At 40.7% G+C, this 72,089-nt stretch overlaps 3 protein-coding genes across 3 annotated transcripts; 2 read left to right on the top strand and 1 right to left on the bottom strand.

Moving 5' to 3' along the window:
- Positions 1-9,393: 9,393 nt before the first annotated feature.
- Positions 9,394-12,618, top strand: six7 (SIX homeobox 7). The gene is made up of 3 exons (XM_061030949.1): positions 9,394-10,105; positions 11,365-11,528; positions 11,790-12,618. The coding sequence occupies exons 1-3, from the start codon at positions 9,698-9,700 to the stop codon at positions 11,998-12,000; spliced, it is 783 nt and encodes a 260-aa protein (XP_060886932.1). The 5' UTR covers positions 9,394-9,697; the 3' UTR covers positions 12,001-12,618.
- A 2,187-nt stretch (positions 12,619-14,805) lies between these two features.
- On the top strand, positions 14,806-21,640 carry zgc:101810 (uncharacterized protein LOC493612 homolog). The gene is made up of 9 exons (XM_061031050.1): positions 14,806-14,965; positions 15,922-16,032; positions 17,169-17,327; positions 17,783-17,912; positions 18,048-18,184; positions 18,321-18,470; positions 19,136-19,281; positions 19,388-19,520; positions 20,783-21,640. Exons 1-9 carry the CDS (start codon positions 14,918-14,920, stop codon positions 20,951-20,953), a joined length of 1,185 nt encoding a protein of 394 aa, XP_060887033.1. The 5' UTR covers positions 14,806-14,917; the 3' UTR covers positions 20,954-21,640.
- Positions 21,641-21,863: 223 nt separating this feature from the next.
- On the bottom strand, positions 21,864-57,543 carry rin1b (Ras and Rab interactor 1b). Its single transcript, XM_061031884.1, has 12 exons — positions 57,325-57,543; positions 41,667-41,810; positions 40,518-40,632; positions 40,204-40,276; positions 39,377-39,468; positions 37,918-38,102; positions 37,331-37,615; positions 36,161-36,713; positions 31,855-32,163; positions 30,863-30,994; positions 28,933-29,102; positions 21,864-23,928 (listed from the first exon to the last, which is right to left on the bottom strand). The coding sequence occupies exons 2-12, from the start codon at positions 41,808-41,810 to the stop codon at positions 23,605-23,607; spliced, it is 2,382 nt and encodes a 793-aa protein (XP_060887867.1). The 5' UTR covers positions 57,325-57,543; the 3' UTR covers positions 21,864-23,604.
- Between the last annotated feature and the right edge of the window lie 14,546 nt (positions 57,544-72,089).

Genomic DNA, 72,089 nt, shown 5'->3' on the forward strand with positions numbered 1-72,089 from the left:
TTTGCACCAGCTATTTGTAAGTTTTGTCCAAATGACTTTAAATACTTATATTATGTCGATTTCAGCCATAAAACAGGAACACAGCTGTTTTAAAGATAAGCATGAAGCATGATTGTCCCCCCTCCCATTCCCCCCCGCTGGCCTGCACTCACACTGCTCTCGGCCTGAGCACAGTTACCTCTTGAACATAACTTATCACGTTATTATACTACAGTAGATGGTTGCGCAATTCCCAAAGATCTACAAATTCTTGTGGGTTTTATCCAGCTGACTCAGAATATTCTCTTCCGGCCAAATTTCAATGAAACACTTGACCTCTGCAACGGACAGATGTGAACCCTTTAAACTTTTTTTTTTCGGTCGCATCAATAGGCTATACGTCATGTCTATGTTGCATACCTGGACAGCAACCGAAGCCCACCTCTGCCAACCGCACCAGGGCCAAGGAAGGGTAGGGAGCACTCCCTCTAGTCAAACAAAGTGGACTTTGGGGCTTAAATGGGTTTGGGCATAGCACAGATTGCCGAGTGTGAATGCACCTTTAGTACAACTAGTAAATGGATCTAATTGTTTTCCCCCCAACCCCCATAAGGAAACTATTGTGTCACAGTATCCGTGCCACGCCAATGAAGCGATGAACCCCAAACATGTCCCTCGTTCCCGCCTTCCCCTTTTAATTTTCCCGCTTCAAGAGAAATGATCCGACTGCTGGTTTCCCGGCTCACAGCTGAGCATACCTTTCTGTAAGGCCACTGTCAGCGTCAGCAGCACACAGGGACGGGATGGGCCGGGCCGGGCCGGGCCAACCAGAGAGGATCAGGGGGGACGTAAGTCACCAAAGCAGGAATTAATGAGCATTATAGTATTAGGTAAGAATAAGTCCCACCTTAAATCCCTCAGGATTCCTAAACAACTCCCGTAACACCTGTTACATTTGATATTGGAGGGAAGCAGAGGAAAAGGGAGGCGAGGCAAAGACGGCATTCGTTTTTATATGAATGTTAGGAAATATGCCTATGCATTTAAAACACCTCAGGTACTAGGGTTTTTTTTATTATCATTTGCTCATACTAATTTATGAAAGCTATCTACCTTACAAGCAAAAAGCATTTTTATTTTACTGGTTTAGTTCTTCTAAGCTTTAAATAAGAGTACATTTAAATCTGTCAGAAAGTCAGCTCAACCAGGAATAAAAATGAGAAGAAGAATCTAGAAAACTTAATACATCTATTAGGAGCCAATAAAAACACAGCTGTAATCAAGACATAAGATATAAAAAAAAGTTGGGAAACTAATTTCGAATCGTACTTTAAAGAGATGACATTAGGTTAAATCTGCAGCACCATCATTTTAAATAAATATTAGCTTTTAGTTACCACTCACTCGACTCAAAGAATGTTTGATAGCACTTAAAAAACTTAAAGGTACCCTGTGTTGTTTTTGACCACTAGGAGCACTGTGGAGCAATGTTTTTATAAGTAGGTCTGTGTCTTGTTTACATAGCATACCAGAATAATGGCGGCCTGCTTTTTATTTAACAGATTTATATGTTGCTAATGTACAAAGCCTTCCAATTTGTCAAAGAGAAAGTAGAAAAAGGTTAATAACAAACAAACATATGCGCACAATCAGAATAAAACGGAATAAAGAGTTTCCACCAGTTTTCAGGACAAGTAAAATATTTTGCTTTGTGTGCATGTACTCGATTAGTAAGGCTTAAATGAGCCATTGTAATAAGTAGTTTTGCTTACAAAATATACAGTCTCGTCAACAACACATAATGTAGTAAAACCGTCCACCAAGCCTCAACTTTCAGCCAATAAAGTGGTTGTATTTTTAATCAACATCTTACATCAACAACTGCTGTGTCACCCAGACAGTTACCTCTCAGCTCCGTGACTACAATGAGCAAACAACAATACAAATAATCCACTGCTTGCACTGATTTGCCGGGCTATTTTTTAAAGGCTTAAATTAGAGTTTGCCAACTACCCGTGAGCTTGCAGTAAGCTGATCCCTCAAACAGCGAACATGATACTGTCTGCGGCCGGTTCATTGAAGTGAAGGGAACAACAACCCGATCAAGCCGTTCACGATTTCTGGAACGGCATCTCGTTAAACAAATAATCTCCAGGCGCTTTTTCTCTTTACACCTTGACGTGTAAAGGCGACAGCTGATGGGTATGACGCATTAAATCCACACGGATGGGATTTCCCCCGGAAAAAGGCCAAGAGTTCAGGGCAGCAGGCACAATGACACGGCACTACTACAGGAGCAGGGACGTCACAGGAGACATGACCCGGGACTTTAAGGAATCTCTGTGTGGGTTCCTGGTACTCTGTGGAAGCCCTAAAAAGGGAAACTATCTGGAAATTGGTCCAGTTGCTGGAGATGTGCCCGTTCACTTACTTAGTACTGCTGATCTGCCCTCGAGCCATGCACCAATCCCTCACCTGCTTGGGGTACCAGTCCCTGTGCAGCCCCCCTTACTCTGATATCTCTCCATGAATGTATGTCTGTAAATCTAATGTGCTTGGGTGAATCTCGGGCCTTCATTAATCCTTTGGGATTAATCCTTTATGATTACAAAATAAAAAATGTAATAAAAAATAAAAAATGCAATAAAATTATTTCCATATTTTGGTCATTATGAGACTATCTCCAAACAAATTAGCCTTTATACAATCTACAACTGATCTGGTTAATATACTTTATTGTATATATATATTTTATATTGTTGAAAGATCAGAAAGTTATGCAATTGTTGAATTTGTTTTAACCATATATGTTCTTTTTCTTTTATTATCACTTAATCTTTTGATCATTTCATTCATACGTCATAGAGTCGCTATGACTTTTTTTTTTTTTTGGCTTTCATATTTCCTGTCAATCCTACACACACCCGCAGTGCCTATGCACCTGTGAGGTCAGGATAAGTGTGCCATACATTGAGCAAAACCACATACGAGCTCGTGGTTGTATAGCGTTTTTGCGAATCTGCAAAGCTAAAACCACATATGAACTTAGTATCACCTGTGTCACCTTTATGCTTTGACATTAAAACCACACATGAACTTGGTATCACCTGTGAATGTATCACGTTTCTGCGAATATGAATTGTTGAGGTTTTACAGAATCTTGGAAAAAAGAGACCGTCTGGCTATAAAAAAGTGGAAAAGCTGATCGAGGTTTTTTTTAAACTTTTCTAAAGGACTCCACGTCACTCTGACTTTTGAATCCCCATTTTGGGACTTAGTCTCTGAGGCCAAGATCTTTTAAAACCTCAAGTGTCTACACTGTGTTTGGCTTTTACTTTTTACATTTTTATATTTTTACTTTTACTGTTTTGTATTTGCATTTGGAATATCATTTGAAGTTTTTTAATACATTTTCGGAAACTTTTTGAAATCATTTTCTGACTGAAATCATTCACACCACAAAGACCGGAGTCTCCCTTAAGGACCCGCGTGAACCTCGGAAGGTAAGCTTGAGCAGTCACACCACGGCACACTTCTACTGACTTTTACTACACACCTCATACACACCTAACATCCTACAGTTATTCCCTCTCCGGGGGGTAATCTAGAGTCCTGTACCAAGGGTTATTCTTGAATCTAATTATTCTAGAAATTAATGTTAGGCAGATAATCCTAGGGCTATGCGATAATAACAAGTCCTCTCTTCTCCAAAGGGTGTTAGAGGAGTAATTTTACATAGCTCCAGGTACTAGGAGAGTAGACTAGCGGTTGGTAGGGAGTGAGCTCTCACTTAGTTCCAGGAAAGAGTAGTCTCGTTAACTAATGGGTGGTGAGCTTCCGTTAGCTCAAAGTTATTCACCCCTTTTTGCATGTCCAGGACATGTTACAATATTCATCACCGTGTATTTTTGACCTTACAGGATCTTCATCTCGAGCCCTTTTCAGATTGTGATGTCACAACAGACGAGGCCTAACAGAGGTGTTAAAGTCCCGCCTTGAACACGTGTTGACAAGAGAGGTAACAGGAAAAGATCGATGTTTCTACATATAATAGAGAGCATTAGAACACATCAAGAAATATACTGATTTGATGATTAATAGAAATTAATTTCCACCAAATTTAAGAGCTGAACTCACGTTTGAACATGCCTGTTGGCACTGGAAATATAAACTTGATTGATTTTTAAAGTTTCCAAAAATGACCAAGAGAAAGTATGGATATGAAAATCGGATAAGATGATGATTGTCATATCAACCAATAAGACTATTAAAGTTACTCATGCTGGTAGGATGTCTGTCTATTGTTTGATATCAAATTTTTTTTTTTTTCAATCAGACTTAGCCGGTAGTTTAATCCTCTATTCGGTTGAAAAGTTGTTTGAATGAAATCTCTCCTCAGTGTTTGCTGAAAGTGCCTCCAACATTGACTTTACATCACCTGTGTCTATTGAATCAAGGGATCCTCCTCTCTCCTCCTCCTTCAGCCCTGCAGCGAGGCAGTTTTTTGCCGTTTGTTTGGCGAGTTCCCCCAGCGTGGGCTGATTGGTAAAGCTAACAGTGAAGAGTGTGAAGGGGACGAGGGCGGGGCGAGGGGGGGTAGCATGGGGGGTAGACCTGTCTGAGAGGATGCTGCTATTGAGTTGCAAATGAGCTTGTAATTAGCCCTTACCCATTTGCCTGGGGGAATTAGTGTGTGCGTGTGTGTGTGTGTGTGTGTGTGTTAACCCATTTTCCTTAGAATAGTGGTTGACAGTGATAAGCAGATAATACTAATTACTTCTCCTCCCAATTGCTTGTTAATTGTGCTTGGTGTGGATTTATACAGCATGGTAATACCCCCATTCCACACACACACACACACACACACACACACACACACACACACACACACACACACACACACACACACACACACACACACACACACACACACACACACACACACACACACACACACAGATGCATGCCCCCTGCTTTGCCTGTTGGCAAAATCAACAGGTCATTTTCTAAGAAGGAGACTCCTGTTTAAGCCTCTAATTAATTATGCCGAGTGGGATTCCACCTTAAACGTGTGTGTGTGTGTGTGTGTGTGTGTGTGTGTGTGTGTGTGTGTGTGTGTGTGTGTGTGTGTGTCTCCCTTTAGATTACAAAATAATAGCAACAGATACATTTTGGTATATAAAATGCCTTCTGGCAGGAAAAGTACAGCACTCTTAATAGTCACCATTAGGTTATTAAAAACTTGAATATTATTCCATAAAAGTGACAAATCTTCAAAACAGCAGTTTCATTTAAACGAGTGCATGTAGTAAGCCATTTTCCAGAAGTAACTTTCATTATGAAAAAATATAAAAAAGAGTCCTCCACACACTTCATCAGCCGTCGTCTCACCTTCATTAATCCAGAGCGCAGAGGACCGGACTGTGTACTAATGAATCATTGATGTAGAGATGTAAAGTAAACCAGAGCATCACTAGTTTCTTATAATATCATCCAGTGTGATTCTTACTTTTATTTATATATTACTGTTTGAAAAAATGTGTAGAGGTGCTTTGCATTGACTGAATGTGGGCGTGAATAAGAGCCTGATCCACATGTGCGCATGTTCAGGTGGATCCTGATTTATCAAAGGAACAGGTGTTTTATAAATCAGAATTCTTTTTGGTGAATACCATTTTCAGGGTTTGTGGCGTACGTACACTGGAAGTTTGAATTCTATAAATGAGACCCCTGCCCTGAGCACACTTGAGGACAATAGACTTCAAAACGTAATGTCTATTTTAAAGCTTTTTATAAGTCCAATTTAACTAATTAGACATTTTCTCTTCTCTGTGTAATGTTGGAGGACAAGTGAAGGCAAACTTTTTGGTAGTAAACATAAAGTCTGTTCTACCTTTTTGAAGAGCACCTGAATGCACCGTGACTTCTGGTCTCAGCTCAGTCTTGCCTTCAGGTCTGGTGGATCCTTTGGAGAATTCACAGCCTGAATAAGAAACAAACAAAGGACACACAAACACTTTAATATCAGAAAAAGACACAAACCACAGCATTGATTCTTAAATGCATCCATAGCTTTTTTTTTTTTTTTTAACATATACACAACATTTCCAGATTTTCTTTTTACATGAGCTGCCCGTGTGAACACAAATGGCACATTTTTTCACCCCAACGTTACCAAGAAATTCTCCTTCCAGGGCTGGAAGTTAAAATTCTGCGGGAAGTTTGGGTGAGCCAATCTTTGAAAATGGCAGGAAATGTTGAGGAAAATTCTCCGCTAGTGACATGGCTAATGACGCTTATATCACTGAACAGTAAATGAAACTGCTTCACAATCTTTCCTGTTGCCAGTTTGTACTTTTCTGTTCATTCATTGATACTGTGAATAAGTCTAATTTAGCGTAGCGTTGATATTAATGCAAAAAACAGTACCAGTGTCAGACTTTGTCATTCCATCTTGGATTTCACTAGCGTCTTTTTTATGGTGTGTTTTGCCTCCCGAGACCCCTCCCCCCCCTCTTTTCCATGTTGTTATATAAATGCAACCTTTTTTTTTTTTTAAATTTGATTTCAAAATGAAAATCTGCCTGATGTTGTTGCAATTGTAACTGAGCATCATCAAGCAACGTAAAATCATGCAGATGATAAATGGCCAAATTTAGAAATGTAGAAAAAATACATCAAGTAAGATGATTAGTTTAATCACCAATGAACGGAGTTATAATCAATTATAATTGCCTCAGTAATAGAATTTCCTTAATAATAACATCAAGATGTTCTATTTAAAAAAGATAGGCGGTATAATTAGACCCCTGACCCCCTGCCCTTCTCCAAACAGATCCATCATCTGTTCATCCCATCACCATCTTATCATTCATCCTGTTTTAACGGCTTGGGAGCGCTTAAGCAGATTTTGGTTCAGTCTGCCCTCAAAGTGTTAAACAGATTGGGACGGGGATTTCTCGTAATGAAGGTGAGTCTGTGTGTGTGTGTGTGTGTGTGTGTGTGTGTGTGTGTGTGTGTGTGTGTGTGTGTGTGTGTGTGTGTGTGGCGGTCAGTGGCGCGAAGTGTCTGAACCTTGAAAGGGTTAGATTAACTGTGAGCATGATCTTCACTGAGCTCATTTCTCCCCTTCTGTGCTGGAGACTGACACACACACACACACACACACACACACACACACACACACACACACACACACACACACACACACACACACACACACACACACACACACACACACACACACACACACACACACACACACACACACACACACACACACACACACACACACACACACACACCTACCCCCCCTTTCCATTAGCCCACAGATCACACCCGGTATTTTAATCTAGATTTAGGATCCGACACGTATCGAATGGTTGCCTACTGCTTCTAAAGTAATTCTATACGCCCTCCAAACTCCGCTGCACAGAGTCTGGAGAGCAGATCTGAAAACTTCAAACATGACTGCTGCTGAAAGCATCAGCAGACTCACAGAATATTAACACAGCTGTTCAGTGATTGGATGATTATTAATTGTTTCTTTTATATATTGTACAGCACTGTGATCAGCTGCTGCTTTTAGATGAATAAATGTGAACATGCAGAACTGAACAATATGAGTAGAAGATGAGATGTGCAATAATGTTCAGTATTGTCATAATGATGTGAAATATGATAAACAGCTAACTTGAGATTAATTTGACTGCATTATGTTGATGTGACATCCTGGACATTACACAGAGGACTCCATCTAACAGGGACGAGTGTACACAGGCTGAGTGAGAGAGCAATGCATCATTTTTCTCATTTGCAATAAATTAATATTTAGACTTTATATTTCTACCTGTCAGCAGGAGCTCTGCTGTTTTCATATTTCCTTGTTAATTGTTTTGCACCAAAATTCCTTGTATGAGTAAATGTACTTGGCAATAAACACAAATTCTGATTCTGATTCACACTCTTGCAATGTGTTTTTGCTAGGATGGAAGGATGAACCTGTGAGTATGTGCGTGACCTATACTCACTTACATATGTAATGGTTGAGCTCGAGTTTTGTGGACTGAATGTGGAGATGGAAGAATGTCACTAATTGTTAATAAGGCACAAAACTGTCTAATGAAGCCTCAGTGATAAATGAAGCATCTGATCTTTTTTTCAGATATTTTGCATATCTGTGTATCCATTCAGGCCAACACTTGACATCTAGCACCTTCAGTATTACTATCAGCAAATAAAAAAAATAAAAAAAGATTTATTTTCTTGACGTTAAGCAAATGTATCAGGGAAAAGTCTTAAAATGACTCCAAACATAAAACTTACAAAGACCCTCTCACTTCAAGAGGATTTATTTCTGATCTGGCAAAGAAAATCTTAAAACTGACATTTTCTGTTTGCATGAAAATGTGACCAATAAGTTAATAAAAATGCACTGAAGACAAAGAAGTTTTGGAAACATTAAGACTACCACAGGCAGGTTTTGGGGACTCCTGATGTTCACAGATTAGCATTTTGTGTCTAGTCGGCTCATATCTGTATTGTAGACGGATTTGTAGACGGATCATCCCTCACCTGACTGCAACCTTTATGCAAAGCCTCAAATTATCTTTGTCTGCTTATTATCATCTGCTTTAGAACGAAATGTAGGATGTAATCAATAATGTCTTAATTCAGGCTCTGGGTCCACTCAAGCGACAGAAATATTTCTCCTCTGGGCGATGATTTGCAAAGTCCGTTATCTATGTTTGCAAACACAGCTGACAGATGCTTTCAGGATCCTTAACCTGATTAATAAGAAATTTGTCCTGAGACTGATTAATGAGCTGCTGAGATCATTAAGTCCTTGTCCTTGGAGGTGCTCTGTCGTGCGTCGGTGTCTCGGGGCGTTTTTTTCATATATATATATATATATACGTCTCAGCCCTGCGAGAGGTCTCCGAGGATATGGCCTATGGGTGCAACATGTCATGTCTGTTTTAATTACAGGGGTATTAGCTGGCGGGGGATCGCTGCAGCAGCTTTATGTCCTCAAGTGTCCCCTTGGCCAAATGTCGGGGGAAAACACTAAATGATACTGGTTTTGCATGAGGAGCAAAACCCAAGTTACTGCTGCAGCTTTAAAGTTTGAAACCTGGCAGAATTAATTTTTTTTCTTTACATGCTTTGATTGGAACTTTAATGTTTTTCCCCTGCTGCCAAAAAGCCCGAGTTGTTTTCTCCCATCATCCTCTCCTCCTGAGACTGGGCTCCAGCTCCAGATCTGACCTATTAAATAACCTATCGTTGCTTGTTTGCTCACTGAAGTCATCTTGGCAGTCAATGTATCCTCGGGCTAAGCCAAACAAGCTGATCAGCCAGTCACCTCTGTACACACTACCCCCCACTAAGAAGCTAATGGCCGGGACGTATAATCCTTCTCAAAACAACCACAGAGATGCTAATTGTATCACGCTATAAATACAGTTTGACTCCTTGTCCTCTTTCTTTACTCAGCTTGAGCCACTCTGGAAACTTGCGCACAGGCTTCTCTGAGACATTTGGAAAGCCTCAGTTACATAAGAGGGGCAGCAGATAGATGCTGAAAGTGTCGATAAACTTGAAATTAAAAGTCAGGCAGCGCGCGGAGCTTTTACGCACGGGTGGATGCATCGCTTCACGCGTCCTTTGAGTGTTTCCTAACTCCTTCGGTGAGCTGCTGAGAAGAAGCCGGCCTGAGATGTTCCCGCTGCCGATGTTCACGCCGGACCAGGTGGCGCGGGTCTGCGAGAACCTGGAGGAGACCGGGGACATCGAGCGCCTCGGCCGGTTCCTGTGGTCCCTCCCGGCCGCCGTGCCTGGCTCGGCCGGGGAGGCGCTGAACAGACACGAGTCCGTGATGCGAGCGCGGGCGCTGGTCGCGTTCCACGGGGGGAACTTCGAGGCCCTGTACCAGATCCTGCAGAGCCACAGGTTTACGCGCGAGTCGCACGCCAAGCTGCAGGACCTGTGGCTGGACGCGCACTACCGGGAGGCGGAGAGGCTGCGGGGGAGGCCGCTGGGCCCCGTGGAGAAGTACCGGATCCGCAAGAAGTTCCCCCTGCCCCGCACCATCTGGGACGGAGAGCAGAAGACGCACTGCTTCAAGGTAAAAAACCTTTCATACTTAACCCACATGCCCTTGTTTTTACGCGATATTCTTATCCACGCTGCTTTTCCACTGTCGTCATACATTTAAATTATATGACATGATATTAAAACACTGGACAGGCCGCCACTTGCTTCCTGTAAAGGTGCTTTTTAACCTGCTGCATCAAGCCGCCTGGTCTTTGAGCTCTTAAGATGATAATAGTCAGAGCTTTAAGCATGGAGGCCTGCTGCTGCACCAGTTAGTGCAAGTTTTTTTTATCATTGTGCAGAATGCTTCTGCTTTAACACGCTGTTAAAGGAGGACAGACACATTCATTGTGGTTCCTAAATATAACAGAAATAACAGCTCGTTATTTATAGATTCTTGTGCAACATGCCCATTCAGAAAGTTTTCAATACGTCTCAAATGATCGTCTTCTATCTTCTGATATTCCATTTCCCCAAAATTCTTTCATAACTTTACATATTTCACTTATCTTATTTACCCCAGGATTTGTTCTTGTTGAAGTGGTCAATTCAAGTCGTTGTTTTTTTTTTGTCTTTAGTGTAAAGGCCAGAACTCGCACTATGGCTACATATAATTTACATGTTGTCTTTAACACCACCACAATCTCTATCTGCCACCCAGGAGTCAATAAAGAGACATTTATTCAATGTTTAAGAGAAACAATACCGGATTTCTTTCAATGAAAGTATAAGAGTATGACAGCGTGCTGCTATGATTTGTTGAGTATCTTGAGCAACAATGTCTGAAGATAAACAAAAGTTTACTTTTAAAGGCAAATAAACTTGATCCCTTCATTTAAAGTTATAAAAACACATGTGAAATAGACAAATTCATTTGCTAGAAATCACTATGAAGTGGATTTGAAGGTGTGTTTGTGAATGTGTGATCGCCCTCATGTGGTGGGGTGAAGTATTGTTTCATAAGTGTAGAGACTCTTTATACTCTTCAACAGCTTATAAAGCCCCTTAACATGATCCCGTTTAGTGGATGTACATTATGATAATTTATTTATAAATCCGGTATAATAAGATTATACTGAGCATCATATGAGAGTGATAAGCTTATTGTGGTTTAATGGGATGATATCAAAGCACCATATGGTGACTTTTCATACTGACAGGATTTATTTTTTTAGAACAAAATGATGATTTGTTGCTCGGACATTTACGTTAAGAAGTCCGTCTTTGTGCTGCCTGCTCAACAAGAGATCACGTAATAAAACATCAGTGCATTTTTTATATGTTCTCCAGGAAAGAACTCGCAGTTTGTTGAGAGAGTGGTACCTCCAAGACCCATACCCCAACCCGTCCAGGAAACGCCATCTCGCCCAGGCCACGGGACTCACGCCCACACAGGTCGGAAACTGGTTTAAGAACCGCCGGCAGAGAGACCGCGCTGCATCGGCAAAGAACAGGTACGTCAAATAAATTATACTTGATCATGCAGATTTCGATTGTAAATAGAATGAATGAACTTAAGATTTTTTTGTGTTGTTTCAACTTTTTCTGATAAGCAGAAAATAATGTGAAAGTTGACTTCAGTTATAACAGACATTATAAGGCATGGTAATGGGCAAAAATGCTGATGTAGTGCTCCACCTGAAAAGCAGCTCTGTCACATGTGGAGGCTTAATAAACAAACTAAATGAGACTTCAATGTCCTCTGTCTTATCCAGAATGCAGCAGGATCCATCCCACCATCCCTCTGAGAGCTCACCAGACGGCTCCCACCAGGAGCGCCGCCATCACCCCCACTTGTTGCCTCCCTCCCCTCGCCACCTTGGCAGCCCCGAGGCCAGCGACTGTAGCACGGAGAACGAGCGCAGAGGAACAGGAGCCTCCACCCCCGAGATCTCAGTCAGCAGCGACAGCGAATTCGAGTCTTGAGACGCTTTGTTTTATTTTTTTCACGGACGGACCCTGAAGCACCCGTCGTCAGACTTTTGTTAAAGACACTTGAACTGTGTGTGGCTGTGGAAACACTGGAGGTGTTCTCAGTGGGAGGAGGATGAAGATGAGGCCACTTAATGTGGCTGCGAGTGGACGTTTATAAGGGAACATATGCAAAAACAACATGCACTTAAGTAAGCACCATGGCAGATGACCTTGACTGTTACATTAACTAGTTTACTGTTGATCATGATTCAGCCCCGCATACAAAACCACATACAAAGTATTAATACAAAGTATTAATACAAAGTATTAATAGACAAAAGCCTATGGTCTTTAGATATTGTGCACATTAATATTACATTTTGAACTGGTTTCAGGTATTATTTTTGTGTAGATCATTTTCTTATAGTTATCATATAACCAACATGATGCATTTGTATGGAAATTGTGAGGACACAATCAACAATGCCTTGAGTAGGCTATTAAAACATGTAGCTATATTTACAGGCACAATATTAACTTGAGTGTGTCAGATTACAGCAATATGGAAAGACCTTTTTACAACATCTTTATTGGCCATAAATAAAATAAATTTATTAAAATTAGCACAAGAATATAAAAGGTAATCGTGTTAATGGATTATTTGTTTTCTGACTCTGTATTATTCTAATTTTTATCTTGTTAAAATGGGAACTCGGGTTATTATGTGCTTGTAAATATATGGGTGAGCAATTCAGCTCATTTCACTGCCTTAAAAAGAAACTAAAGGCATCATCATTCTTTTATATACTTAACAATAATAATAGCTTTACTTTAGACTTAATTAGCTTTCTGTAGCAAATGATACACACTTACTCCTAAAGCACAAAGTATTTCTACCAGTTGTGTTTTACCTGTTCGTTCTTCTTTTGGTTCCTGTCTGAAATCTGTCGAGCTTTTTTCGTCACATGCTCCTGAGCTGCTCTGAAGATCTCGCAGGAGCTGAAAACAGAAAAGGTGGAACAGGGAAAAGAATGTAAAAGCACTAATCGGTCTTAACTCAATGTGCCTATTACATTTGAGAAAAGTGAGACCCGGTTGGATGTGACTGTGTCCTTCTCATTTCAGGAACGACACGTTTAAAAGGCCTACTGTTTGCTGTCTTTCTTACGACCATCATTTCTCACACTGACACTACTCATCAATGAAAGATGTATTTTGTAAATGTTTATGTAAATAAATTGACTATTTTTATCCAAAGTTTCGCTGACTCAGCCGGTGTATTGGTATAATGGGAGAGACCCCATATTGACCTCATGAAATATGTTAGCCTGCAGGGTCCAAATTAAAATGCAACATTATGTTTTCCAGTCTTATTTGATGGTCACGACACAGATGACTATCTTAACAACAATTATATTTATATTTACTGATTCTGATGAACCAACTGAGAGAACACGCTCAAACTACATTTTAATCATTTGTGGCTCAACAATTTTAAATTAGTGCCAAACAAACTAAAACACAACATTCACTGAAAATACCCTTTAAATAACCCTTTAAAGTTGATATTTTGCACATGCAAGCTAACTATTACACATCCAGTGGACATTTACAGTCAGCCCCCCCAACAAGAGTAAGGCCAATTTCCATTTTCCTTTAAGCTATTTTTAATTTTTTTAAATCAAATTTCTTTCTACATAGTTGCTAAATGTGTCATTATTTTCACCTGTTAACTTAGTCTTGAATAACTGTGTGTTGTGCACTATAGTAGCCTTCATTTTAAACATCTTAGCTTCTCACTGTCAAAGACTTGAGGACTTGTTTTCCTTCTGAAAACTTTCCTAATTAGCAATTCAAGATAGCAAGTTGTTTCTGTAGACTAAGAAGCAACACTTACCTACAGTGTTCAGAACATTTCCTTCTTCCAAAAGTATTCTTCCATCCAGCTACACAGAAAAATATTGTTTATGTTGGACAGTGAAGATTTGAGACTCTTCACAAGCTGCTGCTACTTCCATAAGTAAACAAAGATGGCTGCCGGAAGTGACACGTATTGTACTTTTTTTTTTTACTTAGTTATAAAACTGATTATCGAAAAAGTGCAACAACAAAAAAAACTCCATCAAAGCATTTATCTTCTATAACAAGCTAAGGACCTCAGATTGGTTTAGCTCCTGTAAAAAACATTTTATATTAGGAACTGTATGATAAAAAAAAAAAAGGCTATCTGCTGCTATTTAAAATACGTTTTGTTTTTTTGTACTATTGCTATTTTTTATCTTAATCAGTTATAAATGTAAAACAATGCAATGACAAAAACTAATCATTAGATATAAGTTTACCTGAATAAGAAAAAAACTAAATATAGATTCCTTTGACTGGTATTTTAAAATGTAGCCTATCACATCAAAATGAAAGAAAAACACATAATTCACATAGTGATTTGATACCTGACACTATTGTTTGAGGAAATGAGATGGTTTTAAAGTTCTATCAAAAACCACCAGTAGCTGACTTGTAAATTAATCTATACTATTTGAAATGAACTATGAATGAATTATGGTATTCTTTGGATAGTTGTTGTCATTCAAACGATTAAATACTTAATAAAATTAGGTCTGACAAGTATAGAGACATTTTAACAACAGGATGAGCTAATGTAAGCGTAGGGGAATTTTTGCTATAAAAAGTATTTGTGAATTCCTCATTCAAAAGAACACTACCTGTTTCCCTAAAAAATAGTAAGTAAACAGTATAGGCCTACCTCTTTTGCCATAGTAATGGGTGTTCCCTAAACCAGTAGCCCCGCCCAAGCTCGAAGGACTTCTGCTTACCTGTCAGTTTCAGTCACTGCTAAATTCATGTGAATTGCTTAGTTGTTGGTCCAACTCCTGTCTTAACAGGAGGGAGAATTTAGAGCTGTGTAAACATGGACAGCATGGGGAGAAAAGTGGTGGTCTGTGACAATGGAACAGGGGTAAGTCCATCCAAAGTGTCTATATTGTAACTTCTAGCCTCACAGTCTATTGACAGCACTAGCTATTGTTTTCTACTTTTCCAGTAGCCTAGATTTACGCTTTTAATACGTCTTATCTTCAAGAGTTTTGGATGCCAATCTAAGCAGGGTGTGTAATACATCTCATTTTAAGTTTTTAGTTGCTGTTCATAGAACTTTTCTCCCAGATCATGCAACATCTGAAGGGTGTGAATCTGTGCTGCGCATACTGCAGCCTGTTCTCACATCTGTCTGGACTTGTCCCACTACCTCTAATGTGCACGCAGCCATAAAAGGTTGTGATGCTTTGAACTGTGCAGCAATTGGATGAAAAGCAGGAAGAAAGAATTGAGGAACCAAAAAGGTCCATACTGGCTCTTAATATTGTTTTTGTTGCATTTAAATGATAGCCAGGCTTTGCCATGAAGATTAACACGAGTATTAAACTGTACAATACCTGCATTCACAAGCTAGCTGCATCTATTTAACTCTCTCTGCTAGGAATGTATTGCCTCCCTCCAGGGTAAGGAATGTGCACTGTGGCCACACAGACAAGTTGAGACACTACAGCATGAAGTGAAGTCATGACAAGCAGTGTATGAGATTGTCTGTGCATTTAAAATCTATGCAACAACATATACATGTCCTTGTACTTTCCAAAGGAATTATACTAAATTCTTTAATAAAAGTAATGAAAATAGAAATAATAGAAAAAAAGAAGATGTTATTGATGATTCATAAAGATACAAGATGGGGAAGTTTATTGGATACAGATTAAGCCCAGTGCCGAATAAGACTAAATGAAACTGATTTATCAACTAAAATGATCCATACAAAGGATTATATAAGAATGCAACAGGAATCGATCCATTACTTCACAAGGAAAGTTTTAGTTTCTGTCCATAAAAAAGAGAACTAACAAAAGTTTTCATTCTCAGTTTGTCAAGTGCGGCTTCGCTGGGTCCAATTTTCCAGAACACATCTTCCCGGCCATGGTGGGCCGCCCAATCATTCGATCGAACATCAAAGTGGGCAACATTGAGATAAAGGTGAGGACACTTTAAAGTGAAATGGGGGCCTGTTCGCTGCTCTTTCACTGAATGTGACAGCTGAAAGCATTCGAGAAGCATTTGTGATGTTATTGTGGATACACTCAAGAGAACAAGACCACACTAGTAAACTTTTTATATGATTGGCCTTTTTCAATTTCCTTTATGTTGATAATAGTTTGGACTGACAACAAACAACAACAGCAACAATAACCAAACAGTACAATCATTGTATTTTTATGTGCAAGCTGGGAAATTACCCTTTAATGCACAAACTTACCTTTACCTTTTAGAAAGTCCAGCTTATTCATACCTTTATATTATTTACATTTTCAAAACAGGACTTCTAATCATGATGGGGTAATTTCACAGAGTGCTATTGTTTTTACCCATTAAAGAATCTCATTACTTCTCCCACCATTGTCCTTATGCGTTTGTATTCTATTTAAATCAAAGTGACTGGCTGTCTGTTGTGTCTAGACATATACAGTAAGACTAGTTCAGCTCATTAAACACCTGACCTACTGTACCTCTTCTCCTCTCAGCTCCTACCACAGTAAGTGTCTTACACCTTCACACAACACAGTTCAGTTAATGGGCGGAGAATTCAGACCTTTATCCTCATTGGACCGCAGACTTCAGCACATTGTGAACAACAAAGGAACGATTTCTATTTTGCAAGTTTTAGAGTCGTAGAGCATGTGTCATAGAAACCATTCCAAAGATAATTTGACTATAATTTTTTTGTAAAAATCCACCCTCATTTCTTTTCAATTAAGAAACCTCTATAAGTACTACCAAGGGAACTGGAAGAAAGTTGAATGAAGAAAGACATTTGGGAGGCTTCTATTGAGGCAACAATTGTGATCTAATTACTTAATGTGTTGTGTGGGTACTGTGCCAAAACTATTTCAAATCTCTAGGTTGCTGTTATTTAAATTCGAGGACTAATATGCAGTCAGTACCCTTTTTTAATGTTGTATGTGTAAAATGTATTGAATCAATTAGTTACTTCACAAATCAAAGAAATATCAGACTATTGTCAGACATGTTAAATTGTCGCGTCACTCAATAACAAAAAAAAGGACAAAAAGTTAGCCTCTAAAGGTTACACACCTCCTGTTCTCTTCCATCAGGACCTGATGGTTGGTGACGAGGCCAGCGATTGCCGCTCCATGCTGGAGGTGTCCTACCCCATGGAGAACGGCATGGTGCGAAGTTGGGACGACATGCTCCACCTGTGGGACCACACCTTCGGGCCCGAGCGCCTCGACATCGACCCGAAAGAGTGCAAGGTATAGAACACAGCTGGATGGACGATGGAAGTGAATGTGTTTGAATAATTTGACTAATTATTGTAAGCCATAGATAATTAATTGGTTTTATTTTATTTGTATAAAATTTAATTTTAAACACAAATGTTGCCATTTGATGCATTGTACAAGAGTTAGCTTAAAGCTAGTTTATATCTGCAGTCTTTCATCAGTTAATTGAGTTCACAAAACAGACTTTTTTTATTCTGCTAATTTTTTTAAAGGTCAGCAACCAGCCCACAGGGTCAGACTTTAAAAACTAAGTTAATCCGCTATATTATAAATCACATGAACTGCGAAATAAAAGTCATAAATGACTTATATCTGACCTAATTGTAACTATTTTCTAAACATGTACAACTAAACATTTATACTTTGTATCTCAAAAAACACAAAGTAAGCTTTTAAATTCATTATTATGTATCTGCCTATTCAAGATCCTGCTGACTGAGCCGCCCATGAACCCCACCAAGAACCGGGAGAAGATCACAGAAGTCATGTTTGAGAAATACCAGTTCCAGGGCATTTACGTTGCAATTCAGGCGGTGCTCACTCTGTATGCTCAGGGTAAGACACAAGGACACAATGTTTAATCAATATTTTATGTGATTTATACTTACAGTCCTCGCAGAGCCTTAAGACAAAAAAAAAAAAAAAAAAATTGAAAGGAAATTTTATTTCCTGAGAAATTTCTGTTTGCAGGTTTGCTGACTGGTGTGGTCGTCGACTCCGGGGATGGCGTCACCCACATCTGTCCGGTGTATGAGGGCTTTTCATTACCTCACCTCACACGCCGGCTGGACATCGCAGGGCGTGACATCACACGCTACCTCAGCAAGGTGAGCTTGCTGAAAAATACCTGAAAAACAAGGAAAATGAAAATAACAAGTGGTCTGAAAAGGCTGTTTCTGTTTACATAAAGAAAACTCACAAGAACAAAATTCATTGTGTCTTCTTTCATTTTTGTATCATTAGCTCCTGCTTCTCCGTGGTTACGCCTTCAATCACTCGGCCGACTTTGAGACTTTACGTATGTTGAAGGAGAAGCTCTGCTATGTAGGGTATAACATCGAGCAGGAGCAGCGCCTCGCCACAGAGACCACCTACCTGGTGGAGTCGTTCATGGTACGTGAAGAAAAATGACCAGGGATTAAAAAATAATTTTGGTCTACACAAATGAAGTATGCTTATTTGGTCTCATGCTGAAATGTCGATGAGAGGTTACCTCTCTTGTGTCTTTGTGGTTAATATGCAGCTTAAACAGTCAGTTAGCCTAGCTTAGCATAAAGGCTGGAAAGAGCGGTAAACAGCTAGTCATGGATACAATAAAACCCACCTACCAGCACATCTTAAACTCAAAAACAGCTGAGGTGTAAAGATACAATTTGGGACTAACATGGCTAAAGCTAGCTTAATATTAAGCCAGAGTAACCGGCCAGTAAGCCCAGTTCACTAACTGGCTTGGTCAATGTTGAGTTTTAGTTTACTAATTTTGGAGGAACACTACTTTTCTTTGTCTTCCATCTGTTTTTTACAGTCTATGTTTGAACCATTCATCCACCAGACCTCTGTTGGACTTCCTTGCTCTTTACACTACGTTGTACGTCATCTGACTTCTGCTTTTGCTCCTGTCATAATTATGACGACCACTAGAGGTTGCTGCCTAAGAATTGGCATATATTTATGAGGCTTTAGTTGCAGAACTGATCCAAACAATGGCTCTGCCAAATATGGCCCTGGACTCAGAAAAAGTCAGACTTCTACTGAACTGATTCCTCTGTCTGATGCAGCTTCCTGACGGCCGACTGGTGAAGGTGGGCGGAGAGAGGTTTGGGGCCCCTGAAGCTCTCTTCCAGCCTCATCTCATCAACATTGAGGGGGCAGGAGTGGCTGAGCTGCTCTTCAACTGCATCCAGGCTGCAGACATTGACCTCAGGTGTGAAGCCAGACAGCTACTTTGTCAACATAAAAAGGTGAAACGCAACAAACAAAGCAGGGTCATTTTACCTCCTACCATCTTTTTTTTTTTTTTTACCATGCAGGGCGGACTTCTATAAACACATCGTCCTGTCAGGAGGGACCACCATGTACCCCGGCCTTCCATCCAGACTGGAGAGAGAAATCAAGCAGCTCTACCTGGAGAGGGTTTTGGACGGAGACACAAAGAAACTATTGGTAAGAAGTGCTTCACTGGAGAGTGACGCAGTGGAGCTTAACTCGACCATAATCTGTATTTTAAAATACACAACGTTAAATAAGACGTTACACAACCGTTGATTCTCTTAAATAGCTTTAAATAAATGTCATAATGCATTAAGTCGACAACAACATAAGCCTGAAAGCTAAAGTAATGCATTTCCATTTATTTGATCAATCTTACAAAGCACTGGCATTATATTCCTTTTAATAATAGTAACAGCATTTGTAGAAACGAGCACCACTGGGTCACTTATTCCAAAGCTTTCAGCCTTATCACACAGGCGTCATCAGAAACTATACATTATGCTCTACCATTGTATTCATTCCTATTCATGTTGCATTATAATTTATAGACCTTGGTAACAGTTTTGATTGTTACCCTCTTTATTTGTAGCGTTTGATCATTTGAATAAAGACTGAAAGTAAATGGGCCTTGAGCTGAAAATGATTTGTTGTTACTGTGGATTCCACCACAGTTACTATTTCCAAAGGCAGCAATAAAACGCTCAGTTGTTTGGCATGTTATATCATTGACATTTTAAAAATGAAAGAAAATTTGCCATTGATAATAATCAGAGAAGACTGTAAGGCAGAAGAAGACATAGTGCGAAAAGTGAAGCCAATGCAGACGTTTCTTAAACCTGCATTCTTTCAAATGGCCAGCAGGGGGAGACTCCCATGGTGGCAAAAAAAAAGAGCTCTGAATGTTTGAAGTCGATATTTGACAAAATAAGCCTATTTCTTAATGAATTTAATATCTTGGTCAACATTTTCCTGATGAATTTTACGTCCGAATTGCTAGTTTCACTTCTTCTTCAGCACTGCGTGATGATTGTTTTTTTAAAATTATGGCTCAATTTAGAGTAATTTACAACAACAGGGTACGCTTTAAGGACGTTTGTAACCTTACAAAACACCATGTTCAGCTTACAGTTGTACTTAAAGACACTGTTCTTTACATTTTGTTTAAAACTGTTTTTTAGCTAGCATAACTTAGCATCCTGTTTAGTACAACATTTATCATGACGGAAATGTCGCACCTTGCCAAACAAGCTAGTTCTGTAGTTAGCAAACTTAGCTTCACTCCAGTTTAACCCTACCACCAAAGGGTCACTCTTTGGTGAAAAACAACAACAGAGCGGTGATGGCTTGTGTTTAAAATAGGTTTGGTGAAGAATAAAGGTAGTATTAAATGTGATTTAATGACCTCTTGTTTGCCCTTTCCTTCACCTGTGTAGAAGTTCAAGATCCGCATCGAGGACCCTCCCAGGCGTAAACACATGGTGTTCCTGGGCGGTGCCGTGCTGGCCAACATCATGAGAGACAAAGACTCCTTCTGGCTCTCGAGGGCAGAGTACGAGGAGAAAGGTCTGGGGGTGCTGCAAAAACTGGGAGGTGGAGCCAATTAAAACTGTACATTTTGAAAAGAACACATCGCACATTCAGGATATATTTTTTAAAGCAAATTCATGCTATTATAATCAATAAGTCGACTGACTAAACTGTACAAGAAATGATTGATAACTGAACCAATTATCAGCTGATGCGCCACTTTGTCACCATAAATATATGCAGAACACATCGTCCATATGCTTTATGAGTACCTGAAACTTTTTTGACTTTGTTTAATTACACTGTGACTGCTTAAGCTGCATTTGTTTTTAGTTTCATTTCTATTTGGGTCTAGATTCAGCTTCAGGCACAACTCCAAACAAAGTTTAGTTTGTTTGTTTCACAATTGATTCAATTTTGGTAAAGTATTGGCCTTTAACATTTTGTCAGATCTAATGTCTAAGCCTGTATATTGCAGAGTTTCTGGGACTGTGTAGCAGGCTTCTTTAAATCATTAGGTATGCATGTGATAGGTTTGTATAAGCTGGGAAATGCCAAAGACAGAAAATGCTAAAACATGGTAAATACTAAAATGTCAAACTAGGACGGAGGAGCATGGTTTTCTATGTTTGTCATGTAATTCATAATATATAAAAAGTACTTTGTCTCAATTTTGTTTGGTTGTTTGTGATTCCAGATGTGTAACAGGATTTTTAATAGTGTAATTTATCTAAGGCGCTATGAAATAAATCTTATCAGACATACTTATAAGGCTTTGTGTGGCTGTTTTTTGTTTTGCAAAAAAAAAAAAAAAGATCTCCAAAGTTAACATTTGAATCCATCTTGAAACATCTATGGGTGTTTTTAAAAGCATGGTGTTTGATGGTGTTGTTGTGTGCTGCCCTCTGGTGGCTCAGTTTGTGTAAGACAATCAAACCATGACATCCACACTCCTACAACACAAAAACTGGGTGGACCGACATTGCGAACAGATATTGCAATTCTTTATTGCGATACTGAGTCACCTGACAGAAAAAATACAGTAATGTGTTTCCACACTGAAAAGAAAATAGTGAGCTCTCACAGTGAACACATGCTTCACGCACACACCACATTCGCAGAACCTTTACGTTAAAAATGAAAAGAAAAAAAAAAAAAAAAAAAGCATGCAATAATGTCCAAAAACACGTCAAAGTTCTCCAAAATGAACCTCCTCAGCTGGTTGAAAATCCATACTTAGGTTTGATATCTACCCGACAAATCCAACAATTAAAAGTTAGCTTTAAAATACACAATATGAAGGTGGAGCATGACACTGATTGAACAGTCTGGTGGTGATGACTTGCAGCAGGAGTCGCCAGGAGCTGGTGACTTCTTTTCTTAAAAATGTACATTCAACCAGTCACCTCCGGGTGCTGGTCCAGTTGGTCCGACTGTCCTCTCAGTCTGGTTGTAACGCAGTTTTTATTTTACATCACGGCCAAGAGAAACAGAAGAACTGAAAAGCAGTGGGCTGGAAACATGAAATGAATGTGTGTTGTTTCGTGAAAGGATTAAATTCTGACAGGCAAAAAAATAGAGAGCCTAATACATTCGCAAGTCATTCAGTAAATCTGTTGCAGGTTGTCTCGGAGTGTCGATGTGATGCTTTCTTTTTTTTTTTTTTCCTCTCTTTCCTCTCACATGGTTTTGAAAAAAAAAAAAAAAAATCAGAGAGCTGATGCTTTTCTATCACCTCCCTCCTACTCGCTCATTACTCCACCTGCCAAAAAACACTTAATAGAATACACGAGAAAGGAGAAGAGCTGCGCTTTTTTTCCCCCCTCCATAAAGCAAAAATAAATAGAGTATCTGTGGGTGATTTCTAAAAATAAAAACCTTGTGAACCTGATTTCTTTCAAGGTAAACACCTGTTGTATCACAAAATGGCCTCTCTTTACCTGTTTTGGTCACTTTGGCATTAAGGTTTCGGTCTTGGCTGTAATATGTTTTTTTTTTTTTGTCAAGCTGTATTCAAAGGGGGGGGGGGGGGGGGGGGGGGTTTGAACCCAAACCATTCAAAAAAAAAGAAAAAAAAAAAGGTTCCATCAAGATCTGCAGACTTTTACACATAAAAGTGAAGAAATAAAACATCCAAGTGTCTTTTAAGATTTTACCCAGGACTATACAGCGAAAGGGGTTACATCACCACGGTGGACAATTTGCCTTTTCTCCTGTGCGTACAGGAAGTGGGTTTTTTGTTTCCAGGCAACAGTAGTCTCACAAAATTAGTCTTTGGATTTGAGCCTCCTCACGTTTACATGATGTAATCCCTTCATGGTATAACTCTGGGGGGGGGGTTTTCATGTTTCTGATTACAATCAAATCCATTTATTAAAACATTTCCATGTCACAAACAGTACACTCCTTTACAGCAGCAGCCACACTGAGTGCCGCACAGTACAACTTTTGGCAACAGTCCCTGTGTTGGTCCTGCTGTGCTCTGCATGTTGGTCCATTTAGGGAAGAGTTTACCGTTTAAGGTCCGCTCCTGGTCTGAAGAAGGGCTGAAGTTTTTTTTAACAACAAGTCCTGACCCACGACGAGACACAACACACCGCCGGAGAGAGAGAGACAGAAACAAGAGAGAGAAAGAGAAAGAGAGAGAGAGAGAAAGCGAGAGCAACCATCCATCATCTCCTCCTCCTCCTCCTTCCTTCCCCCTTCCTCCCTCACCAATGCCTCCCACTCACTCCTCACACACCGACTCGCTCAGGTCCACGGCGCCACCTCGGGTGAGCCGCCGCATCTTGCTGAAGTCGTGGTCGGTCCTCAGGTAGGAGAGCGACGGGCCTCCCTCGCTGTGGCTGGCCAGGTCCTGGGGCTGGGCCTGAGGCGGCAGGGCCCGCATCTCGCCGCCGCTGCGCCAGTACAGGGTGTATTGCTGCGGGTCGGACACTTCGAAGGTGGCGGCACACAGCTGCGCCAGGGCCTCGCTGGTCTCTCCGGCTCTCCACTGCAACGTCCGCACGGCGCTCCGCTCCCCGTCCTGGAACAGTATCCGAACGCACCTCTGCAGGGAGGGAGGGGGAGGGGGGGAGAGGAGAGAGAAAAACAGTGAATATATACTGTATTCATGGAAAACAGAGGTCAAGAGGCTTATGGAGTGAGGGCAAAAGAGGGGGAGGAGAGAGATGGAGCCAGAGGAGGAGTAAGAGCTGTGCAGGCAGATAATCCACTACAACAAATGAACCCAAATGATGCTCATAAAAGATATTCTCTCTGAAACAAAGCTCCCGCTTCCCACACACACAACCAGCGGGTCCAAATGAAAATCAGCTCTTAACTGCTCTTTTCTCTGTTGCATGTTACCGCTTCATTGACAAACCAACCCCCCAAAACCCACCCACCCACCCCCAGCAGCGTTAACACATACAGTCCATTAATCTCCCTTTAACTCTGCGCTTTGGTGAAGTTTTCCTAAAGCACATTCATCCAAACTAATACTTGTACTTTCTGACATTTACGAGAAGAAGAAGAAGAAGAAGAAGAAGAAGAAGAAAAAAAAAGAGACCAAACACACAAACACGAGTCTAGCCCCCAAAACAATTTGCCACTCTTCAAACACTTACCGGCAATTGTGCTTTACCTAAGCTCTTATATAAGTCAGAGTCAGCCACCTACAGACGCCCTCACAAGTCACTTTAAAAACACACACAATGAAAACATACAGGACATAATCCTTTTAAGCAAACATCCAGCCTTAACAAATCAGTCACACACACACACACACACACACACACACACACACACACACACACCACAGAGCCTAAACTGCTCACACAACTATACCCCGCCGACAAACACATCCACAAGTGCCCAAACCTGCTAAAACAAAAAAAGAAAAAGGAAACACGCACACAGCAGCAATTAGAATCAACAGGTCTGCCATCATCAAAACTTACAGAGTCACTGAGCTCCTCGCTGTCCGTGTGCATATTGTGTTTGCCTGCTTCGATGGGTAGATGCAGCTCAATAAATTTCATGTTATCTGACCGCCCACTTCTTCATAGCACTTGGCTCACTGATCCCCGCCTGTGTCAGTGGAAAATCTGGCTGCCGGGTGAGTTAGATCGGCTATTTGAAGCCAGGAGAGGCACCACGTGACGAGACAGAAACGTTGTGGATGACAATGCCTTTTTCTAACCGCGGCATCTGGACGACCGTTTTCAACCAAATCTGGGGGCCAGGGGTAGTGATAATAGAGAGGGAGTGTAGGTGAAAGTCAAAAGTGTGTGAGCATTAGTGGATGCCCTCGACGTAAGCCGGGGCGGTCCCTCATCGGCAGATTACCTCTAAAAAAAAAAAAACGTCTAAAAAAAGTAATCCCCCTGAAATGAATTCTGAATGAATGGAAAGAAAATCCCAGGTGTGTTTTCGGACTTTTGATGGATGACCTTTTCATGGACTGAAAACCTTTGAATGACCTCAAGAACATGTGCGTAGTCTTTAACTTCCCAAGCAGGAGTATCAGAATTATTTGAAATATGGGTCACAATCCTCCCTCCCCCCCCCCCACCCCGACCCCACCTGGCATTGTTACAGGTGTAGGATAATCTGGTGTTTCCCAGCCTGCAGTGCCATCAGTATAATTAATGTAAAACCTGACCTCTTTGGATGGATTAAAGCCTTGGATTTGTTGCAGTTTGTGTTTTATGTGACATTTGAAAATTAAATAAATCATGAATTATTAAACTGTGCTATTCCCCCAATGCTTTAAACTTCTTCTCTTCCCGATGAACCGGATTAAAAAAAGATATCGGGGAAGATCATTACAGGTAGGTTTTTACAGAGAGCTCAAGCCATATCTATAAAACACATTTCACAGTTGTGACATTTACTGTCGTAGCTGCTTGAACTTCTACTTAATATAGTTTTTTAATATACGGATTGGTCTACCAAAATACATTGTATGAAATCGAAGGTTTTATCCCCAGTGCGTAAAGAATCACTTCAGTTTATCAGAAAAATTAAATTCACTCAGTTTGAATACATGATTCAACAGGACTGAACATATCCACAGGTATAACTGTCAACATAGATAGATAGGTAACATTTTCAAATGTGTCCTTCATCGGTTGTAATCAGATTGTGACTCTTAATCTTTCCTTCTTTAATGTTTAAAGTCAGTCAGTCAGTCAGTCAGTCAAGGCACAATCACATATGTGGCTGTTATCTAAATATCCCCATGTCTTTCCAGCTTTAACATGTGTTGAGTGAGAATACACTTTCTTGTCAAATTCATCTAATTTCTCCTTAATGGTCAGACGTCTGTTCTGTGTGATAACTGTAGAGGATCTCAGAAAGCCTTATCGTTTGACAATTGTTGACTGTTCAGGAGCTGGGAATTGAACATCTGGTGGAATATCAGGCCATATTTCAAGGTTAAAGGCTTTATATGTGATTTTTTTTGATCCAGCAGATGTCGCCCTTGAGCACCAGCATGAAACCAAAACAACTGGCGCTGCGTTGTTGTGTTAGCATGCTAATGCTAGCGATCTTTATTATGCTTGTATCTTCACACTGCATGTAAATTTACCTGAAATGAGCGTGATCTAGAAACACAGTTAAGCAGTGAGTACAGTATGTTATTCTTCTTTTCTCTAGTCCCTCAATTAAACAACTTTTATACGTGAGGGGAGGAGTCAGCCGGCCGTCCGGGCGATGTAAACAAACTGAAGATAGGACTCTGAAAACTCTGAAAACATCACAGACAGTGGGACTCGGGTGTTACACCCATTGTAGACAGTCATGACTCACAGAGTTATTTTCAGAGGAGATACTTGATTTATATTATATTTAAGTGTGAAAAATCACATATAAAGTCTTTAAACAATATTTTACATTATAGTCTTTGGTTACAGACTTCAAAGGCTCAACGGCTAACTTTTGCTTTGGAAAAGTACCTAGCAAACATTTTGTAAGCTAGCTAACTTTAACATTAGCAAGGAATTTATAGTTTAATGTAACATTATGAAAAAGTGACGTTAGAAAAGAGTCGGTTTAATGCTAATGTTAGCTGCTATCAATTGAAACGTTCAACCAAATCCTAGCTAACAGTAATGTTAGCTAGCTAACAACGCCATTAGCTCCGGAACCGTTTCTGGTGGTTGTCTGTACAAGATTTGAAAAGGGTTTCATAGACATGTTGTTATCAAAAAAATACACAAGACAATCAATATTCTCCACAATGGGCCGTTAACTAGGCTGTTCAATGACGGTATAGTCAATACATTCATAGGTAGACATGGCCTCCCTCTTGTTAGCCTTCTATAGCGTGGTATGCATTTTTGATTTAAAAACCAACATATGTAAATGAATGTCACTAAAGGAAAATGAAGAGGAATTATCCGTCTGGGAGTGAAAAAAAAAAGGGAGAAAGAGGAAGACATGTAAGCGTCAGGAAACTAGCAGACACAATGGTGATGAACGCTGGTTGGAGGGGCCCCTGATTGACTTTTGCTTAGGGCCCCAGCAGACTCTAGACTCTCCACTGGTATCCCACAACAGTTAGAAGCTAATTTTGTTGTACATTACATTTATCTTGTACATTTATTTGAAAGCTTTGGATACTCCACTCATACAGATGAATAAAACATATTTTTGAATGAATTGGGTTACCACAGAGAAGAGAAGATAAAAACATGACTAAACACACATTTGAAAGTTGTGGGCTATGATGTACACATTAAGGCCACCCAGTGAAACACTAAACATTATTCTACAGAATGTCTTTTTACTTTACTTTAAAGTCTTTCTATGTGATTTTTCACACTTAAATATAATATAAATCAAGTACATCCTCTGAAAATAACTCTGTGAGTCATGACTGTCTACAATGGGTGTAACACCCGAGTCCCACTGTCTGTGATGTTTTCAGAGTTTTCAGAGTCCTATCTTCACTTTGTTTACATCGCCCGCACGGCCGGCTGACTCCTCCCCTCGTGTATAAAAAAGTTGTTTAATTGAGGGACTAGAGAAAAGAAGAATAACATACTGTACTCACTGCTTAACTGTGTTTCTAGATCACGCTCATTTCAGGTAAATTTACATGCAGTGTGAAGATACGAGCATGATAAAGATCGCTAGCATTAGCATGCTAACACAACAACGCACCGCAAGTTGTTTTGGTTTCATGCTGGTGCTCAAGGGCGACATCTGCTGGATCAAAAAATCGCATATAAAGCCTTTAACAGACAATTTCTAAGTTTCAAGGCTTTAAGCACATTTGGAAGTTTATAATTTACTATTTCTTTAAAGTAACATTTTGAGAACAGTCCTTGTTGTAACAGATAATTTCTAAGCTTTTTCTCATGGTTACTTTTACTAAGAAAGACAGCCCAAGCTCCCTCTTAAACATTATAGGACCACCCTAGGGATTGGTTGCCAAAGTGACAGTTAATGGGAATACAAATAAACAAAGAACAACCCCCTCGAGCAAACATTTAGGAAACACTATTTAGCCCCTGTTGGTAACATCTCCAATAAAGGCGTATAAGGAACCACAGCTGTTAACCACATTACATAAGTTGTTTGATCCACATTCAGACACCTGAAACCCATTTTGCTTTCCAGCCAAATATTTTATACCGCTTTGCACCACTCTGCTCCTCCAGCATCACTTAGCATGTAATCATTTCTCCAATCAGCAAACGCTCTTATAGGCAGAAACAGTTTTTTAAAAGTAAAAAGAGTGTTGTAAGAGGACATTTGACATTTTCACCAACATATTGTTTCATCACACATACCATAGCAAACACAGCAGTTCAGTTGTCTGATTTTGTTTCACTTTTACGTCAATCGCACAGCGCAGTGGAGAGTATCCCATAGAAATGTTTCACTGCATAATCAGCGGGAGTTCCTATTGTCTGCTCATCAATCACCACTTCACACTGGGCAGCTATGTGTGGCAGCTATAAAGTAGATCACTGTACAAGCCCACACATTACTATAATACGGCCTGTGTTTCTGTGGTGTATAGTACTACAATCATCTGCAACATCTGGGAAACACCTACTTGGTTCTGCTGGGTCTCCTTTTGTCTCTGGGCTTCTCGGCTTCGTCTGCAGCTCCACTCTTTGAGCGCCTCCTGAGCCTCTGGAGTCAGGCAGCCCGACATCGGCTGCTCCCTGTCCAAGCTCTGGATCAGACACAGGCTGGCATAAACACTAGTCAGGTAGTACCCACCTGGAATTTAAGAAAAGCAGAGTTATAGGTAAAGACCACAACTGGTTAAAAACCAAACCTTGCATCAAATACTGTTCCGCTTAATTCCTCGGAGTAGTAAACAAAAGTCTCAAGTTAATATTTAGATTAGACCTTGTTGGTATCGACTTGTTAAGATCCTCTTCTTTTGCTGATACTGGTCTTATTAGACAAAACTCTAAATCACTTTTTGCTCATTTTGTCATATTTGGGTCTGATTTATTTCTCCTAAAGGACTCCCCAGAGCAATAAATCAGAAATTTTTCCACAGCAAAAGTCAGCCGTTGAGACTTAGAGGTCTGCAACCAATTCAGACTATTCAGAAGACAAACAAGCCTGAACTGAGAAAATGATTTCAGCATTAATTCAGAGATCTTGCATTATGTCACACTTATGTCTTTCAGGAGACCAATATCTGATTTTTCTGATTTTTGTTCATTCAGTGCCTTGTCTTCATCTGAGTTAATGCTCTTACTCATACGGCTGCAGGTGGTCACAGTGTCCCAATTGGGCTCTGAACCTTTTCCAACTACATCGCTAAGCGCAAAAGTGGGCTGCCACTGAAGGTTTCAAGGATTTCTACAAGGATGTCTTTCACAGGCACAGCTCAAAGCAACACAGTCAAATGATTTTCTCCATCAACTGTCTAAAAAGCAACATTTCTACACTGGTAGGGAGATGGAACAATAATTCTGTTATTATCACTGTTTGAGAATGAAATCAAAGGTTTTTTTTAATGTTTTGAGTTGTTTGTAAAATTAACGTCGAGTTCTTTGATTTGCACAGACTCCATGTTAATAATAATAATTATTTATTTTGTACATCCCATAAATTAATCATCTTATTCTTATTATGGCAAAGTGGTGATCAGATTTATGAAATGTGTATGTGACATAATTTTGTTTTTTTTCTATTGTCAGAGCTTATTCAGACTGATTTAAGAACTAGACATGCTCGACAATATAAAAATGCATTTTTATAATATATATATAATATAGTATATATATACCTATATATAATTTATCAATGAAACTGCATTTCCCACATGTCTCATCTTTTTTTTTTGGGATTACAGCGTGGATCTATGAATGAGGCAACTGTAAGACATTTCAAAGACCTTGGACTGTGAACCTGAACCTTCAATTGATACATATACGAGAGCTCGCTGGAGTCTCGTTTTTCTTTGCAGTGTCTTGGAATAAGACGAGAAAATAAAATGTGAGATCTCACTCAGTTTTTAAGATAGCCAGCATCATAAGCTCTTTTAAAAGAAAAACTATATTCAAACCATTCCTCCTTTGAGGAGCAGTTTAAAGGTGGTGTGTTAGCACAGTCATATATTAATGTCCTGCCTTCAGGATGATTAGGCTCTTTATATTTATTTACTTCTGATTAAGAAAATGCTGCTTCATCTGTTTTCCAATAATAATCCAGGTCGAAGTGAAGTTTTGAGCCACTGAAGGTTGAGGACGTCTTTTACTTTAACTTATTAGCTGAAGAGAATCTTTCTATCTACTAACTTTATATTGAATGTTGTTACACATTTGAAAATCCAATGTATTATTGACAGTACTGATGCAAAACACAGTTTATCACTGCTACTGGTAAACATTTCTTCTTCACAGAGAGACAAAATGATCCATTACTTTTTTTTACTGATTGAAAGATATTTTGGATGTCAAAGTAAAAGCACGCCACGATTTCCAAACAAGCAACGTCAGAAGTTAAAGTTGAAGTCATACCCTCTCCTCCAAGCCAGGAGGGCTCCAGCAACTCCATCATGTACTCCACCTCGATCAGGATGTGAGGCCTGTTACACTCCACAATCACGTACGACAGTGATGGCAGAAAGTCATCCCAGCTTACTTCCTGGCCTGGAAAACATATGAGAAGAGGAGAGTTTAAGGGTATGCTAATATGTGAAGAAAGAAAAGATTTTTTTTTTTTTAACTTTTGGACCAATTTGGACCAAATCTCAGAATTCAAATTGAAAGAAAAAGTCTTAACACATTCCCAAAACCAACCCTGGGAACAGAGGCGCTGCTTGTGAACAGGCAGGGCTTCGGGCCCCAGACCAGTAGGGGGGCCCCTTGAGGGTTGACAAACTTAAACCCAAAGCAGCTGCCCTAAATGTACAAATTTTGCAACGACAGTAGCGCAAACCTCCCTAAGGAGGCCCCATCTGACTCTTGCTGCCCAACAAAGTAAGATGAAGATGAATTTTCTGTCTGTAGGAGAGAAAAATTAGAAAAGAGGAAGAGGAGTAAGCGTCGGGACACTGGCAGACATGATGCTGATGAACGCTGGATGGAGGGGCCCCCCCAACTGATTTTTGCCTCGGTCCCCGAAAAGACTTTAGAATCTGTTCCTGCCTGGGAACTATTACATTTAGCCTTGTTTGGCTTCCAAATTAGACAGAGGAAATGAGGCAGTCATCGGGTACCAACTCCAAACTCTAGCTAATTCAACTGCACAGTCACGATGATGCATTCATTTCCAGCCATCGGCTCCACAGAATCAGGTCGTGATGAAAAGCAGACAGGTCTAGTGCAGATCACAAAGGTGCAATATGTCTGGAGTGTAGAGCTTTCAAAGGTGACAAGACACTTTCCCTTGAAAACATTGTTGACCTTCAGCCCTCATACAGGGAGGCCTTCGAGCAGCAACAAATGATTAAAAGTGGTACAGCAAATAAAATATTTCGAGTTTTCTACATTTAAGTATTTGGTCTCACCGTGTAAGGACCCCATGGCCTTGTGGACGCACTTGCACACTTGCAGCAGAAGCAGCACCTTGTCGATGGGTGAGTGCGTACGCTGCATCAGGACGAGCTTCTGCTTCACCCTCTCCACCTCGCGGCTGTCAGGGACGCCGGTCCTCACACCGAGCCGCTCCATGGCTGCGTCTCCCTTCAGGTGAAGGAGGTTCTGGTTGAGACGCTGGCTGGAGCCGTCCTGATTGTGCAACTCAACCAGAGCTTTATCGAGGGGGGACCGCAGAGGCCTGAGCACGCAGGAGAACATGGCCCGCTCCAACGCCAGATCTAAGGACAGAGGGACGAAACTGTGAGTCATTTCTTTTTTAGAAAGAATTTTCTTGTGGGTTTTCAGCTTATTTCATCATTTTCAAGTTGAGGATGTGTCTACATTTCTAGAGGTGATGGCAAGAGGCCTTGAGAGGTATGCTGGTAACTGCAATTGAAGGATGAATAATAGTCCAAAATAAAAATGGCTTCATTCTACCACTTACTGAGTACATCCAAACAATAAGAACAAACTTAAGCAGCACAGAAGAAAACATGCCTTCATTGGAAACTTTCTGATTCAGACTGGAAATATCTCACATTTTCCTGGTTTTCACAGTTTTATTGCAAGGCTGCTGTGTTGGATTGCATCAGATCGTACAGGTTAATTTTTTATGTCCCGTCTTGTGTGAGTTTCAAGAAGACGTGTTATTAGAATTGGGAAATCCCAAATTATGAACATCCTACAGGATTCACACATTTCCATCACTGGAATAACATGCCGGGCACTCCAGGACTGCATTGTTTCTAAGCCTTGTTTCCTTATCTCTGTTTAGTTTGCAAACCTTCTCTTGTCTGGTATGTTCCACTTCTCTGGGCTTACTTTTAAAATTAACATTTAAATTAAGGAATAATTGACTTAAGGTACGGATGAGACTATGAAACCTGCTTCTCGGTGGGACAGACCACTGGGTTTTGCTGAGTTTTGACATTTATTAATGATTCCTGTGTTGCTGAAATAAACAAAACTAGAGGGTGAATTCAACCCTAAGCTGGTTGAATATTTCCCATGGACTGTGTCGTTTAAATAATCCAATCTAGAGAATACATTTAACCTTCATGCTGTGTTGAATATAACCCATGCACGTGGTTGTTGAATAACTCAATCTAATATGTTGCTGGGTTGAAAAATTCTAATGCACTGGGTCGTCTGGGTCAGTCGACAGTTTCAGATGAAGGAGGATTGTTTTGAATATAAAAATCTGCTATAAAAGTCACCAAAACCCTTTTCACACATACGGAAATCTCCTGAAAAACTCCGGAGATTTGGCTACCCGGAGGGACTTTAGGCTATGTGTGAACGCAAACAGCAGAAACTCTTTTTCCGCAGAAAGAGTGAGCTGATGTCTGAACGCGGCAGCATATACTCCGGAGATTTCAATTTGAGCCAATGGGAAGAGAATGACGTTTATATACAGAGACTGCCTAAAGTGTCTGCACGCGACCACTACGATCTCCGTGCACGTCATTAAACGTCTGCATTCTGTTTTCTGTTCGTCAGCATGTTGTTCTCCTCTCTTTTGTGGATGTTGTCATTCCATTGGATTACACATAGCATTGATATAAAGGCAAATATTCTCATTATAGCGTCGCGTAGCGGACTCTGTTGCTACGGCCGCTAAGCCTTTAAATCACAGGCCTCCACAATACCTGAGCAAGCCACACCCCCAAACATTACAAACCCCCGCCCTCACCCTTGTCACTCCCTCCACAAGTGTCCTCGTGTGACGAAAAGGGAAATGTATGAAGATTTTTTCGCCGTAAATTACAGGACACTTTCCCCTTTCTTGAAATGTATTGTGAAGTAAAAATAAATCGGAGTGCCGGGTTGGTTCGGCTGGTGGAGGAGTCCTCGCCACGCACATCTCAGCTTTCATTCAGTGTCATGAAGGTAAAAACCACTGGAAAGCTCGCATGTTGGATTTACTTTTTTTTTTTTTTTTTTTGCCTGACAACAATGATATGTAATACACAAACCCGTGGACATGTTACACATGCACACGTGGAAACACACACAGATCCCAGTGATTCTCCTGCAGTCAGTGGGCAGTCCTGACTAAGTGGTAACAATCCTCCAGTGCACACTGTTTTCCACTCATCATCAATATCCTCCTCTCCATCCTTCATGTTATCCCTCCTGTATAATCCCCTCACATCTCCCCTTATCCACCTTACTATATTATAACCCCCTGTGATTAATCATTCACACTCTCCATCCTCTGTGTCTCTACTGTACCTCCCTCTCCTTCCTCCTCCCAGCAACCCTCTCTCTCCTGTGCAGGCTCTGGAGAGTAACAGATTACATGTAATGTGATTACAGGCTTGTGAGTTCCCAGCTAGTGCAGAAAAAAAAAACAGACTTTTGTTTTATTATCCAGAGATCTGTAACTGATTACATTTCCAAAGTATCCTAACTATTTCTATCCCTCCCTCCCACCCTTGCCTGAATCGTGCTGCTCTCCAAGTGAGCGTGGGACGGTGATATCTTTTTATGATAAACGAGGGGGAGAAAAAAAAAAAAAAATGCAAATGCCTCCCACCGACGCAATGCGAGATAAATCAGACTCACGGCGCAGGAAGGAAGGGCGGGTGGAAGGAAGGAAGGAAGGCAGGCAGGCAGCGGCCGAGCGCTCTCCCCTGAAGCCTCTGCACTGCCAGGCAACCATCCATCATCACACATTTACACACGAACACACCTGTGAAACACACTCAGCCTCGCACACAAAGGAGACCAAAAAAAGAAAAGCCTACGCACAGGACTATGTCAAAAGATCTAACTAGAATCCTTCCAAAGTAACACCCTGCGACGTCCTCACAATAAGAAGAAGAATCACACTTTGAATGCGATGGATGCGAGTGCGGGCGCGTCGGGGCAGGGTTTTCCTAATGCTGTTTTCTAAATACAAGAGACAATATGAGCTCCACTGGATGAGGCTCTGGCCCCCCACGCAAACTACTTAGCGTCGACAGTGCCTTTCACTAAAGCCCGGACAGCCCACCATTTATCAGAAAGGCTGTCTGTTTCCATGGACCTACGTCCTTTGGCACCGTGCTCTATTGAATTTGTGTTTTCTAATAGTACACTCTCTCTCTCTCTCTCTCTCCTCCAGTCCCCCGCTGCAATCACCATCTCCTCATTTGTGACGTGATTAACCAATCACCCATGTGATACGAGAACAAATCCAAAAGGGGGAGAAGCTCAAAATGTAATACAGCACAGTCGGCTAAATTCAATTAAAGAATTCGCGCAGTAACTTTGGTTCAACGTCTTAGCGGCAGAAAATGATCTAAATTGAGTTCATTTACATTTTTGTGGCACGTGTTTTTAACGAGAGTTTACACCTTGTAATGGCTGCATATAGTGGCAATATTATTAAAAACTGAAGAATACTTTTTAATTGGTCATTGGAAGAATATTTTCTCAAAATTAAAAGATGGGTGAAAAGACAAAGCTTATTTAGTTATCACTTAAGGATACATTCATCATCTTACTTGGTTTTTCTATTATGGACTGGTGGTTAAGGGCTTGAGATGGTTTTGCAGGGAACTTTTGCTTGCGCCCCATCTATAGAGGCCTTGGTCCTCCAAGCGGGCGGTCTAGGTTCAAGTAGGGCTGGGCGATATGGACCAAAACGCATATCTTGATATTGATTAGCGGAATGGCGATACTCGATATATATCGATATGTATTTTATTAACAGTGAAAACACATGGAAAAATAAACTACCTTTTTGTGAATTTAAAAAGTAATATTATAAAATAAAAATGTTCCTTAAATAGAATAAAAGAGAGAGAGAGGAGGAGCAGGGTTAAGAGAGACAGACAGTCAGTCATCATCAGTGAGATGAGAAAAAGGTGACCTGGCACCTCTGTAACGTTATTTTAATGCAACATAAACTATATCGATATTAACGATATCGTCTTACCCTATATCTTGTTTGAAAATATATCGATATATCTTAAAAACTCGATATATTTCCCAGCCCTAGGTTCAAGTCCCACCTGTGGCTCCTTTCCTGCATGTCATTCCCTACTCTCTCTCTCCCTGATTTCAAACTCTATCCACTGTCCTATCTCTCCATTAAAGGCACAAAAAGCCCAAAAATAAAAATCAGTGCCAACAGTAAGCAATACTAGCGAACGTAAGCTAAGCTAATGGAGTGCACCTCGGTTCAAAAGTATCTGTCTGAACTTGCTGTGAGAAGTTTTGTGTTGTGAGCAGGTTTTTACTGTTTACCTTTCTCATTCTCTGGCACAAGTGTCTCAATGGGAGGCTCCAGCTCTCCGCTGTCCAGCAGGCAGCACCGTGCCTGGGACAAAAACAGGCGCAGACCCTGCAGGAGCTGCACTGAGGTCACGCGGGATGATGACGAGGACGAGGAGGAAGCTATGTTTTTGAGCACCTCTCTCTGTGCAAGGAGGAAGTCCTGAACCATGCTGCCAAAGGACGAGCGCCTGTCTCTGGACAGCTCCTCGACCAGTCGCGTCAGCCGCTTATCAGGAGCAAAGAAGCACACGAATGCCTCGCTCATGCGGTGCAGCCCGCCGCGGCCTCTGGCGCGCACCAGTGGCGGGCGCGGGTACATGTAAGTGTGGGATCGAGCCACGCTTTCTGGATCCGAATCTGAGTCATTGTCCTCGTCCATGCTGCTGAAGGAGCTGCTGCTGTCGAGCTCAGCCAAGGACGGAGCCGGGCGGCGCTCCAGGGCCAGAGCAGACACCTCGGTGCCTGGCCCCGCTGCTCGGGCGGCCTGCTGGGGCTGTGGAGACTCCTCGTTCTTTGTAGATGTCTTCACAAGAACAGAGGAGATCATTTTACAACATGCAAATTTAGATTATTTCAGATAGAAAATACATCATGATGGCATTTCGATTTCCAGTCAATAAAGCAAATAAACTACATTTGATCTCTGCACCTTTAAGAAAAAGCTAAAGACCCAGCTCTTTCATGAATACCTACTAACTTAATGATGATGGTCTCCATATTATTGATGATGATGATGGTAATGACGATGGTTTTTGTTTGATAACGACGACTTATAAGATGGTTTCTATACTGATTAGAGCTCTCAAGAACTGCCCTCAATGTTGTGCTTTGGCTCTGGTCACTTCCTGTCAGCACCTGTGTGTCCAATCGGACTCAAAGCTGATCGTTTGCTCTTACTGACATTGTTCCCTTTTTTCTAGATCCTTGCTTGTGTTGTTCTTACTCTCTGATGTACGTCGCTTTGGATAAAAGCATCTGCTAAGTGAATTGTAGAATTGTAGAAAGCAGGTGGAATGGGAACTACAAGCTACGGTTAGAATTTAAAAGCAACTTATAAAAAAAGTTATGCTTGCTTGTGACACTTTTAGGGACTTGGGAACCACTGTGTTAGTAACTAATGAAGATGTTAGCGCGTATTACTTGTGGCACATGGACAGACACCACGTCCTCTTCTTCTGCAGAGCCAGGTGACACAGCAGGGGTTCTCCTCAGGACCCCTGCCCCGGGGTGGACTCTTCTCTGATGGTGTGAGCCGGCCTTGTGCAGCATATCCGACTCCGTGGGCCTGTCCAAGGACGAAGGAGGGGAGTAGGAGCCAATCCCCTCGAGCGACAGATTCATGGAGGACTCAGAGAGCCGGAGCCGCATGCTGCGCTTGAAGCGGTGCCGTTTATTGGAGGCACTGTGGTTTACGAGTTGCGGCTGCTGTAGAAATTTTTTTAAAAAAGAGTCGGTGAGTCAGTTCTTTGTCTTTCAAGGCGAGAACTTTCAAGGCTTTTTGGACTGTAAGTGAGGTTACAGTGAGCGGTAAACAGCAGCTTTGTTAGCACTCATTTCAGAATATATATCAAGAGCACAGATGACGCGCTGAACTTAGAAAAAGTTCACAAACTTTGCAATAATATTGAAGAACACATTTCTATTCACTTTCACTGATCAATCATCTCTGACGCCCTATAAAGGCTCAGGCACTCAGGAGATTTAACAACACTCCCATCATGACTGACCTTGGTAACCTCCAGCTGTAGGAAGAGCGGGTTGATAAAGCAAAGTTTGCCCTGTCTGCCCTGTGTCAACAGGGTACATTGGTCCAGGGTCACTGTCTTCGGACCCTGGCTACTGCCGCTGGTTGATGGAACTGGGTCCACTGGTCCATTTTGGATCTCTGAAGCACTCGGCCCGTTCCAGAAATCTAGAGTGAGAGGTAACAAGAAGAAAGTTTGGGTAGTCTTTTGGTTAGAAATTCAATTATAGTAGAAAGCAAATCTTCTCAAATTAATAAGGTATATGTTGATGTCTTAAATTGCAATGCAAAACTTTCTTAAGAGCTAGAGGACATATTTAAGAAAACACCAAAAAGCAATAAAATATGATTTGTAAAATGTATATAATCTGCCTCAATGTGACCAGAGCAGTCTGATTTCACAAAACCATGTCGAGAAAATGTTTTATTGTTGAGCTGCAGTCAGCGGTACATTCTGTGTCATTTTTAGTCGTCTCAAAGTCACACCTCACTCTATGCTGCGGAGCTGCATCAGTACATGCTACCGGGCTAAAATAGATGCAAGCTGGCAGTCACTTGGCAGTTACTTTAGTCAGCTATTCCTTCATGACTTTCTCACATTTGCAATATGGTGCTGAAGAGAGGCCATACAACATCACTCTCCTTGCTCTTATATTTTCTCCAGAGACGTAATATGAAAGAAAAAAAACAACTACTAGACAGTTAATACTTACACTGATAGCATTGCCTTTGAGTTAAGGGTGCAATGTGAAAGTAACGTAGTACTTAGCCCCCGACGGCTCAGGTAAGAAAATAAGAAAAATCCATTTGCAAGTCCGCTCCCACAGTTAACAAATCTGTGCGTATGGATTTGTAGATCGCACGCACAGATTTGTAAACTGTTTGTATGGATTTGTAAACGATTGGAAAGAATTTACAAAATTATTTTTATATTTACCTGAGGCTTGCGGGGCCGTGTAGAATGGAGAATTATTCGTTAAAAATGGTAACACCATGCGGAAGCTCTTTGAGGCTAGCATTTGATTGCTTTAAGCTAAATGTTGATATCATCATGTTGCCAAGCCCACAATGAAAATCCTAATATGTTGATGTTTAGAAGGTATTTTTACATTACTGACTTGGTTTGGCACAGCATCAGTTTAAAAATAGCTAACCAGCATTTAAAACAAAGAAACGTTAAGGCTAATGGGGATGTAAATAGATCTTCATTGATGTAGCCTCAGATTGTAATAATTAGTACTCCCATTACTTTTCATTTAGCATTATTGGCATGGAAAAAATGTATACAAAAAGACTGATTTTCATACATTTCATGGCGATTCATCCAAAATCTATTAATTCTAGCAGTGGAAAATTGCTTGTGTTGGAGGGATAATCCTCGTAAAGTTAAAGTACTTTGTAAGTTTATGTCAATAATGGCGAGAGATCTTCAGTCACTGCACCTTGTCCCATGTGTGAGATGGCCTCCAGCTGCCTGTGTGTTGTGGCGTTAGCGATGGCATCAGGTAGCTCTAGTGGGAAGGGCAACACATCTCTGCAGGCAAGAAACAATCAGGTTTAATGCATGGCCTAAGTACACATGGACATGCTTATCTGATTGTTGTACATCTCATTTCTACATTTCATACCTATTAGCAAGTTAAAATGAGGTCAAGTAAAGTTGTTTGTTAGAAAATACAACACACATATACTGAACAGAATCCCCAAAGAGAAGACATACAGCGTGCAGTGCTGATCAATTTCTGGTGAACAAAAATGTCTTTAAGGCCACCATCGACTGTCTAAGTTTGCCAAACTTTTGGAGTACAAAGTAACTCTAACTGGTGCCCAGTGAGTATATATTTTTTTTTTTTGACAAAAATGTCCCTAAGGCACCAAATGGGATGATGTTTTTGCAGGACAAAAGTAATGTGCCAAGTGGGAGTAAAATTTTATGATGCCGAAAAGTTTCCCCAATTGCAAATGGTTGTAAAATGTTTGTTGGACAGAAGAGTTCCTCGGGGCTCAGTGGGTGTCAGTAATAAAGTCCCAAAAGCCAAAAGGGTGTTATATTTTGGTTGGGGAAAAGTGTCCCATTGCACATAGGGCAAATTAATGTTTTTACATGTAACTGGACCTGCACCCAATAGGTGTGATACTTTGGCGGACATGTGTGTCATTGGATGCAAAATTCGTACACTGGATAATTCAACAGAAAATATTGAAAAACAGCAAAACGGGACAGGGTTTTTTTTGTTGTTTTTTGTATCAGTTAAGAAAAATACATCACCTGCTGATGCAGTAGAAGGCCACGAGTCGACACAGGTCAGGGAAGCTGAGTGCTGAGCTCTCCAAGGCGAATGCTGGTTATAAAACAGACAGAGTTTTGATTGACAGCTATGGAGATTTGTTCAAATCTAACAAGGAATATGTCAGCTGCAAATCCTGTAGAGGACCAATCGTCTCTGTCCCACACTACTTTACCCAATGTAAGTGCATAACCTGCACTGCAGTACAAACAGTGAGCGGAGAATTGTAGTGTTATGTGTAGTGCTGTAGCTGCAGGTGGGTAATACATGCTAATCTGGCTTGTTTTATACTCACTGGAGTCCTCCTCACAGATGAAGCACTCCTTTACAGAGGAGGCACTTTTATCGGCTGTCACCCTAAAACACAGCACCTTCCTCTGGCTGGAGCTGCATTTTCGCACCAAAAAGGTCTGTGAGCACCAACCACCAGCACGGAAACAAGAAAAAAAAAAAAGCACAAGGGTGTAATTCTCTTTTTTTTTTTAAAGACATATTTGTGTTTCACAGGTTTTCAAGGACAAAGCACAGATGGTGTTAACAGCAATGTAAAGTACAAAACGAAAGCCAGAAAATGGTTTCCTTACAGTCCAGCTGGCCTTTTTAGTCTTAATATTCTGTGTTTCATGTCAGTCTTTGTGTTTTTATATGCACTTTTTGGATTGAGGTGAGTGGAAGCTGCTATTATTTTATCAAAGGGATGATCTGTGACATAAATGAAGATTTCAAAAATGTAGGATGTCTCATGTTTGCCTCTAATGCATGGAGCCAGCCTATAGTTTAAAACATTAACAGTATTCTCCCAATGCAATCACAAATTGTCCATTTGTGTGCCTTTTATGCAACACCATCTTCAACAGCGAACTATTAATTTGCTGGTTCAGGGCTTTGTTTGAAGTTTCGATATAGGCATGTTAGCTAACAGGTCTTATGCTAAGCTAGGCTAATCTTCTTCTGACTTGAGCTGTGTAATTACCCCCAAAGACATGACAGAACTATCAGTTTGCTCATCTCACTCTCACAAATAGACTAAGAAAGTTTTCAAATAGTTATTTTTCTCGTCATTATGGAAATATTAAATGTTATTAGCAATCACCAGCTAATTCCCATAAACCTTAGCTCTAGGTATGCTGTCAATTCCTCAAATGAGCTGTAGTTTTTAGATTACAAAAAAGTCAAATTAATGTAAACAAGTTGGTTTTTATCTTGAGGGTTTAAAGCAAATCTTTGTAGGAAATAAACAACTGAAAATTAAAGCTTAAACAGTCTCAAAAGTCTTACGTATTTCAGCTAACTTAACTTGCTACATTAAGTATACCAGGTTTATTTGGAAACATGGTTAAGATAAGATTTTAAAAAAGCACACTTTTTCGTCTGTTCTAAAGTTATTAATGTATTCCACTATTCTTTGAGCTGATATGTCTTGAAATACTTGACTTTCACATACCCCAACAGGCTCTCTGAGCAGGATGTAGAGGGCGGAGTCTTTGTTGAGTGACAGCTGCAGCCACACAGGATGTGTTATCAGCAGACGATCCAGGACGCTGAAGGCCCGATGAGAGCATTTCTGGGTACTGCCCACCGCCTGCATCTAAAACAAGAGTACAAGTTTACTACCGAACTACCAGGAAATGTATCACTGTTATCAGCAGTCCAAAAAGTCTTTGAAAAAAGATCCAAAAAGTGAAACATGAATGACAAAGAGTTGTCCTCTGGCTGCAATTTGTAAACTACATCGAGTATATTTTTAGCTTGCCCTACAATTTCCTTTAGAGTTTTGCCCAGACCGTGACCCTTGAGTTGAAGTGAAACCCACACACAACACAAGTGTACTTACAGAGTGAAGTTGTGTCTTTAAATATGTCATATGTGTAGCTGCTTATAGATACACAATTTCATTCTGCGAGCATTTATTGCATAGACCAGCACAGAACTATTGTCAAAAAGAGAATACTTTTCTTTGCAATGTGATGAGCTTGAATACATTTCAGTAAAAAATAAGTTACTTCATTCTTTAGTGTAACTGCAAATCGGGAAAAATATTAAGGAAAAACATTGACAAAAGACAAAACAACAACAACTTTACAACTTCAGAAACATAAAACTTCAAAGAGACAAAACTTCAAACAAATAAAACTTCAAAGAGACAAAACTTCAGAGACACAAACTTCAAAGATACAAAAAACTCCAGAGACAAAACTCCAAAGAGACAACATTTCAAAGAGACACAAACTCCAAAGAGACACAAACTTCAAAGAGACACAAACTTCATAGAAATGCAACCCCAAAGAGACAAAACTTCAAACAAATAAAATTTCAAAGAAACAAAACGTCAAAAAAACACAAAACTTCAAAGATACAAAAAACTCCAGAGACAAAACTCCAAAGAGACAACATTTCAAAGAGACACAAACTCCAAAGAGACACAAAACTTAAAAGAGATACAAATTTCAGACATATAAAACTCTAAAAAGTGTAAGACAAAAAACTCCATAGAGACAAAACACTATAAAAAACACACACAAAACTCCAAAGAGACATAAAGCAACTCTACAGATACAAATGTCAACTAAGGGACACAAATTCTAACAAACATCTCAACTTCAAATCTTTTTCAGATGAAAATGGAGGGCATTCTGTCTGTGTATTGCCGAGGGCTTCCTGTCTCATAGAGATCTAACCTTCACCTGCTGGCTTCAAGAAACTCCTCCACCATATTGAGTTAAAACATTTTAAAGCAGCTTTACATCCTTCTGTTCATTCTATAAGTGGTGAAGGCGTTGTTGTGTTGCTCTGAATGCTGCACACTTCACCTCCTCCTGCCTTCACTATAGGGACTATTAATGTATTTATGAACGATTCATTTCCTTGTATTCAAACTTCACGGTAAAGCACCTGTACGTGCACTAAATGAACAATCACTCCGGGGGGGGAACTTTGTGTTTTGGTTGCATTTTGGCCCTTTTAATTTGAGCATTCAATCACAGATTTACTTTCTCGCTCTCTCTCAGATCATCTTGCTGCTGGATGTCACACTGTGTGGGCTGCTGGCAAAACGCTTGGTGAGCGTAGCAGCAGATGGTTGCCATGGCAACCTGGGCCTACACATCCTACCAGGCATTCCCACTCAGTGAAACACCCTTTCTCTGACAAGTTGGAGATGCGCGTGCATGCACGAACATGCACACAAACACATATTTATACTGTATTGACACATACTGATACACAAACGCTCACACATTGTCTTAAAGTTTTTGTTTTTTTCCGGGGTGCAGAGGTGTTATATTTCTAGAGAGGTTTCATGTCTTTTTTGGAAAAAAAACAAATACAAAAAATAAGAAGTGATGCCATTATTTTTTATTTGTCATTTCCTCCCTCCCATCAGAGCATCAAAGTTCATTTCTGAGCGATGACTGTGCTGCTCCGACATAAGATGCAGCAACCTGTTTCAGCGTTATCAGAGGAAACACTATGAATATTGTTTTCATTCAATAACACATTTGAATTTTCACATTTCTCATCACCTCCTGCCACTTATTACATAACTCTCCCCTCCTCTCTGGAAAAAAAAAACCTTGGTTATTTGCACTATAGGATGATTTACAGTCAATGGTAATGTTAGAGGGGATACGAAGTACAGCAGATATCTATCAGAGGAATACATCCATGTTATATAATTATCACAGGTTCGTTTCGATGGCTGAAAAAAGCTTTCAATACTTTACTAATATTAAGACAGATTTTTTTTTTAATGTTTTTCTAATTTAGCATGTTAGCAACACATGCCATAAATGTGTATTAGGGGTATTGGTTCAAAACCTTTTCAGCACAGGTGAGACTTATAACTGGGTAACTTTTCTAGTGTATTTTTTAGCTCTGAATAAACAACACATTAACATATCCGTTTTGACTTTATTTACGTTACTTGTTAACCTTAGGTGCGTAGCTGACCTGATTGACAGGTGGGCGCAATGTAACGGTTTGTAAAGCGGCTTAAAACCCGCCCTCAGCTCCAGCTCTCGGCCTGTCGTTAGGTTGACTGAAAGTTAGGCTGAGACAGCATTTCCAGCATGGCGGCTGCTGCCAATGAGCCCCGGGAGCCCCTGCTCGACATGACATGTGTCAGCACAACATGACACTACATTTTTGTTTACGCTCCTTGGTTACAGTTGATGACTCTTGCTTGCCAGCCAATTAGACAACAAACTTTTGTTAGAAAGAAGAAGCTTGTTTTGTTTACATCTTTGTGAAATTAAAGATCGGGTGATGCCGAAATTACCCCAAATTTGGTATTGAGAATCAGTCAACATAATTTTTTTAAACTGCAGTAACTAGAAGCAGGTTCTGCTAAATGAGAACAGCAATTACAATTATTTTTTATTATTTTTTTATTATATTATTTTTTTTATTTTTTTTGAACAATTTTATCTGTCAACGATTCCCTTCGGACATTAAACAGACACACTCCACATGAGCACTGCAAGTCAAGAGGCACAATCTTCTTTAAATTAGGAGCCAAAAATTCTTATTTTAAGTTATTCTTAAAAAAGAATCTGAGTGTGACTCCGAGTGGGCCTGAAGAGTCACCCTATTGCATATCTGGTGCCAAACACCACGCAGATCCGCAGTCCGATGACCCAACCACACAAGGCTATAAGAAAAGCAGAGAGAGAAAGAGGAATAAAAAATCCCAGAGAGCAGGACCCTAGTGTTTTGCTAGCCATTTCCAGGTCTGCCTTACATAAAATGCAACACTGCCCACACACACACACACACACACACACACACACACACACACACACACACACACACACACACACACACACACACACACACACACACACACACACACACACACACACACACACACACACACACACACACACACACACACACACACACAGAGAGAAAGACTTATGTAATTCCCTCCGAGAAAGTGAGACTCACAGAGAGGGAGAAACTGAAGAGAAAGATAAAAAGATGAAACCCGATAAAAAAGAGATGAGAGAAGCCGAGACTGTTAAATTAAAGCTGGGTTAGGAAATCCAAAACTTCAGTGAGCCTGCAGCGCTGCGGTTCAAAGCAGCAGACAGAAAATGTGATAAGCAGAATGAGATGTACGCTGTGTAGGCTAACTAACAAGGTGTTTTTGCACCTGAGGGCAGCGGCAGGAAAGGAAACCTAGTGGGATAGACCTACACAAGCAGAAGAAGAGACAGCTAGGGCAAGATTTGTCTCAATGAGGGAGGAAGAGGAGTGCTGAGCTCATCTGTGAATCTGTGGCGGATTTTAGTTGAAAGTGGCATTTAAGAAGACCCTAAATTACGCTTACCTGCTTATTATAGAGAGGGGAATCCCCTCATAGAGGAAAAACTAGAGTGGGACAGAGCTTTAAAAAAAAATGTGGACAAAGCCTCCAGCCCTAATGTGGGTCGAGGGCTCATTATACTGTCAAAAAGGTCGAGTCTGGTTTTGTGTTTTCAATGCAATGCAGGCTAGTTTGTGGGGAGAGTGAGCGTGCATTTGTTAAGATCACGATTGCTAAAGAAAAACCTGACTTGTTTATTCCTTTCCCAGGAGAGATTAAACTGTAGACATAGAAAGGATTGACCGACATGATGATGACGGAGTGATGGAGTGAGTCAAACGCTAACTGAAGACATTTTTAGCTGATCAGAGGAAACGTATAGCAGGAGCTGTAGGCATAGTGTTGAATTCTCTCGATGTTGAAGGTGTAAAAAAAATGTAATCTGTCAGGCTAAGAATAAGATGAATTACGCAGAAAGCATCTCCAGCTGTCAATCAGCAGACCACAGTGTCATGTATCTGTTAAGCGTATACACAAACACTGTTTTTCATGAGATAAGTCTTTTGAAAATCTGAGACAAAAAGGGAGGTCTGTAGATGAGGGAAGGAGGAAGATTTTTAATGGTTCAGGAGAACAGTGTAGGACGAGAGATCAGTGGCACCGAGCAGCTGCTCATTGAGGAGCTCAGCCTGCTGCAGATGGACAACATCATGGAGTCCAGATTTGTCCACCTCCAGACCAGAGACCAGTCAGGCTGCAGAGAAGCACAGTGGCGCCCTCCCATGGGAATTAACCTTTCTTTGAAACAATTGCAACATTTCTGTGCCACCACCAGATGCTCCCTGAAGACTGCTTTGTCATGTTTTGTATCAGTGAAGCAGAGGAAGAGGAGAGTCTGGAGGAGAGTGTGTCAGGTGTTTGTGAAGAAGAACACCTACAGATTAGCGTCTGAGAGCTGACGAACATTGTGGAAGATTTTCAGGGGAGGAAAATAAACCGAAACTCTTTTAGAGTGTGATGTTTAAAGAAGTGGAACGAGGGGTTTTTAATGAGACCAGGGGTTCTCTCTGCTACCTCAGTAGCAATTCCCGCTTCCTTGTGTAGTGGTCTTTGACGTTACATCTGGTGTTTCCACGGCATAGAGATAAAGATTCTGTCTGTCATGGCGGCAGCTACAAGACACGTCCCGTTAAAACTATAAAATTACAGATTTCTCTGGCTTTGATAACCGTTGGAAATATTTAGAGGTAAAGTAAGTACTCAACAGACATAGGTTTAGTACATTTTTAATTAATTTAAATATTTGTATGTAAACATAGTTATAAAATTCTATATATTGCATGTTTAAGTGTGGTGATTTCACCTTTAAAAAATACTTTACTGTGTCTCAGTTTCCTCCTCTACTTATATTAGAGTTAGTGATTTCCTGCATTTCCCAGAATTCCTTCCAACAACCTCCACATGAAAATAACTTAAGTATTCAGTGTGGGTGGATGAGCCATAATGATGAGATAGTGAGAGCAAAAGAGCACAGAGAAAGAAAAATGGCCTTTACACTGAAGACATCTTGTAGCTGCAGCAGTTCGGGTCTCTTGAGGACACAGAAAAATGGGAATTGGAAATCTTCCCTTTTGTTTTTGGTGATTTGTCCAAAATGTTGAGTCTTCAAGCTGCTGGGCTTAGTTGCATAAAAACATTTAATCCTAATAAAAATGATAATCAATTTTTTTTTTTTTTAAATCAAGGATCAAATAATCACACTCACTTTTCTTCATGGCTGTTTGAAGAACAACTGGATAGGATCACCCTGATCCAGGTACAGACTTTAAGAATTACCAGTGCTTCAAAAGTCACATATGCAAAGTACACCACGTTTTTCAAACAGTATTATGTGTCCCTACCTGTCTACAAACCCCCCAATTATGAGAAAAGTCCATCCTCTCCGTCTTTTGCCTGCTCCACTTTTCAGAAAATGTGTGCTCAAACAGGCCGTTTGGAGATTTTCCCTTCATGACATCACAAAGGGCAGTAACCCCTCCCCCAGGTGGGTGACACTCCCACAGCTAGGTGTTTGTTCTGCCCTCTGAGTCTGCCTTCTCACTGTAATCAATAGGACATGAAGTGAGAAAGCCTGAGCAACATCCCCTTCCAGAGAGGGGGCGTGGTCAGACACAGCTCATTTACATATTTAAAGGTACAGACACAGAAACAGCCTGTTCTGAGCAGGGCTGAAATAGAAGGGTTTAGAGACATGATCAAATACAGGATCAGAGTGGATTCAGAACAAGAAACTTCACACACATGTTTTGGGGAGCTCTGAGACTTATTTAAAGTGCTTGAAAAGGAGAATAATATGTGACCTTTAAAGGGGACTGCACACTACATACTTTGTACACAGGGGGCGCCAAATTTAACACAAACTGAGAGATCCTCAGATGCTTAGAATTAGATATTTAATGTTTGAGCATGATGCTTTTTGGTGAAATATTTTATGAAGAAAACTCACAATTGTAAAAACAAAAAAAGTTTTGAACATCACTGGAGTTTTTATCCGAATTAAAACCATTTCAAAATGTAATTCTATAGCTTTAATCCTGTTGGATGACTTTTGTAGAACCAAGCCCTGGTGTATACTGAAGATTGCTTCTCTGCTTTGGAAATATCTCAGTCATAAATCACCTACAACGTTCATTACATTTAGCCACTTATCCACAGAAATACACACACATAAAATGAGACCAGAATCAGTTCCAGAGACTCCAGAGAGCATCAGAAGAAGGAAGAGGAGGAAACAGAATCCTCCACAGCCTCTCCCACTCCCTCCACACTGACTTACACACCATCTCCATCCTCTGCCTCTCCATCCAAGATGCAACACGGAGTCTTCACAACATTTTTTTTTTCTCCACCAGTGTAACCTCCAGCCAACAAGCATGTCCTGATAGTGAAACTGAAAACAGACAGCGATGTTGTGCACTTTGCTCACTGTCACATCCTACATACGCTGTTTCCATCTGGAGATTTTGATAAGCAGGCAACTACCAACACTACAAAAATCACACATTTATTCATTTGATTTTTTGCTTAACGTTTTCTTTTTTTATATATTCTTTAGATATCTTGTAGATTTAAGATTTTGTTATATGTTGCTTTAAGTTCTTGTACCCTGGCTTGATGCTGTAGTCCAAATTTGATCTCTAATTTCCATCCAACAATTATATTCTACTATTAATTTATCCGAAGCGACGAACATTAGAGAGTAAGTAACACAAGCAAGGATCTGGAGAGGAGGAAACAACGTCACACAGAGATTGTAGCGGTCACATGCAGACAGTCTGTTCACCGTGCAGCAGTCACAATACACAAACGTCACCACCACCCCCTCCCATTGGCTCGAGGTGAATTCTCCAGATAATATCCTACGGCTCACATCAGCTCATTTGGCTGTTTGGGGTCGAACATACAGCTCCTCCGGCAAATATCAGGAGTTTTTCAAGAGTTTTTGTCAAGTGTGAAAGCCCTACAGGATAGCACTCCAATAGCTTATATCCTCTTTTAAATGTCCCTAGAGATGTTAAGGACAAAGCCCTTCCTCAGTGGCTTTTTTGTCTAACAAATTTCTACGCTTACATATGAACGGGATTATCTGTTGTTGTTTTTTTTAACCTCGAATTTACCATCTGTTCATTGGAATTTATGTTAATTGTACAGTGGCCTCCTGGAGTTTTATTGCTGCTTTTAGCAGACGAGTTTCTCAGCATCTGACGGGGAGAGTGTAGGACAGAGTTTGGCAATGTTTCTGAGGTGGTAGAATGAGTTTTTGCACAGATGTTTAATGTGGGCTTCAAAGTTCAGTTGAGGGTCTATTTGGATGCAGAGATTTGTGACGGTTGGAGAGAGGTGGATGACTTGGCCAGAAAAGGTGATGGTGGTTATGGGGGATGACCTGATCTGGTGTGGGGTGCCAAGTAGAATAGCTTCTGTTTTGGAGCTGTTTAATTTGAGAAAGTTGTTCTTCATCCACGCCTCTATCTCCTCCAGGCAGGTGGTCAGTGTCGATGATGGCAGGGGTGCAGAGGGGGTTTGATTTGTTTTTAGGTATATTTGAGTGTCATCAGCATAACAATGGAATTCAATTCCATGTTGGCTGATGACGCGGCCAAGGGGTAGCATGTAGATATTGAACAGGGTGGGGCCGAGGACTGATCCTTGAGGGACACCGCAGGTGACAAGGTGAGTCCGGGATTTTTTGTCTCCAAGGGAGACGTGTTCGGTTCTTCCATTGAGGTATGAACAGAACCAGTCTAGGGCTGAGTCAGAAAGACCGATGACAGAGTGAAGGCGGTTGAGGAGGATGCCGTGATCGATGGTGTCAAATGCTGCTGAGGAGAACGAGGAGAGATGGAGGTCATATATAGTTAAAAGTGTTCAGCTAATGAAGGTAGTAGGTAGGTAGTGTAATACAACAGACATAGGCTGAAGCGTGTTGACCATACATTACTGACCTGTGGTTGATCCCTCACAAACTTGATCAAATAAAGAGTCTACACAACAACGGTGTATCTATTTATCTTTATCTGTTCATCATGTTTGACGCATCAGTCTGTAAAATCTTTCATTTGTCCAACAGTGACCATGACGGGGGCTAAGTATAGCAGGCAGCCCATCAATGCATGCGTGGGATGACTAATGGAACAACATAATTGCGGTGGGCTATAAGTATCCGCAGGGGGCAACAGTAGGCACGGGGGCCTGCTGACTGATGACAGGTGTCCATTCTGATGCCTGCTGCAAAAAAAGCGCCGTAGCGATGGCACTCAGGGCCAGTGACTAGGAAGTGAGAGCTGTGTGTTACTGGGAATGTGTTTGTGTGTGACGAAGTTGTACAAAGGCATTAGCATGAGTCAGAAGTAACACTGAGGCTGTAGGAGAGAAGAACGACTGTTAGCATAACTGTGAATATTCATAATTTTAGAAGCAAGACGGTTAACTGGAGCGGTGATTCATGAGGGGCATTATCACAAATAGTTCTGTCAGACCAGAGGTGTGTGTGTTTTTATTATCGTTTGTGTCCGTGTGTACAGTATACGTGTTCAAGTGTGTGAAAAAGAAACTCAAACAAGGTATAGACTTTCATCATGATGTAGAAACTGTCTCATGATTCATTTTTTTCCATTTGATTTTTCTACTGAACTACTGAAGCACTTGTCTCTTAAATACAATAACAAATGCATAAAAACATTGGCAGAACTGTGAGTATGTTTTTATGTGTGTAATTTGGAGGGACACCCAAAGAAAAAACAATAAAAAGAAGAAAATAAAACTGAATTAAGATCATATATCATTGTGATAGTGTAAAAATATTGAGGCATCCCAGAGCCCCATCTTTAGTTCATATTTAGTTATTAGTATAGTACTCTATGAATCAAATTATACTGGTCTGATACCTGCGCTAAGGCAGTGATGTGTTGACACCCATCCCAAATTTGGCGACACCTAGTGGCAGTGAGGCACATGACACTCAATATGAGATACGCAAAGTGCAATGGAGTGAAACTAACATGTCTCTGGTAACAACATTTAATCCTTCTCATTCAATACATTCTTTAAATCACATGTAAAATAGATCAAATAGTGTTATTTTTCCAGAAGAAACTTTTTTATTTACAATCTCTAAAATGACAAAATTATTGAGGCATAACATTAGAATTCTCACCTGACTCTGCAGTTAGACCCTACAGGAGATTTAGCATCTTTAGCGTGCTAGTTCGCTTTTCAGCCCACAGCTTAGCTATTTTGGTTCCTTCGTAGGGCTCTCCCCAACCACTTATCAGCCCCTGGGTTGGTTAGCTAGTTAGTTAGTTATTTATCTAGCTAGTTGTTTAGTTAGTAAGTTGTTTGACCAAAAAACAAAAACAAACAAACTTAAAAACAAACTAGTATACATTACTAGCTAGGTACCATACAGCAGACATAGTAAGCAGCTTGAAGCAGCTGAAGAGCAAAATATGACCTTCAGGGGTCGGTGGAGACCAAATATGGAGGTAAAAGAAGACCGAATATTCAACACTTTTTAAACAACACTCAAAATGAATGACGACATTGCTCTGTTACTTTTGTATGTTTAAAATGAACTATATAGCTAACACATTAGCCATTTACATTTGTTTTTGTCTCTGCTGCCCCCAAGTGGCCAAGAATCAGACACTGAGAAATACATTCAAGTTTTCAGATGAAGAAAATATTTTCTATTTGAACATGTTTTTTTTACTCCATGTTGATATTCAAGTGTCTTTTTTTGCAGTAATTTCTCTTCTAAGGTGATTTTAGCACATTTTGTAATAAAGGGGTTTACCTTCAGGGTCTTATGTAACAGCTTTAGGTTTTCATTAGCAGGTAAACAGGCTGTGTAATGATCATAATTAAATTAATTTTTGATTGTTCATTGATTGTTTGAATAAATGTCTCATGAATAATTATCACTTAGTCTTGTTTTTTCTCACCATGGTTTTGAGCTTTTTGTGAAGGCAGCACTTGGCTTCTGACGCCACATTCATCCAATCGAAGAGGTCATCCAAGCAAACATTTTGAATTTAAATTTTTAGCTTCAAAAACTTGCCAGAATAACTGTCAAGTTCCAATTTTTCACTTGAAAATAACTAAAAGCCAGCTTTTTTTCCCAAGCCGCTGTCACTTGTTTCTGTCACTTCTTAAAAAACAAAACAAGAATAATGTCGGCATTACGTCAGAGCTTTCTCACTTTGATCAAAACAAGGCTGGAGCTGGAAGCCTTGATTGCTTGAAAACATTCACATTTTTCAGAAAATAATTAAAGAGCTAAAATGAAAATGCAAACATTTCATGAACCTTTTTTATATAATCAAATTAATCACAATCTTTGATAGGATTCCTAGATTTTAAAAGGTTTTTAAACGTTAAATATTCCGCTCTGTTTTAACCCCTGCATGTTTGTGTGATTCAGACTGTGACTAATGACGGATCGGCATGAGGAGCACTCCATACAAAATGTTATTTTTGTAAAGCACTGTTAGGTAATGTCAGAGGTTTTCCATAAGTGAGAGTGAATAATGCCTCTTAAAAACAGAGTGCTTTTAAAGTTTTGTTTTGCATTTTTAAATGAGATATTTCAGTAAATATGGAGAAACAGAAAGTGCTCAAGACTTTAAATTAATCACACATTCAGCTGATTTCTGAGACAATGTTCAATATCTTCCAGGTCAAGGATGTAATTTCTATCCATCAGATACTTAGAAAGAAGACTAACTCAAAGAAATCTTTATAATTTCTGGATTTAAAATCTCTTCTTTTACCATTTAGAGTTTTGCCTTTCATTCTTAATGATTACAACAGTGTATTATTTTTTATTTTCCAGGACTTTCCAGGCTTTCTATACATGTATTTGAACCTTTTTAGTGCAGCCTTGACAGTGACAAAGAGGGATCACTTTCATCCTCCATTTTCACATTGTGTTAGAGTGACCACAAGAGGACAAAAGCCTGCAATACTGTAATGTAATAATAGTGTTCTCGCTGAAGCAGCCAGGGAGGGAGGAAGTCACTTCATACCTCTTCCTCTTCTACTTCTGCACGATTGTTGACTCTTTCTGCTGTCTAAACCATCCCCATAGCAGAACAGGAACATAAATCTGACCGCAATCATAATCAGGCGTGTTTTATTAAACCGGTCAGGTGTTTCTCAGAAAGAGCTTTATATCTTCAAATCGAAAAATAAAAAGACAGCAAATTGCCAAAACAAGTTGGAAGTAAAACTGTTTCTTTGGATCAGTGTAGGTACACTCAGTGTTACATTGTCCTGACTGGACCATTTATTCACCAGATTCCAAAACAAACCTTGGAAGAACACGGCTCTGATTGTGTGAGAACCCGTCCCAAAGCAGTTTCAAGTGTTTCATGCAAAATCTGACAACACAAATTCACTTCCTGATTTAGTCATTAAACCTGTAAGAGGTGTTTTCAAACTAAAATGTGAATTCTGAAAGTGAAAGCTACAAAACGTCTAAATTCTGAAAGCTACAAAACATCTGAATTCTGAAAGCTACAATACGTCTAAATTCTGAAAGCTACAGAACGTCTAAATTCTGAAAGCTACAAAACAACTAAATTCCGAAAGCTACAAAACAACTAAATTCCGAAAGCTACAAAACAACTAAATTCCGAAAGCTACAAAACAACTAAATTCCGAAAGCTACAAAACATCTAAATTCCGAAAACTACAAAACAACTAAATTCCGAAAGCTACAAAACAACTAAATTCCGAAAGCTACAAAACGTCTAAATTCCGAAAACTACAAAACAACTAAATTCCGAAAACTACAAAACAACTAAATTCCGAAAACTACAAAACAACTAAATTCCGAAAACTACAAAACAACTAAATTCCGAAAGCTACAAAACATCTAAATTCCGAAAACTACAAAACAACTAAATTCCGAAAACTACAAAACGTCTAAATTCCGAAAACTACAAAACAACTAAATTCCGAAAGCTACAAAACGTGTAAATTCCGAAAACTACAAAACAACTAAATTCCGAAAGCTACAAAACGTGTAAATTCCGAAAACTACAAAACAACTAAATTCCGAAAGCTACAAAACGTGTAAATTCTGAAAACTACAAAACAACTAAATTCTGAAAGCTACAAAACAACTGAATTCCGAAAGCTACAAAACGTCTGAATTTCCGAAAGCTACAAAATGTCTAAATTCTGGGGCGCCGGATAGCCTAGCAGTTAAGTCGCGTACCCCATGAACAGAGGCTTTAGTCTTCATCACAGCGGCCGTGGGTTCCTAACCAACTTTTGCCCTTTGCTGCATGTCATCACCCACTCTCTCCTCCCGACATGTCCTCGCTTTTTTCAGCTGTCTTATCCAATAAAGGTGAAAATGGATCAAAATATCTTGTGGAAAAAATGATGCTTGCAGGGCAGGATTGTTTTTGACTCTAACTTAAAGTTGAGCGTGTCTTAAGTTCTTCTCAAAGATGCAACCAGATGTAACCTCCACTTCATTTTAACTTCATCAGTAGTATGGTGAACTGAGTGTATGTTTACAGTCAGACTATGTGCAGTCGTGGTGATGTAGCAGATTATCTACTGCAGTTTTGTTATTTTGATATTTTGTCTCTCTGTTGGGTTGTAGGTTGGTCGGAGGGTGGAGGTGTGTACTGAGTGATGGTGTGGAAACATGGAGGAGGAGGTGTAGAAATATAAAGACAGTGATAGTTTTTTTTTTTTTAAAAAAGGTTGGTGAAGTTTTCCTCTTTTAGAAAGTTACTTTGACTTATCAGAACATTTTTCTACAAGTTTACAAGGTGATCCAAATTAAATGTAGTGCAAAGTATGAAGAAATGTATTCATTTATTCAAGTTTATAAAAAACTTTATTATATGATTTTATCTAATAATTGCTCGAACAGCTTTGTCTGTAAAAGGAGTAAAATCCTGGAACTCACTTAAAGCTTACTGCAAACTTCACCACTTTCAAGAGAGCCACCAAAAAACCCAGGCAGATTTTTACATGTTTTAAACTTTGATTAATCCATTTCCTTCAGTTTATCCAGGAGCGGGTCGTGGTTGCAGCAGGCCACCAAGTCAACCCAGACTTCTCCCAAGAAACGTTTATCCAACTCCTCCTGGTGGGACTCTGAGGCTTTCCCAGGCCAGATGAGATATACAATCCCTCCTGCGACCTCTGGGTCTACCTGGGGTCTCCACCCAATTGGACGCACCCAAAAAACCTCCAAAGGGAGGAATCCTCATCAGATGCCCAACCACCTCAACTGGCAACTCTACTTTGAGCTCTGAGCCCGTCCACCCTCCAGAGGAAACTCAGTACGGACGCTTGTATCTGCGATCTCGTTAAAGCTCAGGACCGTAAGTGAATGTTGGAACAAACCTTGACTGGTAAATCAAAGCTTTGCCTTCAGGCTCAGCTAACTTCAACATGCTGAGTAGGTGCAACGCCCAATACTCCTGATACTGCACCAATCCTCCTGTCAAGCTCACGATCCATCTGACCCTCACTCCTGCACAAGACCCTGAGATTTGTTTCAAACTTTTTGGCAATAAATACTGAAAATCACTGAAAGTTTGTGTCCAACTGGACATATTCATAGTTTTTAGTCGAAGGTCTGGAGGGCAAAGAGAGTTCAGGACAGTGGGGGTCACCATTGGACCCTCCATCTCTTCAAATCTGATGTCTCTAATCAGCATTTATTGACTACAGTAATCTGTGTTTTTACTTGGTGAGAGATAGTCTTCTGAAAAAGTGGCGCTCATCACTGTCATGAGGTTTTCTTGCATCATTTTTTTTGCGAGCAGCTGCCAGATTTGAGCAATATTGGACATTTTTAAACCTGTTTTTTTTGGTTTCAGTGTTGCTGCTGCATGATAATAATGACACAGTTCATGCACAGTGCAGGGGGAAGCCTGCCATGCATGAGTCAGGTTACTGTAACATGTCTGTCTGTGCAGCGCTGAGGACAGACTGCTCAAGCAAAAGGACTGAACTGTGTCCAACATCTTTTGAGCGTCATGCTCGGGCACACTGCGATCACACTCCTCCTACACAGCGCAGGCAGAATTCAACACACACACTCGCATAACTACACACACATTTGGTTAAAATCAACATGTCAGTGCGACCCAAACAATCACAGAATTCATGTGGGTCGGCTGCGTAATCACACCGAGGACTTTTGAGGTAATCAGTCCTGCTCCGGGGCTCGTCTGCATCCAAAAAAAAATCAGAAAACGCCACTTACAGTAAATGTGCCGCTCAGAATTAACGAGCAAAACAACAGCAAGGAAGTGGGAACATCACATCCACTCCCACGCAGCCAGGATGGCACTTCAGTTTTAAAGTTATGTAACAGTCCAATGGTGTGAGATTACATTCAATGTTGCCCTCAGAGGGGAGACAAGGGATCAAAAATAAAAAAGTCTGAGTGGCTAATTAAGCTTGTTTCTGGCTCGCTGGAGAGCAGCAGGAGCACAGGTGAATAAATTAGCACACTTAAAAGCTGTGTGGGGGGAAAAAAGGAAGCGTTTGTATGTGAAAAATCAGCCACAAACTGAACTCCTGCTCCTGTATGCAAAGATTTAAAACTTTTACGGCTTTTGTTTCCCTTCGAACAAAAGGAGAAGTCTGCAGCATTGCACTGAAACATCATCAGTAAAACTTGAAAGGATGCCAGCTGTCGGCTCACACAGTCCTCTTGACAACATGAGCACTAACCTGTCTGCCAATAATTAGATTCTTCTGAACACCTACTCTTCATTTCAGCCTGAAACAATCAGAAATAAACTATTTTTGTTGTTGTTCCATGAAGACCAAAGCATTTAATTAAATGATGACACATTTTTGGTGCTTTAGCCAGGCTGTGGGGTAAGTCTGAGTGACAGCCTCATTTCCATATCATCCTCGCCCTGATCACTAATTGATTAATTGGCACAGCTTGAATGTCACATATGCATGAATCACCGGGCAGCATTGTTTACCAAGACGTTCCCCCTGCTGACCGGAAACGACGTTAAACAACAAACGCCAACGCGCTTTGAACTTGAGAAGAGAAAGAAACCTTCAAAGGGAGGAGAAAAAAAGATTAAAACAGAAACAGCAGCTTGCAGCTTGCAGCCAGAAGGCATGAGGAAACTCTCCAGGAAACTCCGTCTGCGTCTTTCTGCTTGGGTGGAAAGGAAATCTAGGTTGCACTTTTTTTTTTTTTTTTACACTAATTCAGTTTGAAAAATGAACTTACCTCTTCTCTGAAGGTGGGGGGGGGGGACAGGTGCTCTGCTCTCTAATTAGGTGTCCGTGAGAGTTTAGCGGTTGGTGATGGAGAGAAGCAGTGCTGAGCATCTGAGTCCGAGCACCATGCTGTGGGAACACGAGCTCGTCAAGAAAATGCGCACAACAGTGGTGACAAGGCGGAGGAGCGCATTTTAAATTCTGTCTGAGCATCTGAAGTGATACACAGTCACAGCAGAGACACTGTGGGTGCCCCCCCACCCTCCCCCGTCCGCCTCCCTGACTCTGACACACACTCACACACCAAACCACACCACATTATGCCACTGAGAGGGATGCATTTTGACAGTAAGAGCACTTTATTGTCGATTAGAAAACAATAGATTAGGCTTTTAATCCGAACCTGAAGTCTTTAGTAGTTTATTTCTGATCACATTAAGCATAAAAAAACCCTTGAAAAGATAAAATTACGTTATTATTTACCTATAATAAATACATTGTCAAGGCTACCTCAAGTAAAACATCATTATAACCTTATATCAACAAGTTGTAATTACTGAAAAAATGTAAAAGGTGTAAATAAGTTTCCCAAAAAGTACTTTAAAGTCACTAAAATTCACCTTTTTGTCCAAAAATCCCCCATTACATAAAAAACCCATTTCGTATAGGATGCTGTGTTAAGGTGGGAGAAAACAGACAAGTCTCTGAAAATGCTAATTTAACCTAATTGCATCTCTCCAGTGAATAATGTAAATGAAACATCACATAAATATCACAGTCCTCTAACACCGTGGTCCGTGTCCATGGTAAAGCTGTTAGAGCGTCACATAACCGGAACTGGACTTTGACGCACAGTGCGCTTTTTTTTTCTGGTGTAGGAGCTATTTCTGGACTGCTGCATCCTTTTTTTTTTTTTCTTGAACAGGTGTGGTTATGTGGTTCCGCCTTTGTCCACTGGATGGCGCCACAGGCCGCCTTAAAGTTCCCCTACATAATTGAAAAGCACATGGACAACCACTCTGGGACATAATGACTCCATTTAAAAGACAATAGCGTTGATAGGGAAAATGTTTTAGAGGTGGTGCACTTCTACACCATTATGTGTTTAGCAATCAGTGGTTTAAAAAAATAATGTTTCGATTGGTCTTACAGTTACAAGGAAACTGAGATGCAGAATGAGTGTCAGCAGCTTCAGAAGCAACCCTTAAAAAACACATAATAAGTGCTACAAAACCTATTAAAAATATACAATAATTATCATTTGATTAGGGCAGATTTTAAGGATTCTGCAAGTTTGTAAATTGCCCCATAGTTTTAATCTAATATCATTATCCAAGCTCTTTTTTCAACATTTAAGAAACAATTAAAAAACATGACTTCTATGAAACATTTCATTCGGCCTGCTGTTAACAAAAGCAAGGCGGCTGATCCGACTAATGCCGAGGTCAAACTACTTGTTATAGCCCGATCCGTCAGACGTAAGGTTTCGGGACCGAATCAATTGTTCTATCCTGTGAAGTGTGTCATATCGAAGGACAATCAAGGCCACATCTGGTAGCCTCACGGCCTCCTGAAAGAAAGTAGCGTCTTTGATTTACTACTACGATGTGTGATACTGACCAATGAGAGTATTTCTTTCAGGGCTGTGAAACGTTCATTTGCACTGTTTTCATGAGTAATGATACTTGAGGTGTTTCTGTGGATGGAGCTCAGAGGGTTCAATGCAGAGATAGATCGGTGTATCATTAGCATAGCGATGGAAGCTTGGTGGATCTTTGACTTTAAGGGGAAAAGGGGCTAAAAAAGAGGGGTCCATGCACAGAGCCTTGAGGTACAATGAATGAATTAATACTTCATTTACATCAGATCATTTAAAAGACCTGTCCCACATGGAATTAGACCTTGGTTGGCTGTCCTGAAAAGCTCTTTCTATATCCTGTATGTAAATGAAGCAGGCCTTTCCAGAAGAGTACATCCTTGGAAATTAAATGAGGTTGAATTGTTTGGCTGTTTACACACTTTGGTCATTTTGTAATTTTCATTCTGCTGCCTAAAACGTGATTCTTACTTCCTGTTCTTATCCTAATCTCATGGCAAATCATCTTATTTCTGATGAGATCTATGCTAATACCCCCTCTAACACTCACTCCTCATTATTTGTTAATTATTTTTGCAATGTTTGTTGGTGCTCCTCCAGATGTTGATTGGTGTCTGATAATGAGTCTTCTCGTCTCTGACACCCACCATCATTCTTCTGCAAACTCCTCTCTAATCCAATCAGGGTTGTGTTATTGTTCCCCCGTACGACTTGTTTTCTTGTCGTTTTCATGCCTCTCGGAGTCATACTTGCAGATGATTGTGTGTAACTGTGAGATCCTGCCGTTTTGGAAAACGATCACAATGACACTTACAAACTGATGACTGGCATGAGTGACGGAATGAGTTTACACATCTCAGATTTTTCTGCTGTAGTCTTTGTCGGGGAGATTGATGAGGAACACTTCCTGTTCTTGCTGTTCTTTGTTCAGTCTCTGACTTCTTGATTCATTCATTTTCTAAATATATTTGCTAACACAACTAACCCATAATGTATGAAGCATGAACTACCATGCAGTCAGTTTAATACTGACTCAATAGCTTTAGACAAATCCCCATTGCGTGCAGCCATCTTGGTTGTTTACAAATGCCTTAATATGGCTTAGAGCTGCCCCAAGTTAAATAAACTGTTGTGAAACTAAATCAATAGGGTGTGAAGGAAGGGTCAAACAAACTCTGATTTTTTCCCAGGACTTATTTCTAATCCCTGTATGAACAAAAGTCAATGACGTTCTTCCATAACTAGCATGCTAAACCATGATCTTTCTCCTAGACATAACAAAAAAGTTGCCTATTCAATGCAACACTGCTGTTTCACGATGTTAGGCATGCGAACAGTAATGCTGCACAATCAATCAAAAGTTGTCATCAAGCTTTATTCTGACAGACTAATGGGACGTTGCTCATTATGATTGCCAACTTGAACAGGGAGTCCTGCAGAAGCTAAAATGATGGTAGCATGGTACATAGATAGTTGTCATTTTGAAGTGAGGGGCCTCAGAGAAAAACTGCAAATTCTGACAATTTCTGAGTGAGCAAGAAGAACTGTCAGGAGTTACATTTAGCAAATTCATCCTCAAGGGACCAAGAATGTCCATAAGAGTTTTCACTACAACCAAATGTAATCGTTCTTGATGTATTTCATCCTGGACAAAAATGGTATTCTTAGAGCCACATAGCCTAAAAATACAGACATGACCTCGCTGTCCCCAGTGGGAGAAACAGTTGTGCTTATACTCACAAGTGAAACTGACAGCCCAAAACTGACAGCGTGCTCGCCTGTGTGCAAAAGACACACATTTGATTTAGGCAAAAACAATCTATTCCATTGTGAATTGTTCAATCATTTCTGCGGATAACTGAATGTGGTGTGCATGCATTTAATGAGGACGTCTTTTCCAACCAAGCTGGCACAAGAAACTGTATCATGCAGGGTCAGGATGTGTGGTATCTTCTTTTTCCACATTTCTCTAAAGCTGAGGCACGCTGAATGCCTTCAGGGGGGGAACTCTGTCTTCAATGTTGTGTGACTCTGTGTGTGTGTGTGTGTGTGTGTCATAGCTGGGTGTTTGCCATGTTGGGACATCTCCCTCTCTCCAGCATCGTGGGCCAGGGTTCTCCATCCACCGAGCGGAAAAAAAACCCACTAGTGTGGCAATCTGCAGCCACTCGGAAACCCACAGCGCAGAGCTAATGCTAATTAATTGGAACACATGGACTCACACATACACACATCTCCCTTTCCTCTTTTTTTTTTTTTTTTTGTTGCCCTTGTGCACTCTCTCAAACAGACACACACACACACACACACACACACACTGCTGCCGCCCACAGCCCTTCAGAGTGTGAACTAAAATGGAAGTGATGTGTTGTGGTCTCAACACCGCATAAAGCATCTCTGAGTCACTGCCAGAGAAATGAGCAGAGACACGGACACTGCTCATGTAAGATACTGCCAGTGTCTGTGTGTGTGTGTGTGTGTGTGTGTGGAGTGTGTCATCATGTAACACTCAAGATGGATACAGTGTGTGGGCTCATATCATATGCTGTGAGGAGGTCACGGAGACAGACGGGTGTGTTGCTGTTCAGACCTCTCCGCGTCAACTGGAGAGCTCTTCAGGGGAGCTACTACGACGGACGGGAGACAGGTAGCTGCGTAGCAATAAGTGGCACAGTGTGAAGAGTGCGGGAAAGTTGTGCGACTGTGTGGTAACCATTATTTAACTTCCTCCCACATAACCGTTGAGGTTTGAAATCCTTCCACTCGCAAGCGGGCTTTTCTAAATGTAACTTTAATTGATTATTGTGCCGTTATTGTCGCAGGTAATTAAGAGTGTAGTGATTTGAACTCCACAGTGAACTTACACACACTGCTGCTCAAAATGTGATAATGAGACAAAAATACCCCAAGGAACAGCCACGTTTTTGTACCTCTTTGTGGTCTCATTACCTATTTTGGTGATTCTTATTAGAATTTCCAACATTTTTTATTCCTCTCTGTTTTTTTTTTTGCTCAGTTGAATTTCATTTTTAACAAGAAATATTTCCAGAAACATCAATCAAATGGCTCCTGTATGACTTTTCTAAGGCCATTGGACCGTCCCAGTAATCCATCCACAGCTGATTGGAAGTTTATTCTTGACCCTGGAAACAGAATATTTGAACACGGACTCTTCCAGCACAACAGAGCTCCATCTGCTGAGGAGGAATGGATCAAAAAGATCAGCACATTGATCTCCTCACACTTTGTCAAACTTTGTTCTCCGAGGTCAACGATTCATCTCGAAAGGTGTTCTTGGGACGGGAGACAAGCCAGACAATCTGTATGATTTTTATTTTTTATTTTTTTTTAAACGATCATTTCTGCGATAAAATGTTTATTCACAACTCATCCGGGTTCAGTGTGTGTACTGCATGATTTTAGTTTTAAGCTTTTAAACCCCCCACTGTGCCGCTAGTGAGTCAGTCAACACAAGCCCAAGCTGTTCAGCCAAACATTGCTCAAAGACACAGAAGTTTATCCTAAAGTTTCTCGACACCAAATAGGTTGGATTCAATTTTGGAGAAACATGTAGAAAAAAACAAAAAAAACAAGACATTTAAATCGCTTAAATTTAGATTTTGTCGTCCATAAATTGGGATGTCAAGACTTTGAATATTGTTATCTGCGACATGCATTGATGTTTATTTATGTTTGATTTGGACAGTGTGGAAATATTGCCCCCCTTTATACATTTATTGCACCTTAAAGGCTTTATATGTGATTTTTTGATCCAGCAGATGTCGCCCTTGAGCACCAGCATGAAACCAAAACAACTCGCGCTGCATTGTTGTGTTAGCATGCTAATGCTAGCGATCTTTATTATGCTCGTATCTTCACACTGCATGTAAATTTACCTGAAATGAGCGTGATCTAGAAACACAGTTAAGCAGTGAGTACAGTATGTTATTCTTCTTTTCTCTAGTCCCTCAATTAAACAACTTTTATACACGAGGGGAGGAGTCAGCTGCTGTCCTGACGATGTAAACAAACTGAAGATAGGACTCTGAAAACATCACAGACAGTGGGACTCGGGTGTTACACCCATTGTAGACAGTCATGACTCACAGAGTTATTTTCAGAGGATATACTTGATTTATATTATATTTAAGTGTGAAATATCACATATTAAGACTTTAAACAATCCCCATCAATTTGAAAAATCCCAAAATAATTTACAAAAATGTCACTATAAGACTTCATCAACTCACACACACGTCAAACACACATGCCAAGACTCTCACATGCACATTTTCCCAGAATGCCCGAGGGCCGAGCAGCATATGACAACGGGCAGAGGAGCTGACTTGGCTCCCTGTCCCCTGCACGCCATTATTCCTCTGTCTGTCCATGTGTTCGTCCCCTCCCCCCCCCCCTCCCTTCAGCACAGATCAGTCCTCCACTGCACAGCTCAGCGACACAGCCGAGTTGACACCTTGTTCGCTTCTCCCCGACCCACAAACTGACAGCTGAGTCACAGAGTCAGGAGGCCGTCGCCGGATAACAACCGCACAGGCCAGAGCGGCGGCAAAGGAGCGCAGCTGTTTGTTGCCGGAGCAGAATGAAGGATGAAAGAGTTTTCACAAGGCCGAGCTGGACGACTGTACAGTCTGTTAATCCTCAAAAGACAGCATGATGCTGTTCAGAGGGAGAAAGGAGAGTTTGCCAAGTAGACAGGGTACACAGGAAGTCTGACCTGGTTGATTGTTCGACTGTGAAACAAGAATTTACTGACCATCAGAAGGTTGTCTCAAACTCAGCAAGCTTAGAATTTGTTAAGTCGATGTTGTTTTACGATACGATATGCTTTATTGTCTCCTTGGGGAAATTGGATGTTGATCATGTTTATGGTCTTTGGGTAATGTGTTAATGTCATGTTTAGTAAGAAATACAAAGAGTAGGACCCACCTGCAGAACATCAGTTTACAGTCCAAATAAAGTCCATAAAAGGTCAACTGGAAAGAGACAAACCACGAGGACAAAAATCCAGGAGATCACAAAGAAGTAGACATAAGAATGAGAAGAACAAGGTATGGTAATCAGACACAGGTGAAGACAATCAGGGCAATCAAAAATGGAGGGAACCCAGACAAAGAGAGGAAGTCAGACAAATAAGGAAACACTGGGGACAAGAACTTCAAAATAAAAGAGGAAACACTAAAAAACACAGAGAACTCAAGCATGTAACGGTATCAATACATACAGGACATAAGGAAACATGAGGATAAGAACTACAAAATAAAACAGGAAACACTACATAAAGACTCATCTTTAAAAAATAAGGCTATAAAAATACACACAAGGGAAACTAGCAACACGATGGAAGACAGAGACAAAACAAAACAGGAAGTGAAATCTAAACACTGAAATGAATAATAGTAAATATACAAAACGTTACAGGAACAAATAAAGACAGTAAGCTTACAGTATGAACATGAGAAGAGACTAGATCCTCTGGGGGAATACGGGCAGAACAATAAATACAACAGAACAAAAAAGTGTTTGTCAGATCTCCAATGTGTGACCAAATCCCAATCTCCGTACTCACAGACACACAGACTCTGAGCCACTTTCCCAGTAAGTGTGTAACTTTTTTTTTAGTGCTGGCCCCCGCCGTCCAATCATCAAGAGAGTTTTGACAGAAGCATCCACAGACTTTCTCGTGGGATTTACCCAGAGTTGACATGAAGGAAGTGAATGTCTTGTCCTTGTAAATGTAAACAAATGTTGGTATTTTGAAGTTGCATTCAATAAAGTTTAAAAAAACAACTAAATGTACTCTAAGGAAGCGGACGTGACAGGAAAACCACACATAAGCTTATCTGAGTAACGACAATTTAGTGGTTATTTGTAGTTAGTTTTCTTAAATATATATATTTTTTGCCTTCATTTGATTGGACAGCGTAAGAGAGATGGGAAACATTGGGAGGATAGAGCGGATAACACTGTAATGTTAGATAAAAAAAAACATACTATAGAGTTTGTCCTAATCATTTAATGGAGCATCTCGTATCCAGGCAACCCGATGATGTCATGACAGCTGGTTTAATTCCTCATGTTATACAATCTCAACCCTCTGCATGTCAGTGAAGTCCGTGTGGGCTCTGTGCTAAGTCTTCAGGGTGGACTTTGGGATTATAGGCACATACAGCATGGGCCGTGTCAGAAACAATGCACACCCTGAATCACAACATCCTACTTCCCACACGGAGGTCGCCATCTTGCCACACGCTGATAATGACGCCATTGTTGTCGTACATTAAAAACATGGAGCAGCACAGGCTGAATGTTGCTGATAAGTAATGCTTTTCTCATTTTTCTTTATAAGGCCGTACTACATCAACCGCCTTCTTATTTATGTTTCCTGCTGATTCCTAAAAGCTGTCAGCAGCAGCTGTGGGCTTTAAATTAAAAAAGATAAACAAGACAACATATGAGAATTTATCACATACAAATCCCATTTTACGTCAAATTAGCAACTTAGCTGCCGCTGTGGTTAATAGCCTTTTGTGTCCTTGTGTTGACCTTGTGTCTCTTAAACTTTTCTGTCTTTTAAAAAACATTCTGAGAACTCCCCTGTTGAAAGAGTGATTTATATACAGGGGGTTTAAAGAGTAAAGAACTGAAATATGAATATTGTACAGCAGCAGTCCTACTACTGACAGTAATTAAAAGTTATATCTTCATGATGTTGTGTATTGCTCAGCAGGATTTGCACAAAATGACTGACAATCGAGAGTGTTATTTTCTGTGTGTGTCAATTAAAGACAGAGAAGGGGAGTACCACCAGTACAAAGTAACAGACACAGCCCACACACTGGAACAGAAGCTTTATGAAAACGTTGACGACGTCGTCGCCCCGACTCCTGATTTCCCTGCAGCTGCTCCGTCTCGCTCTCCACACCAACTTTACTGCGTCTGATGCGCGGAGACGGCGAGGTGAGATCAGAAAGAACAAACTCCCTGTATACCTGAGAATCTGGTTCAGGTGTCAGTGAGTCTCGCAGCATTACACTTTTTATGTACGGTTTCGTGCGCAGGAAGGAATACAGACTTTTAGGAATTAAAAAGCAACTTCTTTAGAAGCCATGAAATACCCTTTGAGAGACTTGAATATCTCAGCATTTATACCACTTGGAAAAAAAAGTCCCAGCAAGTCATTTAGCCTTCTGGGAGATCTGCAATTGATTACTCAGCAATTCTTCCTCATGCAGAGCTGGTCCACATTTTCGTCGCCCCACAGTTGGGGCCTGATTCGCCTACATGGATGCGGCGGCCCTGGGTATCATTGTCTGCACTCGCCATACCTGGCCTGTTTGACTTTATCCTCTCATTAAGCAATCTACGTTCATGACTAAGTGCATGTTTGTGTCAGTAGGTCACATTTTAGCGCAGAGCTCAGACAGGATAAACAGCGTCTGATTTGAAACCCCCTCTGCTACATTTCTTCTGTTCTTCTTCATACATGCACATTAACACCATTTCTCTGCTCTATCTGTGCCACCAGGAGCTTTCGCATGTATTGCATAAGATGCATCAGGTCGTCTCACAAAAAAAAAAAAAAAAAGAAACCTCATAGACAGAGGCATGGTTCGAGGGAGGAAACAAGGGAGAGTGTGAAAGTGAGGAGGGAGAGATGAAGATGTTAGTGTGTGTGTGTGTGTGTGTGTGTGTGTGTGGAGGCGAGGATGTGAGTGAGAATATTTATTTATTGAGGCGGGGGATGTGTAAGGTGTAGGATGGCAGGCGTGATGATCAGACCTCTGGATGACTAATCTCCCTTCCAACATCGGGGGAACAAATGTGTTGTGAACAAACTGTGAGCGGCCTGTGTGATTGACAGGTGGAGGGATGCAAACAAGGAGACAGAAAAACGAAACAAACAAAAAAAGTATAGACCTATCAGTTTCCACCTTTTTGGTCTTAAATTAATTCCTTTATCCTGGAACATGTGCCTCAAAAATGACATTTCACAAATTACAGACAGAAATGACAACCAAAGAAGTTACATAAAGTGCAAATCAGCAATTTTCTCCAATATAACAAAGCCGTCTGTCTGACGGTAGCTGAATTTCTCCACAGCTCTTTAATAAGAACTTTCTCTTAGAGGTGTTTTTAAGTGCCATTTTCACTTTATTCTGCATGAGAAATAACACATCAGTGTCTCTTTTGTCTATACACTGCATTTCTTGACCACCGGGGGGCACCACAACAACCTGTAAATACAACACTGACCCATTACTGCCTTATAAAGTTCACAAAATGAAGCTGAAGCAGATTATTTATTCTTTATACATCCACCAGCAGAGTCAATTATTCACTCTCCTTTTAGCTCTATTTTTGGTCTCCACCACCCTGACGAGTTTTTTTTTTAGCTTTTCAAACCCAAGCTCCGCCTCCTCCATGTTAACAGATGGGACATGGGTCGAACTTTAAAATCGGCATACACGTTAAAAAAAACAAAAAACTTAAACATTGTTGTTTTGATTTATGTGTCTTTATTTTTCTCAGACTTTTGGTTTTAATAAGTTTTCTGATGCTGTAAAAAAAAGAGGTTTAACGGCATGATTGACAGCTGCCTATTTGAATGAATGCATTGAAATAAGGAATGAAGATGAACAGCTGAAGATTCTACAATTCTACAATTCACTTAGCAGACGCTTTTATCCAAAGCGACGTACATCAGAGAGTAAGAACAACACAAGCAAGGATCTAGAAAAAAGGGAACAATGTCAGTAAGAGCAAACGATCAGCTTTGAGTCTGATTGGACACACAGGTGCTGACAGGAAGTGACCAGAGGCAAAGCACAACATTGAGGGCAGTTCTTGAGAGCTCTAATCAGTATAGAAACCATCTTATAAGTCATCGTTATCAAACAAAAACAATCGTCATTACCATCATCATCATCAATAATATGGAGACCATCATCATTAAGTTAGTAGCTATTCATGAAAGAGCTGGGTCTTTAGCTTTTTCTTAAAGGTGCAGAGGGACTCGATCAAATGAAGATGAACAGCTGAAGTTTCGTAACATTCTGTACAATCTTAAATGAAGTTTGGGATCCATAGTTACTGCTCTATGGGATGAATTGTTCTTCTAGTGTTACAAACACAAAAGAAAAATCCTAAGTATTCAAGCTGTCTTAGCTGTAAATGTTGAGGTATGTTTTTCTGTAAGCAGCAAGCATCTGGTCTGAATGGAAGAACAGCAAAAATAAGCGTCTGGTTCCCTCGCTGCCACAATGTGTGCTTTGGATGGGAGATAATTATTGTGGTTTCGCGCTGAAGACGCTTCAACTCTCCTCAGTTGTGTTTGAATATTTTATGGTAATCATTCTGAGGTATTTATCAGCGCGACGCAGAACGAGCAACAGCCTGCAGCAGATAACAAGACACCACATCTCGCCTCCGAGCTCCCACTGAGCTCACCTGCATGTGTGTGAGTCTCTGTATGTGTGTGTGTGTGTGTGTGTGTGTGTGCAGGTTGGTGTGTGAAAGAGTGCTCAGAGTGTCCCAATAGACAGTATGAAGCTTTGTCTCCGAACCCCCCCCCCACTTTACCCCCCCCTTCTGCCCCCTGAAGAATAGGGTCAGATTGAGATTCAAGTTCATTGCCATCAAGGACACATCCACAGCTGTGATCACCACACACACACACACACACACACACACACACACACACACACACACACACACACACACACACACACACACACACACACACCGTTTCCAATCCGCATTCAAAGAAGGAGTCTTCGGGGAGAGACAATAGCAGCACATGCATATATTTGGACATGTAATGAGGGCACAGCCCACCAATTAAGGAGGACTGGTGTGCGTGTGTGTGTGTGTGCGTGTGTGTGCGTGTGTGTGTGTGTGTGTGTGTGTGTGTGTGTGTGTGTGTTCAGACCACTAGTCCCGGCAGGGGATGGAGACGAAACCCAGCGGAGGGGAACCGACCCCATTCAGAGCTGGTAATCCAATTCTGAGAGCTGTCTTTCAGAGGAGGAGGCCGAGGATTGGTGTATGTGTGTGTGTGTGTGTAGGTGTGTGTGTGTGTGTGTGTGTGTGTGTGTGTGTGTGTGTAGGTGTGTGTGTGTGTGTGTGTGTGTGTGTGGAAGTAGAAGTAGCCGACACAAGTTCTTTAATGTGAATGCAAAGCAGGGGAGGGGTCAGATTACTCCTCTTCTCCCTCGTTTTGTAACCGCTCATTTGTTTTTTAAAATCCCCGACGCCCACTCTCTTGGAGGGACGGGGGGGGGGGGGGGGGGGGGGGGGGAGGGACGGGGACGGGGGGGGGGGGGGGGGGGGGATACAGCGGCCAGTTAAGAATGCCCCCTCCACCCCCCTACCCCCACCCCGCTTCTGTTCAATAACCCAATAACTGAGTGCTTTTATTGGGGGCTCAGGTTTCAGGCTTTTCTCTTCGGGGTCCTGAACATGTCAGAGAAAAAGAGAAGTGAGAGGGAGAAGAAGAAGAAGAAGAAACACTGAGACAACAAACTTCAAATTTACCCAAATGAACCGGTCCCAAGTAACTTGAAGAAATCGGAGCACAAGAAAAGTGAGTATCTGTGCTGTTTTTCATAATGAAGGCAACCTCATTGTTCTCGTACTTTCTTCCCTAATGGTTCCTTTCCACGGAGCGTCTGCTGTATGGGAGTACCAGACGGTGTAGCTCAGCTCTGCTCTGATCTGTCTCTCTCATGCAGATTACGACCTGACACATGAATGTGAAGCCTGTTCAGCTTCTGGGATTCTTTGTTGGACCGCACAGCACTGCAATGAATATCTCTGTTAAATCCAAACACTGCTCCAATAAATCACATTTCCAGTCGCTGATTATCGGCACAATGTTCTGATGTTTCTTTTAGGGTTTAGCTCACGGCTCCTAAGAGACTGGAACAGATTATTTTTTAAAAAAGGGACATGAGATCAGCCGTTTACTTGCGTTGTCTTTCTCTTGACTTTTTTTTATTTTAGGAAGGTTTTTGTAGCTGTGTTTTTAACAAGATGACCGCAGGTGGATAAAACATCGGCCCGGAATAGTTTCCCATAACAACCGTCGCGATGCAGCTCCGACCCTGAAGCGGAGATACTTTCAGACAAATGCCGCACCTTGACAATCTTTCTTTGAGTCGACCTTAAACCCCCTTCGTGCCCCGTCCCCTGCCCGGTTTGCGCACGGCTTCCATCAAGAAAGATTGACTCAAAGATGCTCTGAGATGTGAAAAACTCTAAAGCGATAATCAATTTAAAGCTGTCTCTATGCTCTCTAGCGAAAACACAGTAAGAGAAAACAAACAGCGTTTGTTGTGGTGGGTTTTGCAGAAAGCAAGGCGAGGGGAAAGTGAAGTCGAGCCCTCTGAATGATGTATGTACAGATGCTTTGGACTGTTGCATTATTGAAGCAAGGCAACAGAAAACAAGGCCCCTCCTCCATAAAAGATGAATTCTGTCTAACATCCAGGGAGGAACACTATCTCCATCATGTCCTGAATCATCATTTTCTTTACCCAAAAGGAGCTGAAGCATGGAGATGAGATGCGTAATCCGGCGGCGTTTTGTCAAGTCAGAGGTGTCGGAGAGGCTGGAGGGACAGAGTGAGGAAAAAAGTTAAATATTTACACCTACATCTTCACTTTTGAGGGGTAACATAATGTTTTTAAGTACTTTTTTAAGCTTTTGATTCATTCAAGAGAAATGAGATTCCTTAAGTGAAGATCGCAGGATTTAAGAGAAATTGTGATTGCAGGTGGTATAAAAAAAAAAGGATAAATTACATAACCTGTGTGTTTAAGACATATAAGGACAAGGAGGGTCTGACAGTGAGTGGGACGAGGGGTCCCCTGTAAGACTCACCAGGTCTCCACAGACTGCTGGAAGAATGGACGGCCGCAACAGAGCGCCCGTTATTTTCTTTGTGAGCGCGGGAAACCGGAGATGCTCCTCTGCTCGGCTACTGAGTGACATCAGCCGCTTGGGGAGAAGACACACACACAGAAAGAGAAAAAACTACATCCATTAAAAGACACTCTGGAATAGACCCATACTCCCACATATACACAAAAACACTCAAAGCCCTGCACCCACTGCTTCCACACACACACACACACAAACATCCCTGAATCCGTTTAAACGCCTAAATATTTGCATAAACTCCTGTTCCAATTATCCTCCTGTCTTCCTCTCCCTGCTCTTTTATCTGCGGGTGAAGACAAGTCTGTGTGAGGTTTAATGAAAGTGAGACAGGCTCTGTCATCTCTCTGACATCGCCTGCTGCCTCTTTCTCATTACGCTATTATAGCAAAAAAAGAGAGGAACAAAAACAAAAGGGCTTCTGTGAGGCCGTAGGCGTATTTTGTGTGGAATCTATCAAAGCATAATATGATGAAGAGAGACAGGGCATAACATATAAATATGTTAGTCCTCACACATGTGGAGAAATGTGCCGAATTCAAGGCAGGGAAAAAAAAAATCAAGGTTTTGAAATAGAGCAAGCAAGGACAGTAAAAATGAGTTCTGCGCGGTTAAATTATCTTTTGGTTTTTACCCAAAAGGTAATCTTATTTTACCAGTAATCCAAAATAATACCTCGATCCTAACTGGATTTGTTGCCTAAACTGCATCGTCAGCTGCACGTAACAGATGAAAGCGTCATGCAGATCTAATCCAATTTGCTGCAAAAAAGCAAAGTCATGCAGACTTTGTGCCCACAAGTATGACGTCGGATTTTTTTTGGGGGGACATGAGAATGTGGTCACGTAACAAACCTTTAAAATGTTTCGGCCACGTTGGATGATTCAATCTGGTCATGTTTAAAGGCTTTATGTGCAATTTTTTTGATCCAGCAGATGTCGCCCTTGAGCACCAGCACGAAACCAAAACAACTCGCGGTGCATTGTTGTGTTAGCATGCTAATGCTAGCGATCTTTATCACGCTTGTATCTTCACACTGCATGTAAATTTACCTGAAATGAGCATGATCTAGAAACACAGTTAAGCAGTGAGTACAGTATGTTATTCTTCTTTTCTCTAGTCCCTCAATTAAACAACTTTTATACACGAGGGGAGGAGTCAGCCGGCCGTCCGGGCGATGTAAACAAACTGAAGATAGGACTCTGAAAACTCTGAAAACA

The sequence above is a fragment of the Labrus mixtus genome, chromosome 23, assembly GCF_963584025.1.
Source record: "Labrus mixtus chromosome 23, fLabMix1.1, whole genome shotgun sequence".
Classification (NCBI taxonomy): Eukaryota; Metazoa; Chordata; class Actinopteri; order Labriformes; family Labridae; genus Labrus; species Labrus mixtus.

Coding starts and splice junctions, on each gene's coding strand:
- six7 (XM_061030949.1), top strand. CDS start 9,698: ATGTTCCCGCTGCCGATGTTCACGCCGGACCAGGTGGCGCGGGTCTGC. Junction 10,106..11,364: donor AGAAGACGCACTGCTTCAAG/GTAAAAAACCTT, acceptor TATGTTCTCCAG/GAAAGAACTCGCAGTTTGTT. Junction 11,529..11,789: donor GCTGCATCGGCAAAGAACAG/GTACGTCAAATA, acceptor TGTCTTATCCAG/AATGCAGCAGGATCCATCCC.
- zgc:101810 (XM_061031050.1), top strand. CDS start 14,918: ATGGACAGCATGGGGAGAAAAGTGGTGGTCTGTGACAATGGAACAGGG. Junction 18,185..18,320: donor TCACACGCTACCTCAGCAAG/GTGAGCTTGCTG, acceptor TTGTATCATTAG/CTCCTGCTTCTCCGTGGTTA. Junction 18,471..19,135: donor ACCTGGTGGAGTCGTTCATG/GTACGTGAAGAA, acceptor TGTCTGATGCAG/CTTCCTGACGGCCGACTGGT.
- rin1b (XM_061031884.1), bottom strand. CDS start 41,810: ATGCAGGCGGTGGGCAGTACCCAGAAATGCTCTCATCGGGCCTTCAGC. Junction 40,277..40,517: donor CATCTGTGAGGAGGACTCCA/GTGAGTATAAAA, acceptor TTTTATAACCAG/CATTCGCCTTGGAGAGCTCA. Junction 30,995..31,854: donor GGCCATGGGGTCCTTACACG/GTGAGACCAAAT, acceptor TATGTTTTCCAG/GCCAGGAAGTAAGCTGGGAT.